This window comes from Phaseolus vulgaris, chromosome 11 (assembly GCF_051622355.1).
Source record: "Phaseolus vulgaris cultivar YP4 chromosome 11, ASM5162235v1, whole genome shotgun sequence".
NCBI classification, from domain to species: Eukaryota; Viridiplantae; Streptophyta; class Magnoliopsida; order Fabales; family Fabaceae; genus Phaseolus; species Phaseolus vulgaris.
This window is the reverse complement of record NC_143508.1, coordinates 40,724,321-40,796,409: the sequence shown is the minus strand read 5'-3', so window position 1 is coordinate 40,796,409 and position 72,089 is coordinate 40,724,321. Positions and strand designations below refer to the sequence as shown.

General features: G+C 40.4%; 6 non-coding genes across 6 annotated transcripts; all 6 read right to left on the bottom strand.

Annotated features, from left to right (window-relative positions):
- Window positions 1-13,947: 13,947 nt before the first annotated feature.
- LOC150023251 (signal recognition particle RNA) lies at window positions 13,948-14,255 on the bottom strand. The gene has a single exon (XR_016518020.1).
- Window positions 14,256-14,870: 615 nt separating this feature from the next.
- Window positions 14,871-15,066, bottom strand: LOC137811886 (U2 spliceosomal RNA). The gene has a single exon (XR_011081191.1). It is a non-coding gene; the product is annotated as a U2 spliceosomal RNA (small nuclear RNA).
- A 19,066-nt stretch (window positions 15,067-34,132) lies between these two features.
- Window positions 34,133-34,436, bottom strand: LOC150023250 (signal recognition particle RNA). The gene has a single exon (XR_016518007.1).
- A 1,103-nt stretch (window positions 34,437-35,539) lies between these two features.
- On the bottom strand, window positions 35,540-35,735 carry LOC137811827 (U2 spliceosomal RNA). The gene has a single exon (XR_011081165.1). It is a non-coding gene; the product is annotated as a U2 spliceosomal RNA (small nuclear RNA).
- Window positions 35,736-60,182: 24,447 nt separating this feature from the next.
- Window positions 60,183-60,486, bottom strand: LOC150023249 (signal recognition particle RNA). The gene has a single exon (XR_016518004.1).
- A 1,103-nt stretch (window positions 60,487-61,589) lies between these two features.
- LOC137811770 (U2 spliceosomal RNA) lies at window positions 61,590-61,785 on the bottom strand. Its single transcript, XR_011081144.1, has one exon. It is a non-coding gene; the product is annotated as a U2 spliceosomal RNA (small nuclear RNA).
- Between the last annotated feature and the right edge of the window lie 10,304 nt (window positions 61,786-72,089).

Genomic DNA, 72,089 nt, shown 5'->3' with positions numbered 1-72,089 from the left:
AACTGTCTGGTGCATACGCTGTGGGCTGTTTTTCCTGTTTCTCCTTTCTCGTAACTTAGGGCTTCGTCTTCGTTGCAACGAACCTTCGTTCGTTCGTTTTTCACCCCTCTTTCACGATCGAGTCAGCCTCTGCGAACCCTGATCACCTTTTCTTTTCTTCTTCCTTTGCAGCTTTCGTGATGGCTCGCTCAAAGATCACCCCAAATCCTCCTCCCTCGTCACGAAACCCTTCATCTCAAGCACACAACCCACCGCGAGCACCTGGTGCTTCTTCTTCTCAGGCTGAGAGGCCTGCACCCTCCCGCTCTAACCTGGCTCAGGCTACTCCACCTGTCGCCGGAGGAGCCTCCATTCCTTCCCCAGACTTCAAAAAATTATACCCATGGGCCACCTCGACTTTGTTGAAGGAAACCTCCTCAGTAAACTCTGCTGGGGCAGTTCTTCGACTGCAGAAAGGGGACGAGCCTCACCTGTCATTCCACAAGGAGCACGACGACAAGATGATGGTGCTACCTTGCCCCCCCGACCTGCCAGTGTGCGCCGACGACAAGGGAAACAACGACGGGTTGTTCTGCTTCGTCTACACCACTTTGTTCAAGAAGGTGAAACTTAGGTTTCCCTTCACTCGTTTTGAAAGGGAGCTTCTTACCGAGCTCGACATCGCCGCCGCCCAGCTCCGTCCCAACAGCTGGGCGTTCGTGCAGGCGTTCCAGATCATGTGCGACCACCTGGGGCTGCCAGCATCAGTGGACGTCTTTCTCTTCCTCTTCGAAGCCAAACACCCAGGAGATCGCGTGAGTTTGAACGGGATTGCTAGGAGGTCGATCCTCTCTATCTTCCAGCAATCTTACAAAGACTGGAAGGGCAAGTTTGTCCAGGTGCGCCCAAACGACAAGGACACCTCACTGCTCGACGGTTTCCCCTTGTATTGGGTAAACAAGGGGAACAAAGAGTCCAAAGGCAGCTTCAGGAGGCCAAGGAGTCCTGATAGCATGGGTGCTTTGGACAAGGACCTATGCTTCTTCTGGAAGAGTGTGGCAGACGCCAACATTACTTTCCTCACCACCACACTCATCTCCTACGAGTTCTTCGAAGATCAACTCGAAGTTTGCATAGGTTAGAACTCACCTCAACGTCTAAGTCATTACCTTAACATTACCTCTGCTTAACTGTTTCTGGGCGTCTTGTGTGTTGTGCACAAGACTTTGGTTTTATCTTCTGCACCTCTTATCTGCTTTTGTTGCATACTTACTTATGCGTTTATCTTTCTTTCTGAGCTGACCCATGTGTCTTGGCAATATGCAGATCGTATGTTGGGCCAGGGAAAACTCGCTGAACTAAGGGCGCTCGCCCGAGCCCACGGGTTGGCATCGGGTTCCCAGACCGTGCCAAACTCAGTGGTGGAGATCGCCGCCGCGCAGGGCAGATCGCCACCCAAAGGCCCAACTTCCTCCGAGGCCCAGCCCGCCAACCAACGCAAGAAACTTATCCTTAGGAAACCAAAGAGGAAAACCCCTCAAGTGGTTCAAGAAGAAGAAGAAGAAGATGACGAGGCGACTGAAGATGGCCTCGTCACCAAGGGGAAGAGGGTGGCGCCTTCTTCACCATCTGCTCCACCTCCTCTTCCAACATCAACACCACCATCCACATCTGCTCCCCCTCCAACATTGCTTCCTCCACCAGCTCCCGCCTCGCCAGTCCAAGCGATTCCACTGGCGTCTGCACCTCCTGTGGTTGAGGCCGCTGAAGCCAACTTCATGGAGAACCCCCCGAGCGCCTCCACGCCTTATGTATCAGCGGGAGGGGATCCTCCTTCAAATGCTTCAACCGTAGGGGTTGCACCAGTCAGGGATGAGGGTGCTCACAACTCACCCATCCTTATTACCGAATCCCCGACGTCGCCACCACGCCAAGAAGCACTCATTCCTCAACCAGCTCAAGAAGGTGGTGGCGAGAACCAACAACAAGCCCCCCCGGTGCCTCCACCAGCAAACCTCTCTCTTGAGGTCAAAAGGGTATGGGAGCCCTTTTCTGCAAAACTAAAGATGATGGCGGAGGATTTCCCCTCCATCATATCTAAAGCTGTGGAGAGTTCCACCAGGAAGCTCCAGGATGACATCTTCTCACTCCGAGCAGAGAATCGCAGCATAAGGATCGAGGCGGAGAGGTTATCCTGCAATCTGACGCTCGCCGAGATCGAACACTCCCGAGTAGAAGATGCTATGAGCACGGAGCTCCGGGTGGCACGCAAGGAGGCCACCGATCTACGCCATAAGGTGCAGCTCTTGGCTCAAGAGAAGATTGAGCTGGAGAGCAAGCTGGTACCTTATCGCGTCAAAGTGGCTGACCTGGAGGAGTTAATCAAAACAGACGCCGCCAAGGTAAAGAAGCTCGAACAAAGGTCAGCCGATCGGGAGGTCTTCCTGGGGAAGGTGGAGAAAGAAAGAGACGACATCGTGGCCAAGCTCACCGAAGCCAACGAAGAAAACGGGAAGATCGCCGCTGAACTGGCCCAGGTGCAGGCAGAATCCAAGAAGGTTGCTGAGGACCTTCTTCAAGCTCGGGAAACCATTGAAGAACTTACGAAACAAGCTGAAGAGCTGAAGCAGCAGAACGAGGGGCTAAAGAAACAGATCGAAGAACTTGAGCTGAGCTCTGCCCAGATTCTTGCTGCTGGATTCGAGGCCGCCCGGGAACAGTTCGCCTGCCTGTACCCCAACTTAGATCTTACCACGGTGTCTCTCAATAACGAGGTGGTGGACGGGAAGGTTGTTCCTGCTGAAGACTGATTGATTCCCTCCATCCACTACTTTTATGCTTTCTCCTTACATATGATTGTAATAAACTTTATCTTTTTCTGTATATGTATCTTGAACTAATCGCACTTTATTATAAAGTCTCTGTATTCTTCTTGTAATTCTTCGTCTACTTTATCTCTTCTTGTATAATTTCCTTCAAGAAATTAACTTAGCAATTTCGTAAGCGCGATTATATACTTAACTGCTTTGAACCACTGACTTTTGAATAATAACACCCGAACAACTTGTAACCTCAAGGCAATGAACCTTAGCATGAAATCACTCTTCAAATAACAACTTCAACTCAACTAACAGCTTAAGACACCGCTCATCTGATCTGCCTTATCAAAACGGGTCTTGACTTTCTCGCCCTTGCTTGAACTTCTCCTAGTCGCCAAAGACTCTTGACGATATCAGCCTCCTCCTGCCTTCACAACTTGGCCATTGTTCCTCTATCTGGGGGTAGAGGCGCCTTTCGGATCCTCCTCTACCTCCCTGAGCTTCAGAACAAGAGACCGGGTGGCTAGGCGTTCTCTTCGACCCTACCTTAGCCACCCTCCAAACTTCTTCCGCCCTTTACACCATACCTGAACTCGTTCGAGACGAGAAGGATTTTATCTTGCCTGAACTCGCTCATCGGCGAGAAGGTCTTTAACTCGCCTGAACTCGCTCATCGGCGAGAAGGTCTTTAACTTGTGCCTCTACATTGCCCCAGGGGTTACATCTCCTCTCACCCAGAAACACTGAGGACTTTTTGCTGGTGCCTCTACATTGCCCCAGGGGTTACATCTTCTCCCCCCCAGAAACACTGAGGACTTTTCACTGGTGCCTCTACATTGCCCCAGGGGTTACATCTTCTCCCCCCCCCAGAAACACTGAGGACTTTTCACTCTTCCTCGCCTGCACTCGCTCGACGGCGAGGAGGTCTTTATCTCGCCTCAGGACGCGCGAGGGCGTTGAGGTCTTTTAACTGGTGCCTCCAATCGCCGAAAGACGATGAGGACTTCAACTTTAACTGATGCCGCCAATCGCCGAAAGACGATGGGGGACTTAGAAACTTTTAGAAAGCATGCAATATATCTTTAACTTGCCTTAAGTCACCTATAAGTGACAAGGTCTTTCTTCAAAACTTTGGAAAACAGCAAGCATGCAATCTAAAACAACTTTAAGCTTCGAAAACTCTTCTTTATTGGGTGGCCTCATTAAAAACCCTCCTTAGGGAAAAAAGAGTGCCCCCTTCAAACTGTTTTAACAGAAACATTGTAACGTAACTTCGTGTTTGTCTTTACTTACAAAGTTCTTAACTGTAATATAACTTGAGGTGCATGGCGTTCCAGGTGCGGGGAATCGCCCCTCCTTCCAATGTCTCTAAGCGGTAGGCGCCGTTCCCGAGCGCCTCGGTTATTCTGAACGGTCCCGTCCACTTAGGCGACAACTTATTCTCCATCTCGTACTGGTGGGCTTTCCTCATCACTAGGTCGCCCTCTCTGAACTGCCTTGGCATCACCTTCGAGTTATATCTTCGTTCAATCCTTCTCTTCACCGCCTCAGCTTTCAATCTCGCCTCTTCCCTGACCTCATCCAGTAGATCCAGGTTCAACCTTCTTTCCTCATTCGAGTCTTCCTCCACGAAGTTCTGGAATCTAGGCGAGCTCTCCTGAATCTCCACTGGAATCATTGCGTCGCATCCATAGGCCAGGCTGAACGGGGTCTCATGGGTTCCTGACTGCTCGGTGGTGTGGTACGCCCAAACTATACGGGGTAGCTCCTCAGCCCAACTTCCTTTGGCTTTCTCTAGCCTTCTCTTCAACCCTCTCAGCAGCACCCGATTGGCTGACTCTACTTGGCCATTCGTCTGAGGGTGCTCGACGGATGCAAACACTTGTTGAATTCCCACCCCTTCGCACAGCTTCTTCAACAGGTGACTTGCAAACTGAGTCCCATTGTCCGACACCAGGCGCTTGGGCACACCAAACCGGCACACAATGTTCTTCCACACGAAACCTTCAATCTTGTGTGCGGTGATCTGGGCCACTGGTTCTGCTTCGATCCACTTGGTGAAATATTCAATCGCCACCACCAAGTACTTCATCTGCCTGATCGCCAGCGGGAATGGTCCCAGGATGTCGATTCCCCATGTATGAAATGGCCAAGGGCTATAGATCGACTTTAACTCCTCGGGAGGCGCCTTGTGCCAATCGGCGTGCTGCTGGCATTGTTTGCAGCACTGCGCATACTTCTTACAATCTTCTCTCATCGTTGGCCAGTAGTAACCTGCACGGAGAGTCCTTGCGGCCAGAGCTCGACCCCCGACGTGGCTTCCGCATATCCCTTCATGGAGCTCTGCCATAATTCTCGTACATTTTTCCCCGTACACACACTCCAGGAGTAGGTGAGTGAACCCGAACCTGTACAACTCGCCATCAATCATTGTGAACTTGCTAGAATTCTTCTTTACCTTCCTAGCCTCTGTCGGGTCCAGCGAGAGAAGGCCATCTGTCAGGCACCGCTTGTACTGTGTTACCCAGGTGTCTGCCTCATGAGTCGTGCAGACCTGCGTCATGTTCACCTTCTCTCCCCGGCATGCTCTTATTCTTGGCGACCTCAATGTCTCTTGCGTCAGGGATCTATGACCCCTCGCCGTTTTCTCCGTCGACTTACTTATCTGAAGAACCAGGTGATCTGCCACAAATGCTCTCGGCGTCTTCAGAGTTTCTTGAATCACCGTCCTCTGCCTACCCCCCTTGCCTGAACTGGCGAGCTTAGCCAGCAAGTCAGCTCGGGCATTCTGCTCTCTGGGCACATGCACTACTTCAAAGGAGGCAAAGGAACTCTTCAATTCCTGCACATACTCCAAGTAAGCCGCCATTTGTGGATCTTTGGCTTGGAATTCGCCTGTTACTTGCCCCGTGACTAGCAGCGAGTCACTCTTTGCCATCAGCACCCTAGCTCCCATCTCCTTGGCCAGCAAAATTCCGGCGATCAGCGCCTCATATTCTGCTTGATTGTTGCTGGCTTTGAAGGCGAACCTCAAGGATTGTTCGATCAGCACGCCGTTGGGTCCCTCCAAGATGACTCCAGCACCGCTACCCTGCTGGTTCGACGATCCATCCACTGAAAGCACCCAATGAAGGTCGTCCCCTTCAACTCGTGTCGCCTCAGACGAGAGCTCGACCACGAAATCTACAAATATCTGCCCCTTGATCGGGCCTCGGGGCTCATACTTAATATCAAACTCCGACAGCTCCACTGCCCACTTCACCATCCTCCCAGCAACGTTAGGCTTCTTCAAGACCTTCTGGATGGGCAAGTCGGTCATCACCAGTATCGTGAAGCTATGGAAATAGTGGCGCAACCTCCTCGCCGAAAATACCACAGCTAGTGTTGCCTTCTCCAGGGCCTGGTATCTCATTTCGGGACCCTGCAGTACCTTACTAACAAAATAAATAGGCCTTTGAGCCTGATCTTGATCCTGGGCGAGCACCGCACTCACCGCCCTCTCAGTTACAGCAAAATACAACCTGAGAGGGGTTCCCACCAGCGGTTTGCACAAAACCGGCGGGCTCGCCAGATACTCCTTCAGCTTGACGAAGGCTTCCTCACACTCCTTCGTCCAGGCAAACTTGTTATTGCGCCTTAAACACTGGAAATAGGGGTGGCCCTTCTCTCCGCTAGCTGACACGAAGCGAGACAGGGCGGCCATCCGACCTGTAAGCTGTTGTACTTCCTTCACAGTGGTCGGGCTCCTCATCGCCAAGATGGCGGCACACTTGTCAGGGTTGGCTTCTATTCCTCTCTCAGTTAAGAGAAATCCCAGGAACTTTCCAGCCTCCACGCCAAAGATGCACTTCTCCGGATTCAGCTTCAACCCGAACTTGGCGATCGTAGTGAACAACTCCTCCAAGTCCGCAACGTGCTTGCTTTTCTCTGGCGAGGTCACGACCATGTCATCCACGTACGCTTGCACATTCCTTCCCAGCATGGGTGCAAGTACTCGATCCATCAACCTCTGGTACATGGCCCCCGCGTTCTTCAGCCCAAACGGCATCACCTTGTAGCAGTAGCACGATCTATCGGTCATGAAGGCAGTCTTCTCTTCATCCATGGGATGCATCCTGATCTGGTTATACCCTGAGAAGGCATCCAAGAAACCCAACAGCTTACACCCTGCAGCATTATCCACCAGGGCGTCTATGCTTGGTAAAGGATATGAGTCCTTTGGGCAAGCTTTATTCAGATCAGTGAAATCGACGCACATGCGCCATTTCCCATTACTCTTCTTCACCAGTACGACATTTGCCAGCCATTCAGGGTACTGGACCTCCCTGATATGGCCTGCAGCGAGGAGTTTCTGTGTTTCATCTCTAATCGCCTGCCTCCTCTCCTCGTTGAACTTCCTTCTCCTCTGCCGCACTGGTCTCACCAAGTTGTCCATCGCCAAATGATGGCACAAGAAGTCGGGATCAATCCTGGGCATGTCCGAAGCGGACCATGCAAACGCATCCAGATGCCGCTCTATCACCTTGGCGATCTGGTCCTGGAGCTCGACCTCCAGAGATCTTCCCAGCTTGAAGATCTTTCCTCCGATTTCTCTCTCGAGCCACTGCTCGACAGGTCTTGGCCTGGTTTCTCTGGCGATCACCGCCCTGGCGATTCCCAGCTCCCTCGCTTCCTCAGGGCGATTCCTTGCCTCTTCTTCCTCCAGACCGGCGTTCCCCTCCCCCAGCTCAGCATCCACCATCACCACATCTCTTCCGGCGGTCTCTTCTATTACGGTCGATCTGGGCTTCACACCAGGAGGCGGGGTGGTTGTCACGTAACTCACCGACCTCTTGTTTTTCAGGCTATTCTCATAGCACTTCTTAGCTTCCTTCTGGTCGGATTTGATGGTGATCACCACCCCCTCCATAGACGGCAACTTCACCTTCATGTGCCGGGTCGACGGTATAGCGCCTATTCTGTTGAGCGTGGGTCTTCCCAACAGGATGTTGTATGCTGAGGGAGCGTTCACGACAAGGTATTTGATTTTCTCTGTTCTCGAACCCGCCTCATCTGTAAACGTAGTCCTCAACTCAATGTACCCCCTGACCTCCACCTGGTCACCAGCGAAACCATACAAACACCCTCCATAGGGCCTCAGCTGGTCAAGGGGTAGCTCCAACTGCGTGAAAGTCGGCCAGAACATCACGTCTGCCGAGCTTCCTTGGTCCACCAGAACCCTGTGGACCTTTCTTCCCGCTGTGATCAACGAGATGACTATGGGATCGTTGTCATGAGGCACCACGTCCCGAAGATCTTGCTTGGTGAACGTAATGTCAACATCCAGCGAGTGGTCTTCAAACATATCCACCGTCATCACAGACCTTGCGTACTTCTTCCTCTGTGATGCGGTGCATCCACCACCCGAGAAACCCCCTGCAATGGTGTGGATTTCCCCGTGTGTAGGCATCTCGTGCTGCTGAGCCTCTCCACCCGCTGGTTGGGAGCTCGACGCGCCCCCCGTCCTTCTGTCCAGCAGATAATCATTCAGGAACCCGCTCTTGACCAAATCGTCGAGCTGGTATCCTAAAGCCAAGCACGAATCCATGGTGTGGCCAAAGCCCTGGTGAAACTCGCACCAGGCGTCTGGCTTTGGTCCCAGCACCTTGTCGCCCACCTTCTCGGGCGCTTTCAACCTAGCTGATATATTGGGAATGGCGATCAGGTCCGCCAATCCCATGACAAACTTGTGCTTAGGCGGGCGATTGTACTCCCGACGTGCTAGTTGCGGGCGCCCTTGGCCCCTGCCCTTGTTCTTCCTTGGATCATAGGGATGGCGAGTCCTCTGATCCCTCCTGGCCGCCGCTGTCTCCAGCACCCTCTGTGGCTGGATCCTGGTCTGGGCGCGTGGCCTAGCGGGAGCCACGCTTCCTCTCTTCTCGGCGACTTCACTCTCATCGGCGATGTGGGCCACCGCAAGTCGCCTGACCTCAGCAAACGTGGCGGGATGAGCCCTGATCAATGCCTCGCAGAATGGTCCCGGCAGCACGCCCTTCTTAAATGCGTAAACCAGCATTTCTTCATCTTTGGCCGGCGATCTGACCATCTGCGCCCCAAAACGATTCAGGTAGTCCCTGCGGGACTCTCCCTGATACTGCCTTATGTCAAACAAATCATAAGACACCCTGGGCGGTGCCTTATTCACGATGTACTGCTCGACGAAAATCTTTGAAAACTGTTGGAAGTTGGTTATGTGACCGGTAGGCAGGCTCACAAACCATTCCAACGCCGTTCCCTGGAGTGTGCTCACGAACATCTTGCAGTACACGGCGTCTGATCCTCCTGACAGCATCATCTGCGTATGGAACATGGTGAGATGAGCCTCAGGATCCTCCATGCAGGTAAAAACAGCCTTAACAGGTACCACACTCGCAGAGATAGGCGTGTCGGTAATCGCCTGAGCGAAAGGCATAGGAAAGACGTGAGGTGGCGTTGACGGCGTGACCTCTTCAGCGACCGGACGCCCTCGCTGCTCCTGAAGAGCTTGACGCAGTTCTTCAGTCACTCTGCTAAGCTCGTCATTCCTGGCCTGAGAGGCGACCAGGTCCTCATGCATTCTCGCCTGCTCTACACGCGAGGCTTCCACATTTGCCTGCAACGAACGCATGATTTCCACCATCTGCGCCATAGTCATGGCGCCTTCAGCAGCAACGGGCGCAACTGGACTTGAACGGTTGCTTCTCATTTTTCTCATGAAAACATGGCAAATCACAGAGTGCAACAAACAACACCTCCTTCAGCGACGATCGATTCAGCGATCAATCGGTCAGAACTTCACGAAACTTCGAAAGAAACCGCAAGAACATAGAAAACCTCCACAGAAACCTGCAACTCCACCAGAAACCAACACTTCTTCCGCGAAAATCCAAACGAGCCAAAGAACTCAGATCTCACCGAACGAAACTCGCGCAAGCAGCAGAAAACTTCACCTCACCGGACAAAAACCCAAACGAACGGTGGAAAGCGCGAAATCACCGAACAAAACCTAGACGAACAGCGAACGATGGTTGCACCAGCACACAACCACACAGAAAACTGCGAAAACCTCCAAGAACTCACGCTGTGGATGGGAACAGGTTTTACACGGCCCCACGGTGGGCGCCTGATGATCCTGCCCGTTGACCAAAACGTTGGAGCTTGCCTCGTCAAACTTGGATCGACGTGTGCGCCGCGTCAACCTCCGTCCTTCGCCGTGATCCACCTCAAGAACCTGCAAAAGAACAGAGCGGCGCCGCTGCGGCCGATCGCACTTCAACGCCCAAGTCAGTGACTGAACCACCAAATACTAAGAGTAACACTCAAGAACTCTCGAGGAACCGTGCAATGTTCTCTCTCACAGTGTACTCAAGAACTCGCAAGCGTAAAGAAGACAATCTGAACGTGCGTACCTCAGAAGTTCGTTAGGAAACCCTTATATACCTGGTCACTTTCTCTCTCCTGGCAGTTACACATCTGGACACGTGGCTCGCATCCAGCTGTACACGTGCCATCATCTGGAGCCTCCTTGACTTGGGCGCTACTTCTGACTCTCCTTTGGCTAAGTTACTTATGCATGATACTACTCAGTGCATAGCTGTCCTGGAGTGCGATCTCTACTGGATTGGCGAGCTAGGGTACCTTCGTGCACACCTTCCCTGTGGTCTCGCCGGCCGCCTTCATAATCTGCACCAACTTCATCTTCGGCGATGTGCTTGCTTCGGCGATCTCTAATCACTTGGTCGCCTGGGTTTACATCTGGCGACTTCATCTTCAACCCGGTGACCGCCGGTTTTGGGGTGCTGGAGATCGGAGCGCGCCAACTTAATAACTGGCGACTATACGAGCCTCCCGACCTCCTTCCCTTCTGCTAACCTGGCGTCTCGTCAACACGCCTATACCGTAGCTTGATGCCACGTCATCACTTCCGACTACCAGGGCGGTACACAACTCATTCAAGTTTGCGACAGGCTTCTTGCTCAAGCTATATGTGAATGATCCTGACTTTAGTGTTATTACCATATGGTGCAATGCTACTTTTGGACTTAAATTCTTTATATTCAAAGTCACCTTGTCAAACCTTTCCATGAACACTTAGAGTGATTCACCCTTCTCTTGGCGAATATTGACCAACGCAATAGAAGTTAGATGGTGGGGGCAGCTCGTGGCAAATTGTGTTCTGAAGGTCAAGGTGTCAAAACAGTTAATGGAGTATGCGGGCAGGCATGTGAACCAACTGAGCACTCTGCCCTTTAATGACGTGGTAAAGACTTGACACATGATCACGTCATTGGTAGTGTAAAGACTCATTTGTGTGGTAAAGACATCGATATGTTCATCGGGGTCGATTGTCCTATCGTACTGATCCATGTTTAATCCCTTCCAAGTTGTTGGAAGTTGTGCATCCATTACCCCGTCAACGAAAGGGTGGTGGCGTGATCCTCCGACCGTTTCAGATGTTTGAGTTGATGTCTCGAGCTTTGATTAACCCCAGTCTTCTATCTTTCTGTTCATCACCAAACGAAAAAATATCCACCTGGGGTCTTTGGGTTGTGATAAGTTTCATTTTGAGGTGTCGCCTGCAGCGAGCTTCCTCCTAATCTCCTTAATCTCCTTGTTCTACTGCTTGAGGATCTAAACCTCCTATTCATTTCATTGTTTCATGTTTGCCACCTCCCTTTAAAGGCTTAGGAGGATGGTCATGGGGTCATTTACATTGGTTCCTAAGTTGTTTGTCATGTTTCTTGTACTTACCATAAAGTTCTTTGTCTTTCTCAGCTCCACGGTGGGCGGCAATTGTTCTTGTTTGGGTCGAGAAGGTCTATATTAAAAAATGCGTACCTTGTTGGTCAATTTGTTTATAGAGATGTGTAGACTCTTTATGTTTATGGGCATGTATTAATACGATTTTCATGGTTAATGTTGTGACATTATATACAATATTATTTATAATCCTTATTTAATCTGTTATTAAAGTATTTAACCGTGTATAACTGGGAATCACGCAATGTAACGGATGCTTAGCTTACATGGCCGTGAGACTCTCAGTCGTATGTGATACACTAACATTACAAATTTTATTTTTCATTTTAGACTTTCGTGTCCTTCATGAAGAAGTTGTCTAAGAATATATTAACTGTCGAAGATCTATAGATGATAAAAAATGTCTTTGAATAAGCATTCTGATTTGTCACAGGTACCTGTAGCCAATGCTATATTTTTCTGTGGTGAAGGGACAGGTAACCCAGTGATTGAGAGGCTATCAAATTTACAGAAACTATCCGAAATTGTCGTGTCCAAATTTGGTTCTTTGATCAACGCTTGGGTTATTGAGGCTTCTGTTTGTAATGAACCTTTTGCTGTCTACAAGGACTTCATACTGTCAATGAATAATGTACCGTCCTGGTAGTCGGAAGTAATGACGTGGCATCGAGCTATTATGTAGGTGTGTTGAGCAGGGCCCATGGCTGGCAGAAGGGAAGGAAGTCGGGGGGCTCGTGTGGTCGCCAGTTATTAAGTTGGCGTGCCCCGATCTCTAGCAGACCCAGACCGGCGGTCACCGGGTTTGAGATGAAGTCGCCAGAGGCGAACCCGTGACCACGTGGTGGCCAGAGATCGCCGAAACAAGGACATCGCCGAAGATGAAGTCAGATAGTCATTTCCCAACTGGCCAGAGGATGAGGTCGGGAGACAACATACCTGAACATACACGGTGAAGCAAGTAAAGTAGATCATGCAGGCGGCCGGCGAGACCACAGGGAAGGTGTGTACGAAGGCACCCGAACTCGCCACTCAGAAGAGATCACACTCCAAGGCAGCTATGCACTGAGTTGTGTCATGCATAAGTAACTTAGCCAAAAACCTGAAGAGTAAGAAGTGGCGCCCAAGTCAAGGATGCTCCAGATGGTGACACGTGTACAGCTGGATGCGAGCCACGTGTCCAGATGTGTAACTGTCAGGAGAGAGAAAGTGCACAGGTATATAAGAGATTCTAACGAACTTCTGAGGTACGCAGGTTTAGATTGTTTCTTTACGCTTGCGAGTCTTGAGTACGCTGAGAGAGAATTTTTGCACGGTTCCTTAGAGTTCTTGAGTTTTCTCTTAGTATTTGGTGGTTCAGTCGCTGACTTGGGCGTCGGAGCGTGATCGGCCGCAGCGGCGCCGTTCTGTCTTTTGCAGGTTCTTGAGGTGAATCGCGGTGAAGGACGGAGGCTAATACGGCGCAGAAGTCGATCCAGGTTTGACGAGGCAAGGTTCTTGCGTCCCGGTCAACAGGCAGGATCAAATAAATATGGAGAGCCAAGGTCTTATGATCCAATGGGTTTCCCCGCATCTACATCAACTGTGTCGCTCTTATCTAACTGCCTTCAAGAACTATGACCTGTTCCCATCTTAAATGGAGTGATAAGCGGCGTGACTGGATAAGGAATGAAAAGGACAAAATGCTGCATCTGCTTGAATCTGAAGTCCCTAAGAGTTTGGGAAAAATAAAAGTTTTCTCAAGGTATTATTTTGCTGATATGCCTCCAAGTATGCAGATGCACTTTGAAATAATAGAAAGTTTAGATGTAAGTTAGTACTTCATACTTTATAGGTCAAATGAAAGATTTCTTAGTTATCAGGATAGATCTAACTAAAGTAAATGGGTTCTACTTGAATGTTTCAAAGAGCACTTTTAGTTTACTTACATTTATCCTGATAATTATGACATTTTTAAGTGGACTAGAAACACTGAATTGTGTCTCTGGAGAAATTGACGGGTTTCATAAAGCTTTCGAGATTAAAAACAATAAGATGATGGAAGTTCACATCGAGATTATAATTTTGAAATTAGATTGAAGTTAATTTGAAGACGTTTTACTTCTGCAAAAGATTAGTTTGTTAGAAGGAGCAAAAATTTCAAGATGACTTCATTGTAAAAAGATGTTTAGAGGACAACCAGGGAGGGTTTTCAGCAGTTATGCAGATCAGTTGATAGTTCTTTTCAGATTTCTGTTTTGAGTTATCTGAATTACTTTGTAATTTACATTATTTTCACTTCTATCCTTAAAAATTCCTTGACAATCAGTGGGGACCTTTACATAAGAGTCATGTTAAGGCTAAATAAACATATAAAAGTTGAAAGTTAAAAAAAAAAAGTGATGGTCTAAGCAAAATAGAATCACTAGGCCATTGTGAACCATGGATGCAGCATGCCTGTGATCCTTCCACTGTTGGGAATGGGAGGTGGTGGTCGCTGCTCTGTGAAACCAGCCTCACGCTGTGCCCTCCACCCTAAGAGCCAAGAGACCTTAGCCTTCACTAAAGTCCCCAGACTCAACTCTCAACTTGGAGTGGGCAGGCCAACATATTGCAAACACAGTCCAACCCAGCAAGCCTCAATATTGTTCCATCACAGTAATGCTCCCACTTGGGTCACAAGCTGGAGTAACCCAGCTCAGCAATCTGATTCCTTGTCAGTGAAGTTATAAAGACTTTGTGTTTCATTTTCTTTGGGATGTGGGATGTAATTATCATAAACTTTGTAGTATAGCCACTCACTTTGTTTTGGGTGTTGCTTTTATATATAGGCATTATTATGTTAGATTGTCTAGTATAGTCTTATATAGTCACTCTTTTGCTAAAGCATCTAGTATTTATGTAGATGATATTGGTTAGACCGTCTAGTCTATTTTTGTTTAAAATAACTAAACATCAAGTCGTTTATTCTTACTAGATTATTTAGTTGATAAACAGTGTAGACCTCTTGTTTTATAGCAAGCCGTCTATCCACACCCTTGCCTGCCTTTGCCTTTAGGAGAATAATACATGTAATCTGTTTTTTTCTTTTCTTTCCATTTTCCCTTCGCTCCCTTTTTTCTCTTTAAGTTTTCTCTTTAAGAAATGAGTATAGTAATAAATACATTGAAAACATTTAAATGAGTATATTTTTTTATTAACAATAAATAATAAATTAAATTAAATAGATCACGTCATCCAACCCATTTACATATATTAATCAATTTACTATATGTAGGACGAAAAAACCAATATGTAAACATTCTAAACTTATTTGGAGTGGGATGCACCAGGCTCTTGCAGAAGTGCAAGACAAGAGCAATGCCTAAGAGTCCCAATAGCAAGCTATTGTAATGGACACTCTCCCTCAAAAAATAAACTTAATATCGTGTGAATCAATGATCCACATATCAGATATTAAACTGATAAGAACAGATACTACACTTGATCTTAGCCAAAAGGCCGAGAAAGGTATGCTTTAAACAGTATAAGTGTTGAGATTTTATTGTATGAGTTGCAGTTGCTTGTCAGAGTCATGGCTAATGTGGGACCTGGGAGATGATCGTGTGCAGGGTTTCTTTTCAGTTTATATTAAGATTTTATATTAGTCCCTGTGCACAACTGATAAATATATGCAGATTTTATAAGAGGGCTAAAAAATATGAACAATTATGCGTGTTTGAAGAAAGAGTTTGGGGCATTGCAGGATCTTGGTGCAGTTTTCTTTTGCATATATTGATAGACACAAAATCTAGGATGGCAAGTTGGCCACACTAGTGGCAGATATGATTGAGATGTTGGTATACGCCTTCAAAAAGGGCGTGCTGCCGGGACCTTTCTGTGAGGCGCTGATCAGGGCTCACCCCGCCACGTTTGCTGAAGTTAGGCAACTTGCGGTGGCCCACATCGCCGAGAAGAGAGGGAGCGTGGCCCCTGCTAGGCCACGGGCCCAGACTAGAATCCAGCCGCAGAGGGTGCTGGAGACGATGGCGGCCAAGAAGGATCAAAGGACTCGCCATCCTTATGATCCAAGGAAGAGCAAGGGAAGGGGCCCAGGACGACCCAGGGAGTATAATCGCCCACCAAAGTACAAGTTTGTCATGGGGTTGGCGGATCTGATCGCCATTCCCAACATAGCAGCCAGGCTTAAGGCGCCTGAAAAAAGTGGGCGACAAGGTGTTAGGACCAAAACCAAACGCCTGGTGTGAGTTCCACCAGAGTTTTGGTCACACTGTTGATTCGTGTTTGGCCCTGGGATACCAACTCGACGACCTGGTCAAGAGCGGCTTCTTGAACAATTACCTGTTGGACAAGAGGACGGAAGGTGCGTCGAGCTCCTAGCCGACGAGTGGTGAGGCTCAACAGCATGAGATGCCCACTCATGGCGAGATCCACACCATCGCTGGAGGATTCTCGGGTGGTGGACGCACTGCGTCACAGAGGAAGAAATACACAAGGTCTGTGATGACGGTGGATATGTTCGAGGATCACTCACCAGATGTGGACATCACGTTCACAAAGGAGGATCTTAGGGACGTTGTGCCTCACGACAACGATCCCATAGTCATCTCGCTTGTCACGGCGGGAAGGAAAGTCCACCGGGTACTGGTGGACCAAGGAAGCTCGGCGGATGTAATGTTCTGGCCGACTTTCACGCAGTTGCAACTACCTCTTAACCAGCTAAGACCCTTTACCAGCTAAAATCATACATAATTTATAAACACATAAGATATAACTAACTAAGAAACAATGAATGAGCTCTTACCAAATACTCTTGGGGATATCAAAATTCCTACCCTTTTGATTGGACCATATGACTCAAACTCCCTTTTGATTATGCTTTCTGTGGTCTCTTTGAGACCACAGTGTATCAAATATTAATTAATATAATGGTCTTGTATGTATCAAATATTAATTAATGAGAGGGATCCTATAATGTTTTGTTGTAATAAGAAGTTTTATTTGAAATGATGATGAAATCATGTGATATTACTGTTTGATTGATGCCTCTCACATTATTTTGTATAGGACACATCACCTCTAAATTTAAATTTAGTGGTTGTTTAATTGTACTAACTGATATCCGCAATGGTGTTTTACCTTTTATCCGTTATAGAAGCTTCACACTGAAGAAAAGTTAAAAAATCAGTGGTTCCAAAATGATTGAAAAATTTAACATGGAAAATAATAAGCATGTATTACGACTTTATGAAATAAGGTATTATTGGTTATTAGGTATCTTCCCGAAAGTTCTCAATGTTTCTATGAGCTGATTCATTAAATAAGTAAACATAATTTATTTATTTGCACATGGTTTTTTTTATATTTTTTAATTACACAAGTATATATTATTGGTGTTATATATTAGGCATTTTGCATTCAAAAAGTTTTAAGAGAAACTAGTATAGCTACTCAATATTATATATTTTTTTATAGAACCAGCAATTTATGGTGTAATATTATAAGAACTATAGCACTACAAGAAAAACACTAAATAATAATTAATTTTAAAAATAAAAAATAATTAATTATTATATTAAATTATATATTATTTTATAAATTAAATTTTTTTAAATATTTAAATTAATTTATATTATTAATAAAAAGTTATAAAATATTTTTTAAATTAATATTTAATATTAGTTACTAAAATTTTAGTTACTATAGAATTACTTTATAGTTTTTTATAGTCTTTTTATTAATGATAGAAACTATTTATATAAATATTAGTAATAGAAACAATCGACATAAAAAATCACGGTATCACTGAAACTGTATAAATTTGTTGATAACAATCAGAATTAAATACTATTAAACATACCAAAGCATATTTTCAAAATTCATTGAATATTAAAGTCAATCATAATTTAAACACATAAAAAAACACTAAAACAATATCTTTTATAGTTTTGAATTATCTAGACAGATTTTGCAATAAATCTGTTTTCAAATATATTCCAAGTTTACCATTTTTTTTAACATAATCAAGTTCGAACTTGGATTTAATACCTTAAAACATTTTTCGAAAAATCTTTAAATCTAGTAAATTCATATGCTCTGTTTTTCGAAGGTGATGACCCTAGTTTAGTTAAGTGGTTACCTTAGGTTTGGTTTTTTCACAATATTTTTTTTCCTTCCTTTTCATATTTTATTTTACTATTCAGGTGCTTCTTTAGCGTCAGATCATGAATGTAGTTCCCCACTTACAACAGTTATTCTTTTGAATGAAAATATTGTTCTCATTAATTGTTATCATAATATAAATCTAACAATATAAAATGTCTTGATACTATGCTCCTACATGAAGGGAAAATTAAGAAAAGTATTAATTTCAGTTGTGACCCGATTTGGTTGTTGTGAATTTGTGAGACTTATACGTGCAAGAGAGAAAGTGTTTTGTTTATTATTACTAGCATTTGATTATACTATCAGGTATTTTAGTACTTTATTGGTTGAACTCATTCCATATCTGTATATTTTTAGTTTTTGGTGGGATATAATGGCAACTGAAGAGAGTGAATTTGATGAATCAATTACGGAGAACAATGTTTATAATTTTTTTTAACGAAACATGATTATATGTTTGTTTTGCCTGGAACAAATTGAGTGTGTTTGCGGTAGTATTGTAGGACCAAGTATTTGGTGTTGAACAAGACGTTAACCGAATATCAGGAGGAGTATGTTTGGTAGGAATCATGTAAATGTGAACATTGTACCGCCCTGGTAGTCGGGAGTGATGACGTGGCATCCTGCTACAGTATAGGCGTGTTGGCAAGGCGCCAGGCTGGCAGAAGAGAAGAAAGTCGGGGGGCTCGTGAAGCCGCCAGTAATTAAGTTGGCGTGTTCCGATCTCCAGCATATCAGAATAGGCGATCACCGGGTTAAATATGAAGTCGCCAGATGTGAACTCAGGCGACCAAGCAGTTGGAGATCGCCGGAGAAAGCACATCGCCGAAGATGAAGGAGAAGCAAATTATGAAGGCGGCCGGCGATTATGTTTTCTCCATCTCTCATTCATGCTCGGTTGGGTCATAGTCTTGCCAAGATGCAGCAGCTTGTTCCAAGTTTGTCTAATGTGTCTACTTTATCGTGTGAGTTGTGTCAGTTAGGGAAGCACATTCGTAGTTCTTTTCCTAGTAGTGTCTCACAACGTGCGTCATCTCCTTTTGCCTTAGTTCACTCTGACATTTGGGGACTAAGTCGTATTACGAATAATTTAGGATTTCAATATTTTGTTACTTTTATTGATGATTATTCAAGATGTACTTGGGTATTTTTCATGAAAAACCGTTCTGAGTTGTTTTCTATATTTCAAATATTTTACAATGAAATTACAAATCAATTTGGAATTTCTATCCGAATTTTGCGCAGTGATAATGGATGTGAGTATCTTTCTCATTCTTTTAAAAAATTTATGGCTTCTCATGGTATTCTTCATCAAACTTCATGTGTTTATACACCTCAACAATGGGGTAGTTGAGCGCAAGAATAGACATCTTGTTGAAACAACTCGTACTATTTTAATCCATGGTGATGTTCCTCCGCATTTTTGGGGTGATGTTGTTCTTAGTGCATGTTATCTCATTAATCGCATGCCATCTTCAGTTTTAGATAATAAAATTCCTCATTCTATTTTATTTCCACATGACCCTCTCCACTCTTTACCTCCCAAAGTTTTTGGGTCCACATGTTTTGTTCATAATTTTAATCCTAGTCTTGATAAATTATCTCATAAGTCACACGAATGTGTTTCTTTAGGGTTCACTAGATCACAAAAAGGATATAAATGTTTCTCACCATCTTTAAACCGTTATTTTCTTTCAGCAGATGTCACCTTCAGTGAATCTTCCATTTACTTTAAGTTTTGTCCTTCTCATTCAATTTCTTCATCTAATCAAGTTAATATTCCTCTTGTTGTACCTAGGGCACCTAACGATTCACCACCACCACCAACTCTTCAGGTGTATAGTCATCGTCAAACGTCTCATCGTCCATCAGCTAACTCTATTATGGTGCCAACACCTCATCCCCCTCCGGCTCCTACAGTTGAACCTTCGATAGTTGAACCTGATATTCCTATTGCTATCCGTAAAGGTATACGTTCTACCCGTAATCCCTCTCCACATTATACTGCTTTGAGTTATCATAGACTATCTCAACCCTTTTATACCTGCCTTTCATCTATTTCTTCTGTATGCATTCCAAAATCTGTAGGTGATGCCTTAGCTCATCCTGGTTAGCGTCAGGCCATGCTTGATGAAATGAATGCGCTTCAGAATAATGGAACTTGGGAATTGTTCCTTTACGATCTAGGAAATTTGTTGTTGGTTGCAGGTGGATTTTTGCTATCAAAGTTGGTCCTCATGGTACTATCGATCGTCTCAAAGCTCGTCTTGTGGCTAAGGTTTATACCCAAATTTTTGGTTTAGACTATGGTGATACTTTTTCTCCAGTGGCAAAGATGGCCTCTGTTCGCTTATTCATAGCTATGGCTGCTCTTCAACAAGGGCCTCTTTATCAACTGGATGTCAAAAATGCTTTTCTTAATGAGGATTTGCAAGAAGAAATTTATATGGAGCAACATCCCGGCTTTGTTGCTCAGGGGGAGTCTTCTGGATTGGTATGTCATCTTCGCAAATCCTTATATGGCCTCAAGCAGTCTCCTAGGGCTTGGTTTGGAAAATTTAGCAATGTTGTTCAACAGTTTGGTATGACTCGTAGTGAAGCAGATCATTCAATTTTTTATCGTCACTCGAGTGCTGGGTGTATCTATCTTGTAGTATATGTTGATGACATTGTTCTTAGAGGCAATGATCACCATGGCATCTCACAAGTAAAACAACATCTTTGTCAACACTTTCAAACCAAAGATCTTGGCAAACTCAGATATTTCTGGAGGATTGAGGTAGCATAATCCAATACTGGTATTATTATCTCTCAAAGAAAATACACATGGGATATTTTGGTGGAAATTGGGTTGATGAATTCGAAATCTGTTGATACTCCCATGGATCCCAATGTCAAGCTTTTACCCAATCAGGGGGAGCCTCTTTCAGATCCTGAGAAGTACAGGAGATTAGTTGGAAAATTAATCTATCTTACTGTTACTCGTCCTGATATTTCCTTTGCAGTCAGTGTGGTGAGTCAATTTCTTAAGTCTCCATGTGAAGATCATTGGAATGCAGTCATTCGTATAGTGAAGTACATTAAAGGCTCTCCTGGAAAAGGTTTGTTATATGGTCATAATAACCATACTAAAGTCGTTTGTTATTCAGATGTTGATAGGCAGGATCTCCATCTGATAGAAGATAAACTTCTGGTTATTGTGTCTCCATTGCTGATAACTTGATCTCTCGGAAGAATAAGAAACAAAGTGTTGCGGCAAGATCTAGTGCGGAAGCAGAATATAGAACTATGGCTTCAGCTACTTGTGAGCTTATTTGGCTTAATCAATTACTTAAAGAATTACAATTTGGAAAGGACACTCAAATGACACTTATATGTGATAATAATGTTGCTCTTGATATTAGCTCAAATCCAATTTTTCATGAAAGGACCAAACATATTGAGATTGATTGTCATTTCATTCGAGAAAAGATTATATAAGAAGATATCAAGACTGAGTTTGTTAATTCAAATAATCAATTAGCATATATTTTTACTAAACCCTTACGAGGGCCTAAGATTGATTACATTTGTAAAAAGTAGGGTACATATGATCTATATGCACCAGCTTGAGGAGGAGTGTTAGATATTATTAAATATTATTAGATATAATTAGATATTATTTGATATTATGGGATATTATAGATATTGTTAGATATTTCATATTTATGTAATGGGCTTAGCCCATATGTTTCTTTTCATAACCCTATGTGTTCAATACACAAAGGAATTTACCATATTCTTTCTTTTTCTTTAATACTTTCAATCAAATTTTGGTTAGTTATTTGTGTGAATTGGAACTTTTAGCCAATTTGTCTTCTTGTTCTTGATGTGATAATGCATTGATTTTAGTTTTTCGTTGTTATTTGCATTAACATGTTATTGTTGAGTTGTGTGCATTAAACAAAGAGCTTTGTCATGAAACTGTAAAAAAAACTTTTGAAGAAATTGGACCTAAACTTAAGGAGAAGATATAGACACAATATGATGTTGCACAAATTGTTGTAGAAAAAGATGAAATGGTTCGTTGAGTTAAGGAACAAGAAACAGGGATTGAGAAGCTTGAGAAAGTTGTTACCAAGTTATAAGATTTGTTAAGTCAAATGGCAAATTGTGCACTAGATTATATTCATTCCCCATTATATAAACATCTTTCAATCAATGTTATAAAATAACTCAAGAAGATCATGAATGAAATTAATGTAGGCAAAGACAAAAAAGTGACAAAAAAGAAGTAACATATTATGAACCCAAAAAGCGTGTTAAAAGTTATGTTGTGCAAACACCTTGAACTACATATTTAAGGAAAAGAAGGAAACATTGTTAGTGGTTTAATGTCCATAACATCACCGCTTCACCAGGTTCGATATTTTCATTCATGACACGTGTGTAAAAACCTATATTAGGTTAACTACTTATGTAAACATAGGTTAATTACCACATATTCTCAAATGAACCTATGACTAACCACAAACTTATTCACAGACTAGGTAGGAGATGGTGGTGACAACCCATTTCTTACAAACACAACATGAAATGTGTTAGGTAAAACACTTATTAGAAATCACCTGCATGACTATTTCATAATAGAATGGATAGAAATTGGATTAATTCTCTTCGCATAAGTGATGAGTAAGAAAGAGGAGTAGAAGAATTTATACAATTTGCACAACGTAGCGCAATTAATAGTGGTCATGATGGAGCAAAGATCAGGTGTCTATGCATTAATTGTTTAAATGGAAGGATACTGGATGTCAACATAATGAGGGAACACCTTCTATGTGATGTGATGGAAGGGGCCCCAACACCAATCCATTGAAAGGCCACCAAACATGTCAAATTGAGGCAACCACTAGAGTTATGGTCAAGAGGGTTCAAGAGGACGCATTTTACATGCCATAAACTCTAGTGTAGAATAGTTTTTAAATTCTTGTAAAAATTAGCATAGGAACTTTATTTGTAATTTTTCTTAGAATTAATTTTTGGCACCTAAAACATCAACCTAGGTAAACTTAGAGTTTCTAAAAACCTCTAAATTTACCTAGGCCGGTCTAGAAAGCCCATGGAGGGGGTCAACATACAAACTAGACACACCCCTCCCCATGTGCTCATTTAGGCTCCACTTTTGAGAGGGAATTCATTTGAGTTTCCCTCCATTTTCTTTTGAATTTCCAGCCCTCTAAACACTATAAATAAGAGGGCTTGGCTCATGTATTTGTAAGATTAATATACATAGTGAATTGCTGCCAGATTGTGCCAATTTCACTTCTTGCCCAAAACCTCCTAGGTTAGGCTTTTAATCGTCACAAACTTTCCCTTTCCAAGTAGAGTTGGCCTCACCACTCTCAAATCCTACCTCTCTTGCACCTTCAAGGTCACCACCACTCTTAGGAGGATCTTGCTTCATCTTCAATCCATGATGCTTCCGCCATTCACCAACAAAAACCGAAACTATGAAGGCACATCTCCATCATTTGGTATCTAGAGCCATGGTCTTCAAGAGCTAAGTGCCTTATTTCATTTTAATTTTTGTGTTCATCTTGTTTCCGTGTTGTTCTTCAAGTTTTTCGTATTGTCTTGCTGTTTTTTACATTTTAATTTGATTTAGGTGCTTTTTGGAGAAATCCAATCGGTGCATTGTGTTCAAATTGTTCTTGAGCTTCTAATTGTCAAATTTGTGTAGGATTTTATATAGATTTGTGTTGTTGTTCTGTTTTTGGTTTATTTGAGTCTTATTTGCAATTCTAATCGGTTCATATTGTGTGTCTTGAGTTATTTTGATTTTTGAATCCAATTGTGTTTTGTCTAGTCATGTTTCTCCTAAAATTGTTATCAATTCCATATAGTGCTATTTTTGATAATTTTTGTTTCTTAATTTGATTTGAGTCCAGTTTTATTCTGAGTTTGTTTGATCCTTTGTGCATTTTTATTTTTAGATTTTGAGTTCATATTTGTGTGTCAGATCCATCCAAATTCATATACATCCATTCCATTGTGTTTTTGAAGTTTCTTCACTCTGTTTTTAATTCCAGAATTAGGATTACTCTGTTTTTCAATTCTGTGCTGGCTGTTTTCTATTATGAAATTAAAATACATTGAAGAAAAATTATGAAAATCTGGATCTATACATATTGATGTATTAGAAAATCAAGAGAAAAATAATCAGATCAAAATACAAAATAGAAAAAAAATGATAAATCAAACAAAAAAAGTGTACATCCTGGCGCCAAAAGAAACGGTAATTTGACAAGAATTTTGAAAAATTTATCACAATTATTTGGTGCATAATTTTGGTGTGATTCCAGCGCCAAAATTTTGCTAAGACCTGGAATTGTTTGTGGTTCAAATTTCAGAATCAGATTTCAAATAGCCAGCTCATCATAAATTTTATAAGTCATGCTTTTTGTACCTAAAAATTTCCAGTAGTACTGTTTTGGTTTTTTTTTAATCAATTCTAGTGTCATTCTCTAGGTTCAATTTGTGTGCCACCTTTTGTTGAGTGCCTATTTGATTGCTTGTAAAATTTATTCAATGTTCCTTCTAGTTGTGTCCTATAAATCAATCCATTTTCTGTTGTCCTATTTTTAAATTTAAATTGTTCATTGCTTTCATTTCTTGACTTCTAAATTGTTGGTGAACAAAATTCAAATTGGTGCTTGAAAAGTTGGAATTAACCTTGTGGTGAGTCCATCCCTACTTAGTAGGTACTGTTTTGAAGATTTTAATTGGCTAACCATAAGAGGTTAAGGCAAGGAGCTGCAGCAAATATAAATCCAAACACATACACATTGTAGAACACATCAAGGAAGATCAATCACAAGCCAAGGAGTGCATAGTTTAGGAAATCTGAATTTTATTTTGTGTAATTCAATTTCTTTGTATTTCCTTTGAGTTGTAATTACATTCAACTTTGATTAATTAGTGGAATAATTACATGTAGATGGTGAATGTGTCTTCAATGGCTCCAAGTGTCTAGAAGCCTCACCTTAGGAATCGTCTAGTTTAAAGCTTTTTAGTTTGCAATCTTTAATTTGTGCTTAGTAATTGTTTTGCTTTAATTACTTGTTTTGTATTGTTAGTTGCTTTGAATTGTTTTCTTTGCATAAAATTGTGTTTTCATTCTACTTGTGACTCATGTAGTTTACTTAGAAAAAGGTGTGAGACAAGTTTTGAGGGATAGTTTTTGGAAAGGAAAGACTTGGTACTTAAGAAGTCCTAGTGACTCACCTCTCTTTCTTGGAAAGCTACCTTCACTACTATCCTTATCTTTTTTTAGGTAAAATACTTAGGACACAAGTCTTTAACCATGTCTTCTCCATCTCGCAATTCTAGTGAAAGTGATATGACAATTCTTAAAAACCTTTTGAAAAAAGTTGCTCAAGATGTTCAAGCACTTTCATTTAGACAATTGCATCATAAAGCTCAATTTGTTCAAATACAAGATGATTTGAAAATGGTTAAAGATGAATACACTAAATCCAAAAAGAGTTCTCATGCATCTAGCTTTAAGGTAGACAATTCTTTTGGGGAACAAAGCTTTAGAATTAATGAATATTATCAACCACCCCCTAGGAGAGCTAGAAAAGAAAGAAAAGAAAGCACTAAGGAGGTTAGGGTAAATCTACCTTATTTCCATGGGAAACAAAATGTAGAAGCCTATCTAGATTGAGAAATGAAGGTAGAACAATTGTTTGTTTGCCATAGAGTAAGTGAGGAAAAAAAGGTACCCTTAGCCACTCTAAGTTTTCAAGATAAAAGGTGCCTTCATAAGGACCCTCCCACAGAGTATTGGAATGATCTTATTGGAGCTTTAAGACGCCCATATTCCCTCCTACCACAATAGGAAGTCAATGGACAAACTCCAAGGACTTTATCAAAAAAATCTAAGTGTAGAAGAATATTGGCAAAAGATGATGCTATATATAATTAGAGTAGGGATTAATGAGGACAACCATACCACCATATCTAGATTTTTAAGTGGTCTCAAACTTGAGATAAGAAACAAAGTTGAACTTTTACCCTATAAAGATTTAAATGACTTGATTCAACTTAGCATTAAAGTTGAAAAACAAATTTTGAGAAAACAATCAAGTCAAAAACAAAGTTCAAACTCTGTATCTTATGACAAGGAAGAGGTCCAAAGAGGGGAAGAGCATATAAAAGAAACATCTTTATAACCTTCCCAAAACCTACCCAAATACGCGCATATCTCACACACTCAAACTAGAGAAATTCCATGTTTTAAATGTTTTAGTAATGATCATTTGGCATCTCAGTGTTCCAATGAAATATCTATGATCTTAAGGGACAAAGATAACAATAGTAGCCAAGACAAAGAAACTAGTGAGAGTGAAGAAAATATGAAAATAGAAAATAACCAACAAGTGAAGGTCGAGTTATCTATAGGCACCTACAAAGATAAAGTTTTATGCGATGCAGTGCCTAAAGAAACTTGTCATGTCTTATTGAGACGACCATTGCAAAGTATTAAAAATTTCATGCTCCATGGTCGTACCAACGAGACTACCTTCACACATAAAAAAGAAGTTTTTCATGAAGAAGAACTCTTGGGTCAATTTGGAATTGATAAAACTCTAGAGCTTTTAAAAGGAAAATTCTTTTGGCCACCCATGAGGAAAGATGTTCAAAGACATTACCCTAGATGCATTTCTTGTTTTAAAACTAACTCTAAGGCAATGTCTAATGAACTCTATACTCCTTTACCTTTTGCAAATGTTTCATGGGAAAACATAAGCCTAGATTTTATATTAGAGCTTCCTAGGACAACAAAAGGTTTTAACTCCATTTTTATGGTTGTGGATAGGCTCTTTGTTAGAGAAGCGGTAAGATGTCATGGATTACCTAAAAGCATAGTTTTGGATAGAGGTCCAAAAGTTATAGGCCATTTTTTTAGGACTCTTTTGGAAAAATTTGGAACTAAGTTGAGAATTTCAATTTCTAGTCATCCTCAAACGAATGGTCAAAACAAAGTTGAAAATATAGTTTTTTCTACTATGCTTAGGGTAATCATGAGAGACAACCACAACTCTATGGATAAGTATCTTTTTCATATTGAGTCTGCATACAATAGAGTAGTTCACAAGACTACCAATATTTCCCCATTGAAGTTGTATATGGATTTAAACCCTCTTACTCCTTTAGATTTGTTACCCCTTCCTAACCCATAAACTTTTGTCCACAAGGAAAGCGTTACCAAAGCTGAATTTGTTAAATGTCTGAGAGGATTAAAGAACAAATACAACAACAAATAGAGAAATATTATGATAAGTTTCCAAAAACAATAGAAAAACAAAAAAAATGGCAACTTAATAGAATTGATTTTTATACAACTGCTCAAACTAACACATTTTCTTTGTTTGATGATTCCCATAGATGGACTTTGATCCAGGAGGACGAGCATAGTTGTCAAAGGAAGAGGCTGCTATCCGAGATCGACCCTCTGGATTTGAGGATAGATTTTCTCAAGAAGGACGAGATGATAGACATCATCCAGCCACATACATCCCCCTACTAATGACGAGGACGAAACCTTGGATTTGAGGACAAATCCTTTTCAAGAGGGAGGGGATGATGGAAGGGGCCCCAGCACCAATCCATTGAAAGGCCACCAAACATGTCAAATTGAGGCAACCACTAGAGTTATGGTTAAGAGGGTTCAAGAGGACGCATTTTACATGCCATAAACTCTAATGTAGAATAGTTTTTAAATTCTTGTAAAAATTAGCGTAGGAACTTTATTTGTAATTTTTCTTAGTATTAATTTTGGCACCTAAAACACCACCAACCTAGCTAAATTTAGAGTTTCTAAAAACCTCTAAATTTACCTAGGCCGGTCTAGAAAGCCCATGGAGGGGGTGAGCATAAAAACTAGACACACCCCAACCCATGTGCCCATTTGGGCTCCACATTTGGGAGGGAATTCATTTGAATTTCCCTCCACTTTCTTTTGAATTTCCAGCCCTCTAAACACTATAAATAAGAGGGTTTGGCTCATGTATTTGCAAGATTAATATACTTAGTGAATTGCAGCCAAATTGTGCCAATTTCACTTCTTCCCCAAAACCTCCTAGGTTAGGCTTTTAATCTTCACAAACTTTCCCTTTCCAAGTAGAGTTGGCCACACCACTCTCAAATCCTACCACTCATGCACCTTCAAGGTCACCACCACTCTTAGGAGGACCTTGCTTCATCTTCAATCCATGATGCTTCTACCATTCACCAACAAAAACCAAAACTATGAAGGCACATCTCCATCATGATGGGTTTCTTCGATCTTATAAAACTTGGACATGGCATGGTGAATTGTTAAATTTACCACGTGTTTCCGTAACTGAAGAATATGTGGGGTCCACCGTGGATTATGCAGTACATGATGATGTAGATGATGATCGATTGAAGGACATGATTCGTGATGTGGGAGCTGAGTCTTTTGCAGAAGCGCATGGATATGGAAGTATGTAAAGCGATGCAGAGACTCCATTGTATCCTAGATCAACTAACTTCACACGGTTGTCGGCGGTCTTAAGATTGATGAATTTGAAGGCAATAAATGGATGGATTGCTAAAAGCTTCACGAAATTGCTTCAGATGTTGAAGGATATGCTTCAAGAGGGAAATACTCTACCTAATCGTAATTATGAGGCCAAAATGATTATTTGTCCAATGGGTATAGAGTATAAAAAGATACATGCATGTCCTAATGATTATACATTATACTGAAAAGATTTTGAATTGTTGAAAAGTTGTCCGAGGTGTGGGTTATCCCGTTATAAGTTGAAAAAAAAAGATGATGATACTATTGAAGATATAGAAAATCATGGACCCCCAATGAAGGTTATGTGGTATCTTCCCATCATTCCAAGGATGAAGCGTTTGTTTGCAAACCCAAACGATGCTAAGAATCTTAGATGGCATTTAGATGAAAGGAAATGTCATGGCATGTACCGACATCCAACTGATTCTATTCAATGGAAGAAATTTGATGATGAGTTTCCAGAGTTTGGTAAAGAATCAAGAAATATTCGACTTGGTTTAGCTACAGACGGAATGAATTTGTTTGGTAATATCAGTACAAATCACAGTTCATGGCCTGTTTTACTAGTTATTTACAACTTACCTCTTGGATTGTGCATGAAGCGAAAATACATGATGTTGTCTATAATGATATCTGGTCCGAAACAGCCAGGGAATGACATAGATGTTTATCTAAGTCTCCTAATTGAAGATTTGAAGTTAATGTGGGACCAGGGTGTTGAAGTATTTGACGGAGTTGCTAATGAAACTTCCAAGCTTCATGCCATGTTATTTTGCACCATCAATGACTTTCCCGCATATGGTAACTTATCAGGTTATAATGTTAAGGGTCATAAAGCATGTCCAATATGCGAAGAAGACACTACCTCTCAACAATTGAAACATGGAAGGAAGACAGTATATCTTCGACATCGGAGATTTCTTAGAAGTCATCATCCTTACCAGAGGTTGAAAAAAGCCTTTAATGGACACCAAGAGACTAGTGGTCCACCAACTCCATTAATTGGTGTTGAGGTTTACGAAAAGGTAAATAACATGGACCACACCTTCGGTAAGTAAAAAAAAAAGTCATATGTGAAAAACATTTGGAAGAAGAAATCAATATTCTTTGATCTTTCGTACTGGACGAGGTTAGAAGTCAGACATTGTATAGATGTAATGCATGTTGAGAAGAATGTATGTGATAGCTTAATTGGTACACTTCTTAACATTAACGGGAAGACGAAGGATGGTCTAAATGCTCGTTTAGATTTGATTGAGATTAACATACAAGGCCAGTTGGCACCCATAGAAATGGGTAAGCGTACATATTTGCCCCCAACCTGTTACACCATGTCAAAAGATGAAAAATTAGTTTTTGTCAATGTCTAAAGGGTGTGAAAGTGCCACAAGGACATTCCTCAAATGTGAAGATCCTAGTGTCAATGCAAGATTTGAAGTTAATTGGGCTGAAGTCTCCTGATTGCCACATCTTGATGCAACAGTTGTTGCCGGTAGCTATTCGTGGGATCTTACCAAAAAATGTTAGACACACTATAACCCGTTTGTGCTCATTCTTCTCTTCCATCTGTTGTAAAGTCATTGATCCATCAAAACTAGATGAACTTCAAAATGAAATTGTTGTTATCTTGTGTGAATTGGAGATGTTTATTCCTCCATCTTTTTTTGATATCATGGTTCATCTAGGGGTGCATCTGGTAAGAGAGGTTAGATTGTGTGGACCAGTGTACTTAAGACGGATGTATCCTGTTGAGCGGTATAAGAAAATTTTGAAAGGTTATGTGAAAATCATTATCGTCCAGAAGTTTCAATGATTGAAAGGTACATAGCTGAAGAAAGTATTGAATTTTGTTCAGAGTACATGTCAAAAGAAAATCCAATAGGTCTTCCAGCTAATTCATGGCACCACAAGCGTTCTACAAGTAAATGTTTACGTGATGTGAATATTGTAAGCAAATTTTGATCAGAAGTCTTGCAAGCACATTTGTATATATTGAATAACACAGATGAAGTTATACCTTACATAGAAGCTTATAAAGTCATTGTGAAGGCAAATAACCCAAGACAAACAGAGAAATGGGTCTTGATGGAACATAATAGAATTTTCATGCCTTGTTTTAAAGACGAGGTGTTAAAGGATTCAACGGCATCAAAGACTTTGACCTTGTTGGCTACTGGATTGAAGTTTGATGTCATTTCATGTAAAGCGTATGAAGTGAATAATTGTATAGTTTACACGAAGTCTGTGGATGAAAAGAGTACAGTTCAAAATTTTGGTGTTACTCTTGAACCCGAGTCAATGCAGTTTTTGACTTCGAAAGATACAAATCCAGTACATGGATCAATGGCATACTATGGGTTTATAAAAGAGATATGGGAGGTTGACTACACTAAGTTTTTCGTTCCAGTTTTCAAGTGTAATTGGGTTGACAATAAAAGTGGGGTTAAAATTGATGAATCAGGATTCACACTAGTGGACTTTTAAAAGATTGGGTATTGAGATGAGCCATTTATAATGGTTAAACAAGCATATCAGGTTTTCTACGTGAAAGATCCTACGTCAGAACATTCATATGTCGTTTTACACGGGAAAAAACAAGCGGAGACCATGGATGATATTGAAAACGGTGACCCCCGTTCATTCACACCAATGATAATTAATAAAGATAACGATGTACTTGATGATGTACATGCAACCCCCGTTCATTCAACCCACATGTAACCCATAAATACGCATTTAGAATTTTATGTATTATTTTTATATTATTTTAATTCGATGCAGATTAATTAATGTTTGTTACCTAATTTTTTTAATAGAGATATGGATGACGATCAGACTCCAATCAAACCTCGATCTGGAAGAGACAGTAGAGGACCTACAAGATTGAAGCGTCTCACATTGAAACGTGTTGCTGATGAGAAGACACGTGTTGACATTGACGTCAACACTTGAGTGGCTTTTGGTCCAAAAGCAGATGAGTTTATGAGTTATCTTGGAGTTTTTTCTCATGAGAGACTCTCCATTTTGATTAATTCATGGGATGAGGTGTCAGAGGTCGATCGGAACATGATCTGGGAGGATGTTCTGGTAAGCTTTACATTATTATTGTTACCATATAATGCTTTTTAATATTCATTAATTAATTTTAATTTGGTGATGTTATTTTTCAGGCAAACATTGAAATTCCTTATGTGGAACCGCTTCGATCAAAGATTATATCCAATATCGAACTTAAATTTCGTCACTTTAAGTCAAGACTGACTTCAAGATATGTTTTTGACGACCTTAAAGACGAAAATCCATGTTTAAAGTACAAACATATTGATGAAGAGACATGACGTCTTTTTAAAGAAAGTCGTGAAAATGAGGCTTGGATGGTAAGTGAAGTAACTTAACTATTTTTATTTATATAACATTAATAAGTTTATCTTATTTAATTCACTTTGTTTATTTCAATTATGACAGGATCGTCGGAAGAAAGCTCAAGAGATAGCTTTGAAGAATGTTACTACGCACTCGTTCGGGGTATCGAAAACTTGAGCAATCACTGATGGTGGAAAAGGAGCAATCTAGACAGGGGATGTCGTCTGAGAATGTGGAAACAGGGGTCACTTCTCCTCCATCACCACATTTTCGCTATGTAAAATGGAAGAGGGCTCGAATTAAAAAGTCAGGTGCACCAAGTTCTGAGCAATCCGTGGTTATCATCGAAAAAATTGTAAGTTATTTTTAGTTTTTTTCATTTATTTTAAATCGTTAATTATATTAAAAACTGATTTGATTTTGTTCTCTTGCAGGATTCCTTGGAATCCCAAAGTAATTTTGGTTCTGAAGGTCGTTATGATATCCTGGTTGAAGCAATTAGACGACCTGAGCATTGTGGTCGTGTTCGTGCAGCTGGACAAGGGGTTGGAATTAAACTATATTTTGGCGTTTCACAACGAGAGTCATCCTCCTCCCCCAAAGAGAGCGGAACTCAAATGAAGACTAAGATACATGAAGAATTAATGGAGCATATGAGAAATGAGACAGCTCGGATGCGGCTACAGATGAGAAAGGAGAAAGATTGAATGCGACAAGAGTTTCTATCACAACAACTTTGTGCTGAGCTAATTCAACCCCTTATTAGTCCCACTCCCAAGAGCACAAAGGAGAGTTGTGCGACTCCTACAACATCAGGGGATGATATCATTGGGCAGACGAGGGAATGTGAGCTACTGGTGGCGTGAACCTCCGACCGTTTCAGATGTTAGAGTTGATGTCCCGAGCTTTGATTAACCCCAGTCTTCTTTCGTTCTGTTCATCACCAAACGAAAAAAAATCCACCTGGGGTCTTTGGGTTGTGATAAGTTTCATTTTGAGGTGTCGCCTGCAGCGAGCTTCCTCCTAATCTCCTTGTTCTACTGCTTGAGGATCTAAACCTCCTATTCATTTCATTGTTTCATGTTTGCCACCTCCCTTTAAAGGCTTAGCAGGATGGTCATGGGGTCATTTACATTGGTTCCTAAGTTGTTTGTCATGTTTCTTGTACTTACCATAAAGTTCTTTGTCTTTCTCAGCTCCACGGTGGGCGGCAATTGTTCTTGTTTGGGTCGAGAAGGTCTATATTAAAAAATGCGTACCTTGTTGGTCAATTTGTTTATAGAGATGTGTTGACTCTTTATGTTTATGGACATGTATTAATACGATTTTCATGGTTAATGTTGTGACATTATATACAATATTATTTATAATCCTTATTTAATCTGTTATTAAAGTATTTAACCGTGTATAACTGGGAATCACGCAATGTAACGGATGCTTAGCTTACATGGCCGTGAGACTCTCAGTCGTATGTGATACACTAACATTACAAATTTTATTTTTCATTTTAGACTTTTGTGTCCTTCATGAAGAAGTTGTCTAAGAATATATTAACTGTCGAAGATCTATAGATGATAAAAAATGTCTTTGAATAAGCATTCTGATTTGTCACAGGTACCTGTAGCCAATGCTATATTTTTCTGTGGTGAAGGGACAGGTAACCCAGTGATTGAGAGGCTATCAAATTTACAGAAACTATCCGAAATTGTTGTGTCAAAATTTGGTTCTTTGATCAACGCTTGGGTTATTGAGGCTTCTGTTTGTAATGGACATTTTGCTGTCTACAAGGACTTCATACTGTCAATGAATCAATATGGAGAGCCAAGGTCATATGATCCAATGGGTTTCCCCGCATCTACATCAACTGTGTCGCTCTTATCTAACTGCCTTCAAGAACTATGACCTGTTCCCATCTTAAATGGAGTGATAAGCGGCGTGACTGGATAAGGAATGAAAAGGACAAAATGCTGCATCTGCTTGAATCTGAAGTCCCTAAGAGTTTGGGAAAAATAAAAGTTTTCTAAAGGTATTATTTTGCTGATATGCCTCCAAGTATGCAGATGCACTTTGAAATAATAGAAAGTTTAGATGTAAGTTAGTACTTCATACTTTATAGGTCAAATGAAAGATTTCTTAGTTATCAGGATAGATCTAACTAAAGTAAATGGGTTCTACTTGAATGTTTCAAAGAGCACTTTTAGTTTACTTACATTTATCCTGATAATTATGACATTCTTAAGTGGACTAGAAACACTGAATTGTGTCTCTGGAGAAATTGACGGGTTTCATAAAGCTTTCGAGATTAAAAACAATAAGATGATGGAAGTTCACATCGAGATTATAATTTTGAAATTAGATTGAAGTTAATTTGAAGACGTTTTACTTCTGCAAAAGATTAGTTTGTTAGAAGGAGCAAAAATTTCAAGATGACTTCATTGTAAAAAAGATGTTTAGAAAAAAAAGTGATGGTCCAAGCAGAATAGACTCACTAGGCCATTGTGAACCATGGATGCAGCAGCCTGTGATCCTTCCACTATTGGGAATGGGACGTGGTCGCTGCTCTGTGAAACCAGCCTCACGCTGTGCCCTCCACTCTAAGAGCCAAGAGACCTTAGCCTTCACTAAAGTCCCCAGACTCAACTCTCAACTTGGAGTGGGCAGGCCAACAAATTGCAAACACAGTCCAACCCAGCAAGCCTCAATGTTGTTCCATCACAGTAATGCTCCCACTTGGGTCACAAGCTGGAGTAACCCAGCTCAGCAATCTGATTCCTTGTCAGTGAAGTTATAAAGACTTTGTGTTTCATTTTCTTTGGGATGTGGGATGTAATTATCTTAAACTTTGTAGTGTAGCCACTCACTTTGTTTTGGGTGTTGCTTTTATATATAGGCATTATTATGTTAGATTGTCTAGTATAGTCTTATGTAGTCACTCTTTTGCTAAAGCATCTAGTATTTGTGTAGATGATATTGGTTAGACCGTCTAGTCTATTTTTTGTTTAAAATATCTAAACATCAAGTCGTTTATTCTTACTAGATTGTTTAGTTGATAAACAGTGTAGACCTCTTGTTTTATAGCAAGCCGTCTATCCACACCCTTGCCTGCCTTTGCCTTTAGGAGAATAATACATGTAATCTGTTTTTTTCTTTTCTTTCCATTTTCCCTTCGCTCCCTTTTTTCTCTTTAAGTTTTCTTGCTGTCATGGAATTCTCCATGAACCTGTAAAATCATCTCTTGAGAGACCATTTTGCATACCATGTTATTAGATTCAAACATTTAATTTAGTCTTATTAGGAAGATGGAAGAGGAGGTTGAAAAAAAAAGAAAATCGGATTGTGGAAAGATGTTTTGGAATCAAAGTAAGATTGTTGGTGGAGACAGAAAAATGAATGAGCTGGGATAAAACTCCAGTCACCACTGCTATTAGCCTCAGAGAAGCTCCTCCGTCATATGGTTGCTCTCCCTCAGAGGAAGCTCATGTACTCATGTACCAAACACTTATACGCTTCTTTATTATTACACCCATTGATTATTGAGTTTAATATAAGTATTGCAGCCACAGGGGTGTTCCATCATCATAATGTCTCCACTTGTAACTCACTTCGGCAATCTAACATCCTTGACAGAAATTATAGGTACCTGAAAAAAAGCCTGTGAGAATAATAATAAATACATTGTAGGTATAAAGAAATGAGTATAGTAATAAATACATTGAAAACATTTAAATGAGTATATTTTTTTATTAACAATAAATAATAAATTAAATTAAATAGATCACGTCATCCAACCCATTTACATATATTAATCAATTTACTATATGTAGGACGAAAAAACCAATATGTAAACATTCTAAACTTATTTGGAGTGGGATGCACCAGGCTCTTGCAGAAGTGCAAGACAAGAGCAATGCCTAAGAGTCCCAATAGCAAGCTATTGTAATGGACACTCTCCCTCAAAAAATAAATTTAATATCGTGTGAATCAATGATCCACATATCAGATATTAAACTGATAAGAACAGATACTACACTTGATCTTAGCCAAAAGGCCGAGAAAGGTATGCTTTAAACAGTATAAGTGCTGAGATTTTATTGTATGAGTTGCAGTTGCTTGTCAGAGTCATGGCTAATGTGGGACCTGGGAGATGATCGTGTGCAGGGCTTCTTTTCAGTTTATATTAAGATTTTATATTAGTCCCTGTGCACAACTGATAAATATATGCAGATTTTATAAGAGGGCTAAAAAATATGAACAATTATGCGTGTTTGGAGAAAGAGTTTGGGGCATTGCAGGATCTTGGTGCAGTTTTCTTTTGCATATATTGATAGACACAAAATCTAGGGTGGCAAGGAGGCCACACTAGTGGCAGATATGATTGACTCTATATACGATACTTTATAACTCGCATAGATCTGACCTGGGCTGTGATTTTTTAAAAAAAATTGTTTTCATTTACAGTAAAGGCCTCCTTCAGCTCACAAAACATCTTCAGCACAAAAATAAGTCAACCAGTAGTTCTACCTGAAAAACAACCAAAACCAACTAACCACTAAGACATATATTAATTTTCTCTAACCATCTACTTTACCATCATTGATGATATATTTAATCAGGAAGAAGCTTAATTTGTATCCTAAAATCTTTGGGCAGAAAAGAAGGATAATAGTTATGTACCAATGATTAGCATCATGACAAGCTATACAGTTCAACAATCAAGTTAGTAATGATAACCAACTGGTTTACTGATGTACACAGTACAAAATCACATTCTCTGGATAATTATACCATGAAATAAATAGCTGGTGAACCACAAGACTAATCAATATGAATATTTAATTTTAAACAATAGTATGAAAATAGTTTGTATTTTGCTATTCAAGGTATATATAGATATGCATGCAGAATTATGCAACTGAGAAAGACATTTTGAATGAACTCTAAACCCTAAAATCATACATAACTTATGAAAACAAAAGATATAACTAACTAAGAAACTATGATTCAAACTCCCTTTTGATTCTGTTTTCTGTGGTCTTGTAACTAAGTTTAGCCACAAATAGTAGTTTTATTGTTGAAGTTGTCAAACCGTGTTAAGATATATAATTTGTTTAATTTTTGTTCAATGTTTGTGCTGATTGTTTTATTGATGTTTTGTGTGTAGCTCTAGTTTCCAAAGGTATCACAATGTATCAAATATTTGTGTGACCCATTCACCATAGAAAAACGCTCCTTGTTGTCCTACCAAAGGTCCTTCACATTCTCTGCATACATGACGGTGGAGCACTACTTTGGTTCAATGGTGTTTAATATCTAAGAAACAAACATGGATTGAACTGTACACCAATTTTTCGTCCTCTTTTGGTATCTTATGGGTTCATCGAGGAAACCCCACTTTCGTCATGCACGTAGTGAGACCTTCACTGTTCACATTCATTAGTTGCAGTTTTCGTCATGCAATTGCATTGCCAGATCACATTCCCAGGATTGTCACTTGCATTCAAATCATAAAAGGTGATGGACTGTTCTTGACACCATCCCTTGAGTCTTCACATTCTCCATAATATGAGACATCTTGCCTTCATCTGCCATTTTAACCGTGGAAGTTTACTTATACGTGATGTTGGAGATACAACTTACTTGATATGTGTATGATATGTTGGAATCTCTCGTTATGTTTAGATGACTTTTTCTTATGTAGCAACCAAGATAATGATTGAATAATATAAATTTACGAAAAAGACACCAGAGTCGTCGTCATAATTTATTAAAGAAACATTATAAAACCTTTAAGAAAAGAATAGTCTTCAAAACATGGATTCAAATGTAGATTTCGTGAATGAAAGATCACGACAATTGTCTTCAAACAATAACTTTTAATTGAATAAAAATATATGTAAAAACTATTTTTTAGTTATTTTTTAAATTAAATTAACTTTCAAAAAAAAAATTCTCCTAAAATTAAATAAAGATATATGTAAAACCTATTTTTTAGAAACGAGAAAGTTAAAACTATTAATTAAAGTCAAAACTTTAAAATAAAGTTTAATTACAAATGTTATTAGTTGATATTAAAGAAAGTAGTAGACGCTATTCATAAGTGAAGACAACAAAGTAATGCACTTATTAAGATTAATATAAATAACAATGAAATTAATTCATTTGTGAGACAATTAATAAACATTTAGAAATTATGAGATGTCGAGTCATCCGGGCTTGAGCCGATGTCGAGTCATCTGGGCTCGAGCCGATGTCGAGTGGAGCGGGCCCGGGTCGATGTTGAGTCGATTGGACCCCGGTTAATGTCGAGCCAAGCGGGCCCGGATCCAGTTCGATGTCGAATGATTCAGACCTGTGCCATTTTCGAGTCATCCGGGTAGATGTCGAGTCGTCTGGGCCCAGACCAATGCCGAGTCGATTGGAGTCGGGCCGATGTCGAGCCGAGCCGGCCCGAGTCAATGTCGAGTCTCCCGGGCCTGGGGCGATGTCGAGCTGAACGAGCCCGGACCGATGTCGAGTTGAAAGGGCTTGGGTCTATGTTGAGTCTATTGGGCCCTGTCCAATGTCGAGCCAAGCGGGCCTGGGCTGATGTCAAGCCTAGCAGGCCCAGCCGATGTCGAGTGGTGCGGGCTCGGGCCGATGTTGAATCGAACGGGCTTGGGTTGATGTGGAATCATCCAGGCCCGAGCCATTGTCGAGTCGTCCGGACCCGGGCCGATGTCGTGTCGTCTGGGCCCAAGCTGATGTCAGTCGTCTAGGTCCGAGCTGATGTCGAACTGAGTTGGTCCGTGTTCAGGTTGAGTCGATTTAGGTCCGGTTCGAGTCAAGTTAGTCTGTGTCCATATCAAAATGGATTTAATGTAATTGACAAAGTAGATTTAATCTAATTAACAAAATGAACTGAATCTAGATTTAATCCACTTTAAATGAATTTTAAAAAAATCCATTTAAATTTGATCTAGTTAAAATGGATATAGATTTTAAATTCAATCCATTAATTTAGATTTAGATTGGATTTTGAAAAATTCAATTCTACCCTCAACCGTAAAAGGCAACTATGATTTGGAGAATATATTTTCTACCACGGTTGAGGGACTATAAAAACTCAAATGTTATACTTTTTCCAATAAATATGGATATATAACACAATCATTCAATATGTTCAGAATTTTATTTCTAAGTTTTAAAATTAGAAATATTTTTTTGATGTTTTCTTCGTTAGTAGAGATGGATAAAATGAATTATTTGAATTTGAATTATTGTAAAAGTAAATTAAATTAAATTGAACTACATTAAAGATTTAAATGAAATAAATTAAATTGAACTATTTTAAATTACTTAAACGACATGAATTGCTTAAACTATTACTGCTTTATTACATTTTTCAACTTTATAAGTTATTATTTAGTTTAAGTCCTATTTCGAACAAACTCAGTTTTTAAAAACTAAATTCATATAAAAGTTCAATGTTTTTTTTTAATAATTCAACTTTGTTTATACTATTCAGCTTAGTTTAGTTAAAGATTAGATGCTCAAATTCTACTGTTCATGATATAAGTATACTTGATAGCATGTTAATTTTCTTGAATTGTGTGAAATTTTTTAAACAATACTTAAACAGAAATTAAAAATCTAAATGGGAATTGTAATTTTTGCACTGTGAAGCATATATTTGAAAACATATTTATCAGATTCATAAATAGTGTACCGACCCGGTAGTCGGGAGTGATGACGTGGTAGTAAGCGAAAATATAGGCGTGTTGAACGGAACACCTGGCTGACAGAAGGGAAGGACATCGGGAAGTCTGTGTAGTCGCCAATCGTTAAGTTGGCGTGCTCCGATCTCTAGCATATCTAAACCGGCGGTCACCAGGCTTGTGTCGTAGTCGCCGTATGCGAGCTTAGACGACCAAGTGGTCAGAGATCGCCGAGAGGGGGACATCGCCGAAAGATCAGGAAAGCTTGTTCAAAGCTTTCAAAGGGCACGAGTACGAAGGATGAAGTTATCAGATGATCATTCCCTTGCCAGAGGTTGAAGCCAGGGAACAGTTTACCAGAACATGCACGATGAGCAAGTGATGCAGATCGTGATAGCGGCAGGCGAGACCACATAGAAGGTGTGCATGGTGACACCCCGTGCTCGCCATTAGAAGAGATCGCGCTCCAAGGCAGCTATGCACCGAGTTGCTCCTCATCTGAGTAACTTAGTCGAACAGCCTGAAGAGTAGAAGTGGCGCTCAAGCAGAAGACGTTCCAGATGGTGACACGTGTACAGTTGGATGCGAGCCACGTATCTAGAGGTGTAACCGTCAGGAGAGAGAAAATGCACAGGTATATAAGGAACTCTTAACAGATTCTGAGGTACGCGCGTTTAGAACACTTCTTTACGCATTGAGAACACTTGAGTACGCTGAGAGAGATTTTGCAAGGTTCCTTGAGTTTTAGCTTTTCTCTCTTAGAGTTTTGGTGATTCTGTCACTGACTTGAGCGTCGGAGCGCGATCAGCCGCAGTGGCGCCACTCTGTCTTTTTCAGGTTCTTGAGGAGAATCGAGGTGTGAAGGACGGAAGCTAGCGTGGTGCAAAGCCGATCTAGAGGGAGATACCTTTGACGTGGCAAGATTCTTGCGTTTTGGTCAACCGGCAGGATCATCAGGTGCCCACCGTGGGGCCGTGTAAAACCTGTCCCCATCCACAGCGTGAGTTCTTGAAGTTTCTGTAGTTTCTGTGTGGTTGTGTGCTGGTGCAACCATTTTCCACCGTTCGTTCGAGCTTTTGATCGGTTTCTTGAAGTTTCTTGCTGTTTGCTCGGTTTTCAATCGGTTGATTCGAAGTTTTACCGTTCGTTCAGGTTTCTGATCGGTGAATCGGGAGTTTTGCTGGAGAAGCAATAGGTTCGTGGTGAGAGTGCAGGCTTTGTGAAGGTTTCGACGTCCGAGTCTGTCGGCGTGCTGTTGTGGTTGCGTTCTTGGAAGTTCTTGGGAGTTCGAAAGTTTCTGACCGATTGATTGCCGGATCGATCGTTTGCTGGTGAAGGTCTTGTTCACTGAAGTTTGGACTCCTGAGTTTTCATGAGAAAGATGAGAAGCAACCGTTCAAGTCCCGTTGTGCCAGTTGCTGCAGAAGGCGCCATGACCATGGCGCAGATGATGGAGATCATGTGTGCGCTGCAGGCGAATGTGGAGGCATCGCGCATAGAGCAAGCGAAGATGCATGAAGACCTAGTCGCCTCTCAGGCCAGGAATGAAGAGTTCAGCAAAGTAACTGAGGAGTTGCGTCAAGCTCTTCAAGAGCAGAGAGGACGCCTAGTTGTTGAAGAGGTCGCGCCGTCGTCGCCACCGCGCGTTTTCCTAATGCCGTTTGCTCAGGCGATCACAGACACGCCTATCCCTGCGAGCGTGGTACCTGTGAAGGCTTCTTTCACTGGCGTGGAGGACCCTGAGGCACATCTCACTACGTTCCACACGCAGATGATACTGTCAGGAGGCTCGGATGCTGTATATTGCAAGATGTTTGTGAGCACGCTCCAGGGAACAGCGCTGGAATGGTTTGTGAGCTTGCCTACAAGTCACATAACCAATTTCCAGCAGTTTTCGAAGCTTTTCGTCGAGCAGTACATTGTGAACAAGGCGCCACCTAGGGTGTCTTATGACCTGTTCGACATAAGGCAGTACCAGGGAGAGTCCCTCAGGGACTATTTGAATCCTTTTGGAGCACAGATGGTCCGCTCGCCTGCTAAAGACGAGGAGATGTTGGTATACGCCTTCAAAAAGGGCGTGCTGCCGGGACCTTTCTGTGAGGCGCTGATCAGGGCTCACCCCGCCACGTTTGCTGAAGTTAGGCGACTTGCGGTGGCCCACATCGCCGACGAGAGTGAGGTCGCCGAGAAGAGAGGGAGCGTGGCCCCTGTTAGGCCACGGGCCCAGACTAGAATCCAGCCGCAGAGGGTGCTGGAGACGATGGCGGCCAAGAAGGATCAAAGGACTCGCCATCCTTATGATCCAAGGAAGAGCAAGGGAAGGGGCCCAGGACGACCCAGGGAGTATAATCGCCCACCAAAGTACAAGTTTGTCATGGGGTTGGCGGATCTGATCGCCATTCCCAACATAGCAGCCAGGCTTAAGGCGCCTGAAAAAGTGGGCGACAAGGTGTTAGGACCAAAACCAAACGCCTGGTGTGAGTTCCACCAGAGTTTTGGTCACACTGTTGATTCGTGTTTGGCCTTGGGATACCAGCTCGACGACCTGGTCAAGAGCGGCTTCTTGAACAATTACCTGCTGGACAAGAGGACGGGAGGTGCGTCGAGCTCCTAGCCGGCGAGTGGTGAGGCTCAGCAGCATGAGATGCCCACTCATGGCGAGATCCACACCATCGCTGGAGGATTCTCGGGTGGTGGACGCACTGCGTCACAGAGGAAAAAATACACAAGGTCTGTGATGACGGTGGATATGTTCGAGGATCACTCACCAGATGTGGACATCACGTTCACAAAGGAGGATCTTAGGGACGTTGTGCCTCACGACAAGGATCCCATAGTCATCTCGCTTGTCACGGCGGGAAGGAAAGTCCACCGGGTACTGGTGGACCAAGGAAGCTCGGCGGATGTAATGTTCTGGCCGACTTTCACGCAGTTGCAACTACCCCTTAACCAGCTAAGACCCTTTACCAGCTAAAATCATACATAATTTATAAACACATAAGATATAACTAACTAAGAAACAATGAATAAGCTCTTACCAAATACTCTTGGGGATATCAAAATTCCTACCCTTTTGATTGGACCATATGACTCAAACTCCCTTTTGATTATGCTTTCTGTGGTCTCTTTGAGACCACAGTGTATCAAATATTAATTAATATAATGGTCTTGTATGTATCAAATATTAATTAATGAGAGGGATCCTATAATGTTTTGTTGTAATAAGAAGTTTTATTTGAAATGATGATGAAATCATGTGATATTACTGTTTGATTGATGCCTCTCACATTATTTTGTATAGGACACATCACCTCTAAATTTAAATTTAGTGGTTGTTTAATTGTACTAACTGATATCCGCAATGGTGTTTTACCTTTTATCCGTTATAGAAGCTTCACACTGAAGAAAAGTTAAAAAATCAGTGGTTCCAAAATGATTGAAAAATTTAACATGGAAAATAATAAGCATGTATTACGACTTTATGAAATAAGGTATTATTGGTTATTAGGTATCTTCCCGAAAGTTCTCAATGTTTCTATGAGCTGATTCATTAAATAAGTAAACATAATTTATTTATTTGCACATGGTTTTTTTTATATTTTTTAATTACACAAGTATATATTATTGGTGTTATATATTAGGCATTTTGCATTCAAAAAGTTTTAAGAGAAACTAGTATAGCTACTCAATATTATATATTTTTTTATAGAACCAGCAATTTATGGTGTAATATTATAAGAACTATAGCACTACAAGAAAAACACTAAATAATAATTAATTTTAAAAATAAAAAATAATTAATTATTATATTAAATTATATATTATTTTATAAATTAAATTTTTTTAAATATTTAAATTAATTTATATTATTAATAAAAAGTTATAAAATATTTTTTAAATTAATATTTAATATTAGTTACTAAAATTTTAGTTACTATAGAATTACTTTATAGTTTTTTATAGTCTTTTTATTAATGATAGAAACTATTTATATAAATATTAGTAATAGAAACAATCGACATAAAAAATCACGGTATCACTGAAACTGTATAAATTTGTTGATAACAATCAGAATTAAATACTATTAAACATACCAAAGCATATTTTCAAAATTCATTGAATATTAAAGTCAATCATAATTTAAACACATAAAAAAACACTAAAACAATATCTTTTATAGTTTTGAATTATCTAGACAGATTTTGCAATAAATCTGTTTTCAAATATATTCCAAGTTTACCATTTTTTTTAACATAATCAAGTTCGAACTTGGATTTAATACCTTAAAACATTTTTCGAAAAATCTTTAAATCTAGTAAATTCATATGCTCTGTTTTTCGAAGGTGATGACCCTAGTTTAGTTAAGTGGTTACCTTAGGTTTGGTTTTTTCACAATATTTTTTTTCCTTCCTTTTCATATTTTATTTTACTATTCAGGTGCTTCTTTAGCGTCAGATCATGAATGTAGTTCCCCACTTACAACAGTTATTCTTTTGAATGAAAATATTGTTCTCATTAATTGTTATCATAATATAAATCTAACAATATAAAATGTCTTGATACTATGCTCCTACATGAAGGGAAAATTAAGAAAAGTATTAATTTCAGTTGTGACCCGATTTGGTTGTTGTGAATTTGTGAGACTTATACGTGCAAGAGAGAAAGTGTTTTGTTTATTATTACTAGCATTTGATTATACTATCAGGTATTTTAGTAATTTATTGGTTGAACTCATTCCATATCTGTATATTTTTAGTTTTTTGTGGGATATAATGGCAACTGAAGAGAGTGAATTTGATGAATCAATTACGGAGAACAATGTTTATAATTTTTTTTAACGAAACATGATTATATGTTTGTTTTGCCTGGAACAAATTGAGTGTGTTTGCGGTAGTATTGTAGGACCAAGTATTTGGTGTTGAACAAGACGTTAACCGAATATCAGGAGGAGTATGTTTGGTAGGAATCATGTAAATGTGAACATTGTACCGCCCTGGTAGTCGGGAGTGATGACGTGGCATCCTGCTACAGTATAGGCGTGTTGGCAAGGCGCCAGGCTGGCAGAAGAGAAGAAAGTCGGGGGGCTCGTGAAGCCGCCAGTAATTAAGTTGGCGTGTTCCGATCTCCAGCATATCAGAATAGGCGATCACCGGGTTAAATATGAAGTCGCCAGATGTGAACTCAGGCGACCAAGCAGTTGGAGATCGCCGGAGAAAGCACATCGCCGAAGATGAAGGAGAAGCAAATTATGAAGGCGGCCGGCGATTATGTTTTCTCCATCTCTCATTCATGCTCGGTTGGGTCATAGTCTTGCCAAGATGCAGCAGCTTGTTCCAAGTTTGTCTAATGTGTCTACTTTATCGTGTGAGTTGTGTCAGTTAGGGAAGCACATTCGTAGTTCTTTTCCTAGTAGTGTCTCACAACGTGCGTCATCTCCTTTTGCCTTAGTTCACTCTGACATTTGGGGACTAAGTCGTATTACGAATAATTTAGGATTTCAATATTTTGTTACTTTTATTGATGATTATTCAAGATGTACTTGGGTATTTTTCATGAAAAACCGTTCTGAGTTGTTTTCTATATTTCAAATATTTTACAATGAAATTACAAATCAATTTGGAATTTCTATCCGAATTTTGCGCAGTGATAATGGATGTGAGTATCTTTCTCATTCTTTTAAAAAATTTATGGCTTCTCATGGTATTCTTCATCAAACTTCATGTGTTTATACACCTCAACAATGGGGTAGTTGAGCGCAAGAATAGACATCTTGTTGAAACAACTCGTACTATTTTAATCCATGGTGATGTTCCTCCGCATTTTTGGGGTGATGTTGTTCTTAGTGCATGTTATCTCATTAATCGCATGCCATCTTCAGTTTTAGATAATAAAATTCCTCATTCTATTTTATTTCCACATGACCCTCTCCACTCTTTACCTCCCAAAGTTTTTGGGTCCACATGTTTTGTTCATAATTTTAATCCTAGTCTTGATAAATTATCTCATAAGTCACACGAATGTGTTTCTTTAGGGTTCACTAGATCACAAAAAGGATATAAATGTTTCTCACCATCTTTAAACCGTTATTTTCTTTCAGCAGATGTCACCTTCAGTGAATCTTCCATTTACTTTAAGTTTTGTCCTTCTCATTCAATTTCTTCATCTAATCAAGTTAATATTCCTCTTGTTGTACCTAGGGCACCTAACGATTCACCACCACCACCAACTCTTCAGGTGTATAGTCATCGTCAAACGTCTCATCGTCCATCAGCTAACTCTATTATGGTGCCAACACCTCATCCCCCTCCGGCTCCTACAGTTGAACCTTCGATAGTTGAACCTGATATTCCTATTGCTATCCGTAAAGGTATACGTTCTACCCGTAATCCCTCTCCACATTATACTGCTTTGAGTTATCATAGACTATCTCAACCCTTTTATACCTGCCTTTCATCTATTTCTTCTGTATGCATTCCAAAATCTGTAGGTGATGCCTTAGCTCATCCTGGTTAGCGTCAGGCCATGCTTGATGAAATGAATGCGCTTCAGAATAATGGAACTTGGGAATTGTTCCTTTACGATCTAGGAAATTTGTTGTTGGTTGCAGGTGGATTTTTGCTATCAAAGTTGGTCCTCATGGTACTATCGATCGTCTCAAAGCTCGTCTTGTGGCTAAGGTTTATACCCAAATTTTTGGTTTAGACTATGGTGATACTTTTTCTCCAGTGGCAAAGATGGCCTCTGTTCGCTTATTCATAGCTATGGCTGCTCTTCAACAAGGGCCTCTTTATCAACTGGATGTCAAAAATGCTTTTCTTAATGAGGATTTGCAAGAAGAAATTTATATGGAGCAACATCCCGGCTTTGTTGCTCAGGGGGAGTCTTCTGGATTGGTATGTCATCTTCGCAAATCCTTATATGGCCTCAAGCAGTCTCCTAGGGCTTGGTTTGGAAAATTTAGCAATGTTGTTCAACAGTTTGGTATGACTCGTAGTGAAGCAGATCATTCAATTTTTTATCGTCACTCGAGTGCTGGGTGTATCTATCTTGTAGTATATGTTGATGACATTGTTCTTAGAGGCAATGATCACCATGGCATCTCACAAGTAAAACAACATCTTTGTCAACACTTTCAAACCAAAGATCTTGGCAAACTCAGATATTTCTGGAGGATTGAGGTAGCATAATCCAATACTGGTATTATTATCTCTCAAAGAAAATACACATGGGATATTTTGGTGGAAATTGGGTTGATGAATTTGAAATCTGTTGATACTCCCATGGATCCCAATGTCAAGCTTTTACCCAATCAGGGGGAGCCTCTTTCAGATCCTGAGAAGTACAGGAGATTAGTTGGAAAATTAATCTATCTTACTGTTACTCGTCCTGATATTTCCTTTGCAGTCAGTGTGGTGAGTCAATTTCTTAAGTCTCCATGTGAAGATCATTGGAATGCAGTCATTCGTATAGTGAAGTACATTAAAGGCTCTCCTGGAAAAGGTTTGTTATATGGTCATAATAACCATACTAAAGTCGTTTGTTATTCAGATGTTGATAGGCAGGATCTCCATCTGATAGAAGATAAACTTCTGGTTATTGTGTCTCCATTGCTGATAACTTGATCTCTCGGAAGAATAAGAAACAAAGTGTTGCGGCAAGATCTAGTGCGGAAGCAGAATATAGAACTATGGCTTCAGCTACTTGTGAGCTTATTTGGCTTAATCAATTACTTAAAGAATTACAATTTGGAAAGGACACTCAAATGACACTTATATGTGATAATAATGTTGCTCTTGATATTAGCTCAAATCCAATTTTTCATGAAAGGACCAAACATATTGAGATTGATTGTCATTTCATTCGAGAAAAGATTATATAAGAAGATATCAAGACTGAGTTTGTTAATTCAAATAATCAATTAGCATATATTTTTACTAAACCCTTACGAGGGCCTAAGATTGATTACATTTGTAAAAAGTAGGGTACATATGATCTATATGCACCAGCTTGAGGAGGAGTGTTAGATATTATTAAATATTATTAGATATAATTAGATATTATTTGATATTATGGGATATTATAGATATTGTTAGATATTTCATATTTATGTAATGGGCTTAGCCCATATGTTTCTTTTCATAACCCTATGTGTTCAATACACAAAGGAATTTACCATATTCTTTCTTTTTCTTTAATACTTTCAATCAAATTTTGGTTAGTTATTTGTGTGAATTGGAACTTTTAGCCAATTTGTCTTCTTGTTCTTGATGTGATAATGCATTGATTTTAGTTTTTCGTTGTTATTTGCATTAACATGTTATTGTTGAGTTGTGTGCATTAAACAAAGAGCTTTGTCATGAAACTGTAAAAAAAACTTTTGAAGAAATTGGACCTAAACTTAAGGAGAAGATATAGACACAATATGATGTTGCACAAATTGTTGTAGAAAAAGATGAAATGGTTCGTTGAGTTAAGGAACAAGAAACAGGGATTGAGAAGCTTGAGAAAGTTGTTACCAAGTTATAAGATTTGTTAAGTCAAATGGCAAATTGTGCACTAGATTATATTCATTCCCCATTATATAAACATCTTTCAATCAATGTTATAAAATAACTCAAGAAGATCATGAATGAAATTAATGTAGGCAAAGACAAAAAAGTGACAAAAAAGAAGTAACATATTATGAACCCAAAAAGCGTGTTAAAAGTTATGTTGTGCAAACACCTTGAACTACATATTTAAGGAAAAGAAGGAAACATTGTTAGTGGTTTAATGTCCATAACATCACCGCTTCACCAGGTTCGATATTTTCATTCATGACACGTGTGTAAAAACCTATATTAGGTTAACTACTTATGTAAACATAGGTTAATTACCACATATTCTCAAATGAACCTATGACTAACCACAAACTTATTCACAGACTAGGTAGGAGATGGTGGTGACAACCCATTTCTTACAAACACAACATGAAATGTGTTAGGTAAAACACTTATTAGAAATCACCTGCATGACTATTTCATAATAGAATGGATAGAAATTGGATTAATTCTCTTCGCATAAGTGATGAGTAAGAAAGAGGAGTAGAAGAATTTATACAATTTGCACAACGTAGCGCAATTAATAGTGGTCATGATGGAGCAAAGATCAGGTGTCTATGCATTAATTGTTTAAATGGAAGGATACTGGATGTCAACATAATGAGGGAACACCTTCTATGTGATGTGATGGAAGGGGCCCCAACACCAATCCATTGAAAGGCCACCAAACATGTCAAATTGAGGCAACCACTAGAGTTATGGTCAAGAGGGTTCAAGAGGACGCATTTTACATGCCATAAACTCTAGTGTAGAATAGTTTTTAAATTCTTGTAAAAATTAGCATAGGAACTTTATTTGTAATTTTTCTTAGAATTAATTTTTGGCACCTAAAACATCAACCTAGGTAAACTTAGAGTTTCTAAAAACCTCTAAATTTACCTAGGCCGGTCTAGAAAGCCCATGGAGGGGGTCAACATACAAACTAGACACACCCCTCCCCATGTGCTCATTTAGGCTCCACTTTTGAGAGGGAATTCATTTGAGTTTCCCTCCATTTTCTTTTGAATTTCCAGCCCTCTAAACACTATAAATAAGAGGGCTTGGCTCATGTATTTGTAAGATTAATATACATAGTGAATTGCTGCCAGATTGTGCCAATTTCACTTCTTGCCCAAAACCTCCTAGGTTAGGCTTTTAATCGTCACAAACTTTCCCTTTCCAAGTAGAGTTGGCCTCACCACTCTCAAATCCTACCTCTCTTGCACCTTCAAGGTCACCACCACTCTTAGGAGGATCTTGCTTCATCTTCAATCCATGATGCTTCCGCCATTCACCAACAAAAACCGAAACTATGAAGGCACATCTCCATCATTTGGTATCTAGAGCCATGGTCTTCAAGAGCTAAGTGCCTTATTTCATTTTAATTTTTGTGTTCATCTTGTTTCCGTGTTGTTCTTCAAGTTTTTCGTATTGTCTTGCTGTTTTTTACATTTTAATTTGATTTAGGTGCTTTTTGGAGAAATCCAATCGGTGCATTGTGTTCAAATTGTTCTTGAGCTTCTAATTGTCAAATTTGTGTAGGATTTTATATAGATTTGTGTTGTTGTTCTGTTTTTGGTTTATTTGAGTCTTATTTGCAATTCTAATCGGTTCATATTGTGTGTCTTGAGTTATTTTGATTTTTGAATCCAATTGTGTTTTGTCTAGTCATGTTTCTCCTAAAATTGTTATCAATTCCATATAGTGCTATTTTTGATAATTTTTGTTTCTTAATTTGATTTGAGTCCAGTTTTATTCTGAGTTTGTTTGATCCTTTGTGCATTTTTATTTTTAGATTTTGAGTTCATATTTGTGTGTCAGATCCATCCAAATTCATATACATCCATTCCATTGTGTTTTTGAAGTTTCTTCACTCTGTTTTTAATTCCAGAATTAGGATTACTCTGTTTTTCAATTCTGTGCTGGCTGTTTTCTATTATGAAATTAAAATACATTGAAGAAAAATTATGAAAATCTGGATCTATACATATTGATGTATTAGAAAATCAAGAGAAAAATAATCAGATCAAAATACAAAATAGAAAAAAAATGATAAATCAAACAAAAAAAGTGTACATCCTGGCGCCAAAAGAAACGGTAATTTGACAAGAATTTTGAAAAATTTATCACAATTATTTGGTGCATAATTTTGGTGTGATTCCAGCGCCAAAATTTTGCTAAGACCTGGAATTGTTTGTGGTTCAAATTTCAGAATCAGATTTCAAATAGCCAGCTCATCATAAATTTTATAAGTCATGCTTTTTGTACCTAAAAATTTCCAGTAGTACTGTTTTGGTTTTTTTTTAATCAATTCTAGTGTCATTCTCTAGGTTCAATTTGTGTGCCACCTTTTGTTGAGTGCCTATTTGATTGCTTGTAAAATTTATTCAATGTTCCTTCTAGTTGTGTCCTATAAATCAATCCATTTTCTGTTGTCCTATTTTTAAATTTAAATTGTTCATTGCTTTCATTTCTTGACTTCTAAATTGTTGGTGAACAAAATTCAAATTGGTGCTTGAAAAGTTGGAATTAACCTTGTGGTGAGTCCATCCCTACTTAGTAGGTACTGTTTTGAAGATTTTAATTGGCTAACCATAAGAGGTTAAGGCAAGGAGCTGCAGCAAATATAAATCCAAACACATACACATTGTAGAACACATCAAGGAAGATCAATCACAAGCCAAGGAGTGCATAGTTTAGGAAATCTGAATTTTATTTTGTGTAATTCAATTTCTTTGTATTTCCTTTGAGTTGTAATTACATTCAACTTTGATTAATTAGTGGAATAATTACATGTAGATGGTGAATGTGTCTTCAATGGCTCCAAGTGTCTAGAAGCCTCACCTTAGGAATCGTCTAGTTTAAAGCTTTTTAGTTTGCAATCTTTAATTTGTGCTTAGTAATTGTTTTGCTTTAATTACTTGTTTTGTATTGTTAGTTGCTTTGAATTGTTTTCTTTGCATAAAATTGTGTTTTCATTCTACTTGTGACTCATGTAGTTTACTTAGAAAAAGGTGTGAGACAAGTTTTGAGGGATAGTTTTTGGAAAGGAAAGACTTGGTACTTAAGAAGTCCTAGTGACTCACCTCTCTTTCTTGGAAAGCTACCTTCACTACTATCCTTATCTTTTTTTAGGTAAAATACTTAGGACACAAGTCTTTAACCATGTCTTCTCCATCTCGCAATTCTAGTGAAAGTGATATGACAATTCTTAAAAACCTTTTGAAAAAAGTTGCTCAAGATGTTCAAGCACTTTCATTTAGACAATTGCATCATAAAGCTCAATTTGTTCAAATACAAGATGATTTGAAAATGGTTAAAGATGAATACACTAAATCCAAAAAGAGTTCTCATGCATCTAGCTTTAAGGTAGACAATTCTTTTGGGGAACAAAGCTTTAGAATTAATGAATATTATCAACCACCCCCTAGGAGAGCTAGAAAAGAAAGAAAAGAAAGCACTAAGGAGGTTAGGGTAAATCTACCTTATTTCCATGGGAAACAAAATGTAGAAGCCTATCTAGATTGAGAAATGAAGGTAGAACAATTGTTTGTTTGCCATAGAGTAAGTGAGGAAAAAAAGGTACCCTTAGCCACTCTAAGTTTTCAAGATAAAAGGTGCCTTCATAAGGACCCTCCCACAGAGTATTGGAATGATCTTATTGGAGCTTTAAGACGCCCATATTCCCTCCTACCACAATAGGAAGTCAATGGACAAACTCCAAGGACTTTATCAAAAAAATCTAAGTGTAGAAGAATATTGGCAAAAGATGATGCTATATATAATTAGAGTAGGGATTAATGAGGACAACCATACCACCATATCTAGATTTTTAAGTGGTCTCAAACTTGAGATAAGAAACAAAGTTGAACTTTTACCCTATAAAGATTTAAATGACTTGATTCAACTTAGCATTAAAGTTGAAAAACAAATTTTGAGAAAACAATCAAGTCAAAAACAAAGTTCAAACTCTGTATCTTATGACAAGGAAGAGGTCCAAAGAGGGGAAGAGCATATAAAAGAAACATCTTTATAACCTTCCCAAAACCTACCCAAATACGCGCATATCTCACACACTCAAACTAGAGAAATTCCATGTTTTAAATGTTTTAGTAATGATCATTTGGCATCTCAGTGTTCCAATGAAATATCTATGATCTTAAGGGACAAAGATAACAATAGTAGCCAAGACAAAGAAACTAGTGAGAGTGAAGAAAATATGAAAATAGAAAATAACCAACAAGTGAAGGTCGAGTTATCTATAGGCACCTACAAAGATAAAGTTTTATGCGATGCAGTGCCTAAAGAAACTTGTCATGTCTTATTGAGACGACCATTGCAAAGTATTAAAAATTTCATGCTCCATGGTCGTACCAACGAGACTACCTTCACACATAAAAAAGAAGTTTTTCATGAAGAAGAACTCTTGGGTCAATTTGGAATTGATAAAACTCTAGAGCTTTTAAAAGGAAAATTCTTTTGGCCACCCATGAGGAAAGATGTTCAAAGACATTACCCTAGATGCATTTCTTGTTTTAAAACTAACTCTAAGGCAATGTCTAATGAACTCTATACTCCTTTACCTTTTGCAAATGTTTCATGGGAAAACATAAGCCTAGATTTTATATTAGAGCTTCCTAGGACAACAAAAGGTTTTAACTCCATTTTTATGGTTGTGGATAGGCTCTTTGTTAGAGAAGCGGTAAGATGTCATGGATTACCTAAAAGCATAGTTTTGGATAGAGGTCCAAAAGTTATAGGCCATTTTTTTAGGACTCTTTTGGAAAAATTTGGAACTAAGTTGAGAATTTCAATTTCTAGTCATCCTCAAACGAATGGTCAAAACAAAGTTGAAAATATAGTTTTTTCTACTATGCTTAGGGTAATCATGAGAGACAACCACAACTCTATGGATAAGTATCTTTTTCATATTGAGTCTGCATACAATAGAGTAGTTCACAAGACTACCAATATTTCCCCATTGAAGTTGTATATGGATTTAAACCCTCTTACTCCTTTAGATTTGTTACCCCTTCCTAACCCATAAACTTTTGTCCACAAGGAAAGCGTTACCAAAGCTGAATTTGTTAAATGTCTGAGAGGATTAAAGAACAAATACAACAACAAATAGAGAAATATTATGATAAGTTTCCAAAAACAATAGAAAAACAAAAAAAATGGCAACTTAATAGAATTGATTTTTATACAACTGCTCAAACTAACACATTTTCTTTGTTTGATGATTCCCATAGATGGACTTTGATCCAGGAGGACGAGCATAGTTGTCAAAGGAAGAGGCTGCTATCCGAGATCGACCCTCTGGATTTGAGGATAGATTTTCTCAAGAAGGACGAGATGATAGACATCATCCAGCCACATACATCCCCCTACTAATGACGAGGACGAAACCTTGGATTTGAGGACAAATCCTTTTCAAGAGGGAGGGGATGATGGAAGGGGCCCCAGCACCAATCCATTGAAAGGCCACCAAACATGTCAAATTGAGGCAACCACTAGAGTTATGGTTAAGAGGGTTCAAGAGGACGCATTTTACATGCCATAAACTCTAATGTAGAATAGTTTTTAAATTCTTGTAAAAATTAGCGTAGGAACTTTATTTGTAATTTTTCTTAGTATTAATTTTGGCACCTAAAACACCACCAACCTAGCTAAATTTAGAGTTTCTAAAAACCTCTAAATTTACCTAGGCCGGTCTAGAAAGCCCATGGAGGGGGTGAGCATAAAAACTAGACACACCCCAACCCATGTGCCCATTTGGGCTCCACATTTGGGAGGGAATTCATTTGAATTTCCCTCCACTTTCTTTTGAATTTCCAGCCCTCTAAACACTATAAATAAGAGGGTTTGGCTCATGTATTTGCAAGATTAATATACTTAGTGAATTGCAGCCAAATTGTGCCAATTTCACTTCTTCCCCAAAACCTCCTAGGTTAGGCTTTTAATCTTCACAAACTTTCCCTTTCCAAGTAGAGTTGGCCACACCACTCTCAAATCCTACCACTCATGCACCTTCAAGGTCACCACCACTCTTAGGAGGACCTTGCTTCATCTTCAATCCATGATGCTTCTACCATTCACCAACAAAAACCAAAACTATGAAGGCACATCTCCATCATGATGGGTTTCTTCGATCTTATAAAACTTGGACATGGCATGGTGAATTGTTAAATTTACCACGTGTTTCCGTAACTGAAGAATATGTGGGGTCCACCGTGGATTATGCAGTACATGATGATGTAGATGATGATCGATTGAAGGACATGATTCGTGATGTGGGAGCTGAGTCTTTTGCAGAAGCGCATGGATATGGAAGTATGTAAAGCGATGCAGAGACTCCATTGTATCCTAGATCAACTAACTTCACACGGTTGTCGGCGGTCTTAAGATTGATGAATTTGAAGGCAATAAATGGATGGATTGCTAAAAGCTTCACGAAATTGCTTCAGTTGTTGAAGGATATGCTTCAAGAGGGAAATACTCTACCTAATCGTAATTATGAGGCCAAAATGATTATTTGTCCAATGGGTATAGAGTATAAAAAGATACATGCATGTCCTAATGATTATACATTATACTGAAAAGATTTTGAATTGTTGAAAAGTTGTCCGAGGTGTGGGTTATCCCGTTATAAGTTGAAACAAAAAGATGATGATACTATTGAAGATATAGAAAATCATGGACCCCCAATGAAGGTTATGTGGTATCTTCCCATCATTCCAAGGATGAAGCGTTTGTTTGCAAACCCAAACGATGCTAAGAATCTTAGATGGCATTTAGATGAAAGGAAATGTCATGGCATGTACCGACATCCAACTGATTCTATTCAATGGAAGAAATTTGATGATGAGTTTCCAGAGTTTGGTAAAGAATCAAGAAATATTCGACTTGGTTTAGCTACAGACGGAATGAATTTGTTTGGTAATATCAGTACAAATCACAGTTCATGGCCTGTTTTACTAGTTATTTACAACTTACCTCTTGGATTGTGCATGAAGCGAAAATACATGATGTTGTCTATAATGATATCTGGTCCGAAACAGCCAGGGAATGACATAGATGTTTATCTAAGTCTCCTAATTGAAGATTTGAAGTTAATGTGGGACCAGGGTGTTGAAGTATTTGACGGAGTTGCTAATGAAACTTCCAAGCTTCATGCCATGTTATTTTGCACCATCAATGACTTTCCCGCATATGGTAACTTATCAGGTTATAATGTTAAGGGTCATAAAGCATGTCCAATATGCGAAGAAGACACTACCTCTCAACAATTGAAACATGGAAGGAAGACAGTATATCTTCGACATCGGAGATTTCTTAGAAGTCATCATCCTTACCAGAGGTTGAAAAAAGCCTTTAATGGACACCAAGAGACTAGTGGTCCACCAACTCCATTAATTGGTGTTGAGGTTTACGAAAAGGTAAATAACATGGACCACACCTTCGGTAAGTAAAAAAAAAAGTCATATGTGAAAAACATTTGGAAGAAGAAATCAATATTCTTTGATCTTTCGTACTGGACGAGGTTAGAAGTCAGACATTGTATAGATGTAATGCATGTTGAGAAGAATGTATGTGATAGCTTAATTGGTACACTTCTTAACATTAACGGGAAGACGAAGGATGGTCTAAATGCTCGTTTAGATTTGATTGAGATTAACATACAAGGCCAGTTGGCACCCATAGAAATGGGTAAGCGTACATATTTGCCCCCAACCTGTTACACCATGTCAAAAGATGAAAAATTAGTTTTTGTCAATGTCTAAAGGGTGTGAAAGTGCCACAAGGACATTCCTCAAATGTGAAGATCCTAGTGTCAATGCAAGATTTGAAGTTAATTGGGCTGAAGTCTCCTGATTGCCACATCTTGATGCAACAGTTGTTGCCGGTAGCTATTCGTGGGATCTTACCAAAAAATGTTAGACACACTATAACCCGTTTGTGCTCATTCTTCTCTTCCATCTGTTGTAAAGTCATTGATCCATCAAAACTAGATGAACTTCAAAATGAAATTGTTGTTATCTTGTGTGAATTGGAGATGTTTATTCCTCCATCTTTTTTTGATATCATGGTTCATCTAGGGGTGCATCTGGTAAGAGAGGTTAGATTGTGTGGACCAGTGTACTTAAGACGGATGTATCCTGTTGAGCGGTATAAGAAAATTTTGAAAGGTTATGTGAAAATCATTATCGTCCAGAAGTTTCAATGATTGAAAGGTACATAGCTGAAGAAAGTATTGAATTTTGTTCAGAGTACATGTCAAAAGAAAATCCAATAGGTCTTCCAGCTAATTCATGGCACCACAAGCGTTCTACAAGTAAATGTTTACGTGATGTGAATATTGTAAGCAAATTTTGATCAGAAGTCTTGCAAGCACATTTGTATATATTGAATAACACAGATGAAGTTATACCTTACATAGAAGCTTATAAAGTCATTGTGAAGGCAAATAACCCAAGACAAACAGAGAAATGGGTCTTGATGGAACATAATAGAATTTTCATGCCTTGTTTTAAAGACGAGGTGTTAAAGGATTCAACGGCATCAAAGACTTTGACCTTGTTGGCTACTGGATTGAAGTTTGATGTCATTTCATGTAAAGCGTATGAAGTGAATAATTGTATAGTTTACACGAAGTCTGTGGATGAAAAGAGTACAGTTCAAAATTTTGGTGTTACTCTTGAACCCGAGTCAATGCAGTTTTTGACTTCGAAAGATACAAATCCAGTACATGGATCAATGGCATACTATGGGTTTATAAAAGAGATATGGGAGGTTGACTACACTAAGTTTTTCGTTCCAGTTTTCAAGTGTAATTGGGTTGACAATAAAAGTGGGGTTAAAATTGATGAATCAGGATTCACACTAGTGGACTTTTAAAAGATTGGGTATTGAGATGAGCCATTTATAATGGTTAAACAAGCATATCAGGTTTTCTACGTGAAAGATCCTACGTCAGAACATTCATATGTCGTTTTACACGGGAAAAAACAAGCGGAGACCATGGATGATATTGAAAACGGTGACCCCCGTTCATTCACACCAATGATAATTAATAAAGATAACGATGTACTTGATGATGTACATGCAACCCCCGTTCATTCAACCCACATGTAACCCATAAATACGCATTTAGAATTTTATGTATTATTTTTATATTATTTTAATTCGATGCAGATTAATTAATGTTTGTTACCTAATTTTTTTAATAGAGATATGGATGACGATCAGACTCCAATCAAACCTCGATCTGGAAGAGACAGTAGAGGACCTACAAGATTGAAGCGTCTCACATTGAAACGTGTTGCTGATGAGAAGACACGTGTTGACATTGACGTCAACACTTGAGTGGCTTTTGGTCCAAAAGCAGATGAGTTTATGAGTTATCTTGGAGTTTTTTCTCATGAGAGACTCTCCATTTTGATTAATTCATGGGATGAGGTGTCAGAGGTCGATCGGAACATGATCTGGGAGGATGTTCTGGTAAGCTTTACATTATTATTGTTACCATATAATGCTTTTTAATATTCATTAATTAATTTTAATTTGGTGATGTTATTTTTCAGGCAAACATTGAAATTCCTTATGTGGAACCGCTTCGATCAAAGATTATATCCAATATCGAACTTAAATTTCGTCACTTTAAGTCAAGACTGACTTCAAGATATGTTTTTGACGACCTTAAAGACGAAAATCCATGTTTAAAGTACAAACATATTGATGAAGAGACATGACGTCTTTTTAAAGAAAGTCGTGAAAATGAGGCTTGGATGGTAAGTGAAGTAACTTAACTATTTTTATTTATATAACATTAATAAGTTTATCTTATTTAATTCACTTTGTTTATTTCAATTATGACAGGATCGTCGGAAGAAAGCTCAAGAGATAGCTTTGAAGAATGTTACTACGCACTCGTTCGGGGTATCGAAAACTTGAGCAATCACTGATGGTGGAAAAGGAGCAATCTAGACAGGGGATGTCGTCTGAGAATGTGGAAACAGGGGTCACTTCTCCTCCATCACCACATTTTCGCTATGTAAAATGGAAGAGGGCTCGAATTAAAAAGTCAGGTGCACCAAGTTCTGAGCAATCCGTGGTTATCATCGAAAAAATTGTAAGTTATTTTTAGTTTTTTTCATTTATTTTAAATCGTTAATTATATTAAAAACTGATTTGATTTTGTTCTCTTGCAGGATTCCTTGGAATCCCAAAGTAATTTTGGTTCTGAAGGTCGTTATGATATCCTGGTTGAAGCAATTAGACGACCTGAGCATTGTGGTCGTGTTCGTGCAGCTGGACAAGGGGTTGGAATTAAACTATATTTTGGCGTTTCACAACGAGAGTCATCCTCCTCCCCCAAAGAGAGCGGAACTCAAATGAAGACTAAGATACATGAAGAATTAATGGAGCATATGAGAAATGAGACAGCTCGGATGCGGCTACAGATGAGAAAGGAGAAAGATTGAATGCGACAAGAGTTTCTATCACAACAACTTTGTGCTGAGCTAATTCAACCCCTTATTAGTCCCACTCCCAAGAGCACAAAGGAGAGTTGTGCGACTCCTACAACATCAGGGGATGATATCATTGGGCAGACGAGGGAATGTGAGCTACTGGTGGCGTGAACCTCCGACCGTTTCAGATGTTAGAGTTGATGTCCCGAGCTTTGATTAACCCCAGTCTTCTTTCGTTCTGTTCATCACCAAACGAAAAAAAATCCACCTGGGGTCTTTGGGTTGTGATAAGTTTCATTTTGAGGTGTCGCCTGCAGCGAGCTTCCTCCTAATCTCCTTGTTCTACTGCTTGAGGATCTAAACCTCCTATTCATTTCATTGTTTCATGTTTGCCACCTCCCTTTAAAGGCTTAGCAGGATGGTCATGGGGTCATTTACATTGGTTCCTAAGTTGTTTGTCATGTTTCTTGTACTTACCATAAAGTTCTTTGTCTTTCTCAGCTCCACGGTGGGCGGCAATTGTTCTTGTTTGGGTCGAGAAGGTCTATATTAAAAAATGCGTACCTTGTTGGTCAATTTGTTTATAGAGATGTGTTGACTCTTTATGTTTATGGACATGTATTAATACGATTTTCATGGTTAATGTTGTGACATTATATACAATATTATTTATAATCCTTATTTAATCTGTTATTAAAGTATTTAACCGTGTATAACTGGGAATCACGCAATGTAACGGATGCTTAGCTTACATGGCCGTGAGACTCTCAGTCGTATGTGATACACTAACATTACAAATTTTATTTTTCATTTTAGACTTTTGTGTCCTTCATGAAGAAGTTGTCTAAGAATATATTAACTGTCGAAGATCTATAGATGATAAAAAATGTCTTTGAATAAGCATTCTGATTTGTCACAGGTACCTGTAGCCAATGCTATATTTTTCTGTGGTGAAGGGACAGGTAACCCAGTGATTGAGAGGCTATCAAATTTACAGAAACTATCCGAAATTGTTGTGTCAAAATTTGGTTCTTTGATCAACGCTTGGGTTATTGAGGCTTCTGTTTGTAATGGACATTTTGCTGTCTACAAGGACTTCATACTGTCAATGAATCAATATGGAGAGCCAAGGTCATATGATCCAATGGGTTTCCCCGCATCTACATCAACTGTGTCGCTCTTATCTAACTGCCTTCAAGAACTATGACCTGTTCCCATCTTAAATGGAGTGATAAGCGGCGTGACTGGATAAGGAATGAAAAGGACAAAATGCTGCATCTGCTTGAATCTGAAGTCCCTAAGAGTTTGGGAAAAATAAAAGTTTTCTCAAGGTATTATTTTGCTGATATGCCTCCAAGTATGCAGATGCACTTTGAAATAATAGAAAGTTTAGATGTAAGTTAGTACTTCATACTTTATAGGTCAAATGAAAGATTTCTTAGTTATCAGGATAGATCTAACTAAAGTAAATGGGTTCTACTTGAATGTTTCAAAGAGCACTTTTAGTTTACTTACATTTATCCTGATAATTATGACATTCTTAAGTGGACTAGAAACACTGAATTGTGTCTCTGGAGAAATTGACGGGTTTCATAAAGCTTTCGAGATTAAAAACAATAAGATGATGGAAGTTCACATCGAGATTATAATTTTGAAATTAGATTGAAGTTAATTTGAAGACGTTTTACTTCTGCAAAAGATTAGTTTGTTAGAAGGAGCAAAAATTTCAAGATGACTTCATTGTAAAAAAGATGTTTAGAAAAAAAAGTGATGGTCCAAGCAGAATAGACTCACTAGGCCATTGTGAACCATGGATGCAGCAGCCTGTGATCCTTCCACTGTTGGGAATGGGAGGTGGTCGCTGCTCTGTGAAACCAGCCTCACGCTGTGCCCTCCACTCTAAGAGCCAAGAGACCTTAGCCTTCACTAAAGTCCCCAGACTCAACTCTCAACTTGGAGTGAGCAGGCCAACAAATTGCAAACACAGTCCAACCCAGCAAGCCTCAATGTTGTTCCATCACAGTAATGCTCCCACTTGGGCCACAAGCTGGAGTAACCCAGCTCAGCAATCTGATTCCTTGTCAGTGAAGTTATAAAGACTTTGTGTTTCATTTTCTTTGGGATGTGGGATGTAATTATCTTAAACTTTGTAGTGTAGCCACTCACTTTGTTTTGGGTGTTGCTTTTATATATAGGCATTATTATGTTAGATTGTCTAGTATAGTCTTATGTAGTCACTCTTTTGCTAAAGCATCTAGTATTTGTGTAGATGATATTGGTTAGACCGTCTAGTCTATTTTTTGTTTAAAATATCTAAACATCAAGTCGTTTATTCTTACTAGATTGTTTAGTTGATAAACAGTGTAGACCTCTTGTTTTATAGCAAGCCGTCTATCCACACCCTTGCCTGCCTTTGCCTTTAGGAGAATAATACATGTAATCTGTTTTTTTCTTTTCTTTCCATTTTCCCTTCGCTCCCTTTTTTCTCTTTAAGTTTTCTTGCTGTCATGGAATTCTCCATGAACCTGTAAAATCATCTCTTGAGAGACCATTTTGCATACCATGTTATTAGATTCAAACATTTAATTTAGTCTTATTAGGAAGATGGAAGAGGAGGTTGAAAAAAAAAGAAAATCGGATTGTGGAAAGATGTTTTGGAATCAAAGTAAGATTGTTGGTGGAGACAGAAAAATGAATGAGCTGGGATAAAACTCCAGTCACCACTGCTATTAGCCTCAGAGAAGCTCCTCCGTCATATGGTTGCTCTCCCTCAGAGGAAGCTCATGTACTCATGTACCAAACACTTATACGCTTCTTTATTATTACACCCATTGATTATTGAGTTTAATATAAGTATTGCAGCCACAGGGGTGTTCCATCATCATAATGTCTCCACTTGTAACTCACTTCGGCAATCTAACATCCTTGACAGAAATTATAGGTACCTGAAAAAAAGCCTGTGAGAATAATAATAAATACATTGTAGGTATAAAGAAATGAGTATAGTAATAAATACATTGAAAACATTTAAATGAGTATATTTTTTTATTAACAATAAATAATAAATTAAATTAAATAGATCACGTCATCCAACCCATTTACATATATTAATCAATTTACTATATGTAGGACGAAAAAACCAATATGTAAACATTCTAAACTTATTTGGAGTGGGATGCACCAGGCTCTTGCAGAAGTGCAAGACAAGAGCAATGCCTAAGAGTCCCAATAGCAAGCTATTGTAATGGACACTCTCCCTCAAAAAATAAATTTAATATCGTGTGAATCAATGATCCACATATCAGATATTAAACTGATAAGAACAGATACTACACTTGATCTTAGCCAAAAGGCCGAGAAAGGTATGCTTTAAACAGTATAAGTGCTGAGATTTTATTGTATGAGTTGCAGTTGCTTGTCAGAGTCATGGCTAATGTGGGACCTGGGAGATGATCGTGTGCAGGGCTTCTTTTCAGTTTATATTAAGATTTTATATTAGTCCCTGTGCACAACTGATAAATATATGCAGATTTTATAAGAGGGCTAAAAAATATGAACAATTATGCGTGTTTGGAGAAAGAGTTTGGGGCATTGCAGGATCTTGGTGCAGTTTTCTTTTGCATATATTGATAGACACAAAATCTAGGGTGGCAAGGAGGCCACACTAGTGGCAGATATGATTGACTCTATATACGATACTTTATAACTCGCATAGATCTGACCTGGGCTGTGATTTTTTAAAAAAAATTGTTTTCATTTACAGTAAAGGCCTCCTTCAGCTCACAAAACATCTTCAGCACAAAAATAAGTCAACCAGTAGTTCTACCTGAAAAACAACCAAAACCAACTAACCACTAAGACATATATTAATTTTCTCTAACCATCTACTTTACCATCATTGATGATATATTTAATCAGGAAGAAGCTTAATTTGTATCCTAAAATCTTTGGGCAGAAAAGAAGGATAATAGTTATGTACCAATGATTAGCATCATGACAAGCTATACAGTTCAACAATCAAGTTAGTAATGATAACCAACTGGTTTACTGATGTACACAGTACAAAATCACATTCTCTGGATAATTATACCATGAAATAAATAGCTGGTGAACCACAAGACTAATCAATATGAATATTTAATTTTAAACAATAGTATGAAAATAGTTTGTATTTTGCTATTCAAGGTATATATAGATATGCATGCAGAATTATGCAACTGAGAAAGACATTTTGAATGAACTCTAAACCCTAAAATCATACATAACTTATGAAAACAAAAGATATAACTAACTAAGAAACTATGACTCAAACTCCCTTTTGATTCTGTTTTCTGTGGTCTTGTAACTAAGTTTAGCCACAAATAGTAGTTTTATTGTTGAAGTTGTCAAACCGTGTTAAGATATATAATTTGTTTAATTTCTGTTCAATGTTTGTGCTGATTGTTTTATTGATGTTTTGTGTGTAGCTCTAGTTTCCAAAGGTATCACAATGTATCAAATATTTGTGTGACCCATTCACCATAGAAAAACGCTCCTTGTTGTCCTACCAAAGGTCCTTCACATTCTCTGCATACATGACGGTGGAGCACTACTTTGGTTCAATGGTGTTTAATATCTAAGAAACAAACATGGATTGAACTGTACACCAATTTTTTGTCCTCTTTTGGTATCTTATGGGTTCATCGAGGAAACCCCACTTTCGTCATGCACGTAGTGAGACCTTCACTGTTCACATCCATTAGTTGCAGTTTTCGTCATGCAATTGCATTGCCAGATCACATTCCCAGGATTGTCACTTGCATTCAAATCATAAAAGGTGATGGACTGTTCTTGACACCATCCCTTGAGTCTTCACATTCTCCATAATATGAGACATCTTGCCTTCATCTGCCATTTTAACCGTGAAAGTTTACCTATACGTGATGTTGGAGATACAACTTACTTGATATGTGTATGATATGTTGGAATCTCTCGTTATGTTTAAATGACTTTTTCTTATGTAGCAACCAAGATAATAATTGAATAATATAAATTTACGAAAAAGACACCAGAGTCGTCGTCATAATTTATTAAAGAAACATTATAAAACCTTTAAGAAAAGAATAGTCTTCAAAACATGGATTCAAATGTAGATTTCGTGAATGAAAGATCACTCTACGATAATTGTCTTCAAACAATAACTTTTAATTAAATTAACTTTTAATTGAATAAAAATATATGTAAAAACTATTTTTTAGTTATTTTTTAAATTAAATTAACTTTTCAAAAAAAAAAATTCTCCTAAAATTAAATAAAGATATATGTAAAACCTATTTTTTAGAAACGAGAAAGTTAAAACTATTAATTAAAGTCAAAACTTTAAAATAAAGTTTAATTACAAATGTTATTAGTTGATATTAAAGAAAGTAGTAGACGCTATTCATAAGTGAAGACATCAAAGTAATGCACTTATTAAGATTAATATAAATAACAATGAAATTAATTCATTTGTGAGACAATTAATAAACATTTAGAAATTATGAGATGTCGAGTCATCCGGGCTCGAGCCGATGTCGAGTCATCCGGGCTCAAGCCGATGTCGAGTGGAGCGGGCCCGGGTCAATGTTGAGCCGATTGGACCCCGGTTAATGTCGAGCCAAGCGGGCCCGGATGCGGCAGAGAAGAAGGAAGTTCAATGAGGAGAGGAGACAGGCGATTAGGGATGAAACGCAGAAGCTCCTCGCCGTAGGCCATATCAGGGAGGTTCAGTACCCTGAGTGGTTGGCTAATGTCGTGCTGGTGAAGAAAAGTAACGGGAAGTGGCGCATGTGCGTCGACTTCACTGACCTGAACAAGGCTTGTCCAAAGGATTCATATCCTTTGCCAAGCATAGATGCCCTGGTCGACAGTGCAGCAGGGTGCAAGTTGCTGAGTTTTCTGGACGCCTTCTCGGGGTATAACCAGATAAAGATGCATCCTATGGATGAAGAGAAAATTGCCTTCATGATCGAGAGGTCGTGCTACTGTTACAAGGTGATGCCCTTTGGGCTGAAGAATGCGGGGGCCACGTACCAAAGATTGATGGATAAGGTACTTGCACCAATGCTGGGAAGGAATGTGCAAGCGTACGTAGATGATATGGTCGTGACCTCGCCAGAAAAGAGCAAGAACGTCTCGGATCTGGAGGAGTTGTTCACCACAATCGCCAAGTTCAGATTAAAGCTGAACCCCGAGAAGTGCATTTTCGGCGTGGAGGCAGGGAAATTCTTGGGTTTCCTTTTGACTGAAAGAGGAATAGAGGCAAATCCTGATAAGTGTGTTGCCATATTGGCGATGAGGAGCCCGGCTACCATGAAGGAGGTGCAGCAACTTACAGGTCGGATGGCCGCCCTGTCTCGTTTCGTATCAGCTAGCGGAGAGAAAGGCCATCCGTACTTCAATGTTTAAGGCGAAACAACAAGTTTGTCTGGTCGAAGGAGTGTGAAGAAGCCTTCGTGAAGCTTAAAGAGTACTTGGCGAGCCCGCCGGTTTTGTGCAGACCCTTAGTAGGAACCCCTCTCAGGTTGTATTTTGCTGTGACTGAGAGGGCGGTGAGTGCGGTGCTCGCCCAAGATCAAGACCAGGCTCAGAAGCCTATTTATTTCGTCAGCAAGGTATTGCAAGGCCCGGAGGTGAGGTATCAGGCCTTGGAGAAAGCTGCACTAGCTGTAGTATTTTCGACGAGGAGGTTGCGCCACTATTTTCACAGTTTTACAGTGTTGGTGATGACCGACTTGCCCATCCAGAAAGTCCTGAAGAAGCCTGATGTAGCTGGGAGAATGGTGAAGTGGGCGGTGGAGCTGTCAGAGTTCGACATCAAATATGAGCCCCGAGGACCGATCAAAGGGCAGATTTTCGCTGATTTTGTGGTCGAGCTCTCGTCAGAAGCAGCACGAGTTGAAGGAGATGATTTTCGTTGGGTACTCTCGGTGGACGGATCGTCAAACCAGCAGGGTAGCGGTGCTGGAGTCATTCTAGAAGGGCCCAACAACATGCTGATAGAACAATCCCTGAGGTTTGCCTTCAAAGCCAGCAACAATCAAGCAGAGTATGAAGTGTTGATCGCCGGAATCTTGCTGGCCAAGGAGATGGGGGCTAGGGTGTTGATGGCTAAGAGTGACTCGTTATTAGTCACGGGACAAGTAACAGGCGAGTTCCAGGCCAAGGATCCACAAATGGCGGCTTACTTGGAGTATGTGCAGGAGTTGAAGAGTTCCTTTGTCTCATTTGAAGTGGTGCATGTGCCCAGAGAGCAAAATGCCCGAGCAGACTTGCTAGCCAAGCTCGCCAGTTCGGGCAAGGGGGGTAGGCAAAGGACAGTGATCCAAGAAACTCTGAAGACGCCTAGAGCATTTGTGGCAGACCACCTGGTTCTTCAGATAAGCAAGTCGACGGAGAAAGCGGCGAGGAGTCACAGGTCCTTGACTCAGGAGACCTTGAGATCGCCGAGAATAAGAGCATGTCGGGGGGAGAGGGTGAACATGACGCAGGTCTGCGCTACGCATGAGCCAGACACATGGATAACCCAGTACCAGCGCTGCCTGGCAGATGGCCTTCTCTCGCTGAATCCGACGGAGGCTAGGAAGATAAAGAAGAACTCCAGCAAGTTCACCATGATAGATGGCGAGCTGTATAGGTTTGGATTACACACCCACTCCTAGAATGTGTGCACGGAGAAAAATGCACTAGAATCATGGCCGAGCTCCATGAAGGGATATGTGGAAGTCACGTCGAGGGTCGAGCTCTGGCTGCAAGAACTCTCCGTGCAGGTTATTACTGGCCAACAATGAGGGAGGACTGCAAGAAGTATGCACAGTGTTGCAAGCAATGTCAGCAGCACGCCGATTGGCACAAGGCGCCTCCAGAGGAGTTAAAGTCAATTTACAGCCCTTGGCCGTTTCATACGTGGGGAATTGACATTCTGGGACCTTTCCCATTGGCGATCAGGCAGATGAAGTACTTGGTGGTGGCGATTGAATACTTCACCAAGTGGATCGAAGCAGAACCAGTAGCCCAGATCACCGCACACAAGATCAAGAGTTTTCTATGGAAGAACATCGTGTGCCGGTTTGGTGTGCCTAAGTGCCTGGTGTCAGACAATGGGACTCAGTTTGCAAGTCACCTACTGAAAAAGTTGTGCGAAGAAGTGAGAATACAGCAGGTGTTTGCATCCGTCGAGCACCCTCAGACAAATGGCCAAGTAGAGTCCGCCAATCGGGTGTTGCTAAGAGGCTTGAAGAGAAGGCTAGAGAAAGCCAAGGGATCGTGGGCTGAAGAGGTACCCCGCATAGTTTGGGCGTACCACACCACCGAGCAGTCAGGAACCCACGAGACCCCGTTCAGCTTGGTCTATGGATGTGATGCAATGATTCCAGTGGAAATACAGGAGAGCTCGCCGAGATTCCAGAATTTTGTGGCGGAAGACTCGAACGAAGAAAGAAGGTTGAATCTGGATTTGCTGGATGAGGTCAGGGAGGAGGCAAGGGTAAAGGCTGAGGCAGTGAAAAGGAGGATTGAGCGAAGGTATAACTCGAAGGTGATGCCAAGGCAGTTTAGAGAGGGCGACCTGGTGATGAGGAAGGCCCACCAGTACGAGATAGAAACACAAGTTATCGCCTAAGTGGACAGGACCATTCAGAATAACCGAGGCGCTCGGGAACGGCGCCTACCGCTTAGAGACGTTGGAAGGAGGGGCGATTCCTCGCACCTGGAACGCCACACACCTCAAATTATATTACAGTTAAATCTTTGTAAGTAAAAACGAACATGAAGAGATTTGCAAGCTTTCTGTTAAAACCGTTTGAAGGGGGCACTCTTTTTTCCCTAAGGAAGGTTTTTAATGAGGTCACCCAATAAAGAAGAGTTTTCAAAGAGTTTAAAGCTTATAAGATTGCATGCTTGTTGTGTCGAAAGTTTTAGAAAAAAAGACCTTATCACTCGTATGTGATTCAAGGCAAGTTTAAAGTTATGCTGCATGCTTTCTAAGTAAAAGTTTTAAAATCCCCATCGCTTTTCGGCGATTGGCGGCATCAGTTAAAGTTTTAAAGTCCCCATCGTTTTTCGGCGATTGGCGGCATCAGTTAAAGTTTTAAAGTCCTCATCGTCTTTCGGCGATCGGAGGCACCAACGATGATTAAAGACCTCAGCGCTCTTGTGCGTTTGGAGGCGAGAAAGAGTAAAAGACCTCCTCGCCCTCGAGCGAGTGCAGGCGAGAAAGAGTAAAAGACCTCCTCGCCCTCGAGCAAATGCAGGCGAGAAAGAGAAAAGGTCCTCAGTGCATCCAGGGGGGAGGAGATGTACACCCTGGGCAAGTTGAGGCACCAGAAAAAGACCTTCTCGCCGTTGAGCGAGTTCAGGCAAGAAAAAGACCTTCTCGCCGTTGAGCGAGTTCAGGCAAGAAAAAGTCCTTCTCGCCGCAGGCCAGAAAAAGTCCTTCTCGCCGTTGAGCGAGTTCAGGCAAGATAAAGTCCTTCTCGTCGTTGAGCGAGTTCAGGCGAGAAAAAGTCCTCCTCACCTCAGAGTGAGTTCAGGCAAGATGAACTTAAAGGTCAGAGGTGTTCGTGACCTTAAACGGCGGGAAGGGAAGGAAAACGCCTCTCCCCATTTAAGCAAAACATCAATATTGACTTAGTAAGACCGGAGAAAACTTCCACGCTTGTAGGCGGTGTGAAGACAGATAAAATCCTTCTCGTCTTGAACGAGTTCAGGTATGGCGTGAAGGGTGAAAGAAGTTTAAAAGATAGCTAAGGTAAGTTCAAAGAGAACACCTCGCTGTCCAGCTTATTGTTCTGAAACTCAGGGAGGTAGAGAAGGATCCGAAAGGCGCCTCTACCCCCCAGATGAGGGAACAATAGCCAAGTTACGAAGGCAAAGAAAGCTTACATCGCCAGAACTCTATGGCGATCAGAAGAATTCCAAGCGATGACAGGAGTAAAGGCTAACCTTGCCGGGCAGATCAGGTAAACTATATTGTGATACCAGTTTAAGTTAAAACCTGCTGCCAAGTAAGTGGATTATGTTGAGGTTTGTTGCCTTAAGTATGTAAGTTGTATTAAATGTCATCATTTGAGAGTTAATAGTTGCTCAAATTTTACTTCAATTTAACAGTTTGATAAATTGTTATAAGATTAACAGTTTGCTCGAGTTCAAAGCAGTGAGTGAACGGTTAAACCCGAGGAATTGCTAAGTTAATTTGTTTAAGCGAGTTCTACCGGTTATGTTGGTTAATCACATAGCGAGTAAGAGGCGTTTGAGGCACGACATTAGAAAACAACATCTTAAGCAGAAGGAGTTATATAAAGCAATGTCAGTTCAAGTACATACGAAGAAGAATTACATATAAAAGTTCTTACAAACAGAAATGAGCACCAAGTTTCAAAAAACAAAATGATGGAGGGAGGCAATTAATCTTCATAGGGCACGATCTTCCCATCCACCACTTCGTTGCAGATTGACACCATGGAGAGATCGAGCTCGGGATATTGGCACGAGACTTGCTCCAAAGCGGCGTCGAACCCGACGGAAAGGACTTGGGCAGAGCTTTGCTCGAGCTCTTGAGCTTGTTTCTTCAGCTCGTCGGTTTGCTTCTTCAGCCCTTCAGTTTCTTCACGAGCCCGAGCAAGCTCTTCAGCAGCCTTTTTGTTTTCCTCCCGAACCTGGGCCAGCTCTGCAGCAATCTTTATGTTTTCCTCTTGAGTTTTGGCGAGCTCAGCTTTGGTGTCGTCCCTCTCCTTCTCGACCTTCCCAAAGAGGACCTCCCGATCTGCCGACCTCTTTTCAAGGTTTTCCACCTTGGCCGCATCTGCTTTCATTGCAGCCTCCAAGTTGGCCACCTTGAGCCTGTAAGGTACAAGCTTACTCTCCAGCTCGATTTTCTCTTGAGCCTGGAGGTGCAGTTTTTGGCGCAGATCAGAGGCCTCCTTGCGCGCGCCTCTTAGTTTAGCATCCATGGCGTCCTCCAGCCTTGAATGGTCAATTTCCGCCATCATCAGAATGCAAGAAAGCTTCTCCGCCTCCATCCTTATCAGGCGGTTTGACTCCTTGAGCGCCGCATTCTCATCTTGGAGCTTCTTGTTCGAGTTCTTCACAGCCTTCGTTATAATTGAGGGGAGATCCTCTGCCATCATCTTCAGTTTGGCTGTGAAGGGTCCCCAGATCTCTTCGATGGAGGGGGGGAAGTTTGAAGTTGTTGCTGGTGGAGGTGCTAGAGGAGCTTGGTGCTGACTTTCACCACCACCCTCTTGAGTTTGAAGGGCGAGAGGGGTTTCCTAGCGTGGTGGTGAAGTCGGAGACTCAGTTATCAAAATTGGCGAGTTATGGTCACCTTCATCTCCTCCTGGTGCAGCCCCAGCGATAGAGGTGGTTGAAGGAGGACCCTCTCCAGCAGATACAAATGGCGTGGAGGCGCTTGGAGGATTCTAAATGAAGTTTGGGTCGTTGCTTTCAACCACGGGGGGTGCGACGGCCAAGGGAGTTGCTTGGACTGGTTGTGTTGGAGCTGGAGGTGAGGGCGGTGTTGGAGTTGGGAGTGCAGGTGGTGAAGAGGGAGCCACCCTTGTTCTTTTGGTGACAAAGCCATCCTCAGTCACCTCGTCATCTTCTTCTTCTTCTTGTACTACTTGAGGAGTTTTCCTCTTTGGCTTCCTCAAGACAAGCTTTTTTCTTTGAGGGGCGGCTAGTGCCTCCGAAGGAGTTGGACCTTGGGGAGGAGTTCTGCCCTAAGCAACGGCGATCTCCACTACCGAGTTGGGTACGGTTTGGGAGCCCGTCGCTAGCTTGTGAGATCGGGCGATCGCCCTCAGTTCAGCTAGTTTTCCTTTTTCCAACATGAAGTCTGCACAGGGTAGAAAATAGATGAGTAAGCACAAAAGCAGAAGCAAGATATACAAGTATATGCACATAGGAATAACGCAAGCAAGTGGCACATGGATTCAAAATCAAGACCAATACAGAACAAGCAGAACGCCAAAGAATGGAATGGTAGAAACGCTAAGTTACTTCCAGCACAAAACAAGAGTCTTGGTGCTGGGGTAGGGGCTAACCTATGTGAGCTTCAAGTTGGCCCTCGGAGAACTCGAAGGAGATGATTGAGGCGGTAGGGAAGGTGATGTTGGCAGCTGCTACGCTCTTCCAGAAAAGGTAGAGATCTTTGTCTAGCTCGCCCATGTTGTCGGGACTCCTTGGCCTCCTGAAGCATTCTTTGGAGTCTTTGTTCCCCTTGTGTACCCAGTACAAGGGGAAACCGTCGAGCAGTGAGGGGTCTTGCTCGTTTGGGCGCACCTTGATGAACTTTCCTTTCCAGTCTTTGTAAGATTGCTGGAAGATTGAGAGGATTGACCTCCCAGCAATCCCGTTTAAGCTAATCCAGAGGCGGTCTCCGGGATTCTTAGCCTCGAAAAGGAAAAGAAAGACATCTACTGAAGCCGGCAGCCCCAGGTGTGCGCAGATGATTTGGAACGCCCTTACAAACGCCCAGCTGTTGGGATGAAGCTGGGCGTGGGCGATATCGAGCTCGGTTAGCAGCTCTCTCTCGAAGCGAGTAAAGGGAAGTCTGAGCTTCACTTTCTTAAAAAAGGTGGCGTAGAGGAAGCAGAACAACTCGCCGTTGTTCCCTTTGTCGTCCGCACAGATCGGCTCATCCGGGAAGCAGGGCAGCACGGCCACCTTGCTATCATGTTCCTTGTGGAAGGAGAGGTCGGACTGGTCTCCTTTCCTTAGTCGGAGCATGCCCAACTCCGTGTTTATTGAAGAAGTCTCTTTTAACAAGAGTGGGGTGGCCCAAGGGTAGAGTTCCTTGTAATCTTTTGGAGGCAGGGAGGCTCCTCCAGCGATCGGTGGAGTTGCCTGAGCGGGATTGGCGTGAGAAGAAGCAGGCCTCTCAGCCTGGTTAGAAGGAGCATCAGAGGCTCGTGGTGAATTGCGCGCTGGTGGAGGATTTGCCCCAGGAGCAACCCTACGCGCTTGGGGTGGAGGGTTTCGCGACGAAGAAGGAGGGTTCACGGTGGATTTTGTGTGAGCCATCGCAGGAACTGCAAAGGAAAATGAAAGGGATGAAACAAAGCCAACAAAACGACTCGATTGAGAACGAAGAAGACAGAGCGAACGAACAAGAGTTCGCTGGGATGAACGTGACAAAGAACAAAGCCCTAAGCTACGAGAGAAGGAGAAAAGGAAAAAACAGCCCACAACGTATGCTTCAGACAGATAATGGATGATGCGAATCAGTTAAAATGCAGCAAATATCAACAGAAGAAGTAAAAGGGGTACCTTTTTGTGATCGGATGAGCGTGGAAGAGAGTTGGAGATTGAGAGAGTTGAGAAGCTTCGTGGGTTCGCAGAGAAAAACTTAGAACGTTTGAGAGTGTAGAAAGATGATGGAACAGTGGAAGTGCAAGGGGTTTAAGGGTTTTCCGAACATTTTCGGAAGCGCAAACGACAGCTGAAGATGACCGTTGATGAAGCCACGTGTCGAGCGATTAGAAAAAGGGGTTTGGTCGAGCGTCAGGAAAGCAGAGGGTACGGACGTTCGGAATTCCGTGTCAGCGCCACGTAGATCGACGGTGATGTGACCTCTTAGTCTTTTCGCTGGACAAGTCTTCGCTTAAGACTGGGGGGCTTGTGTACCGACCCGGTAGTCGGGAGTGATGACGTGG